Source organism: Sturnira hondurensis, unplaced genomic scaffold (assembly GCF_014824575.4).
Source record: "Sturnira hondurensis isolate 20B ecotype Veracruz unplaced genomic scaffold, ASM1482457v3 Scaffold0021632, whole genome shotgun sequence".
Lineage (NCBI taxonomy): Eukaryota > Metazoa > Chordata > Mammalia > Chiroptera > Phyllostomidae > Sturnira > Sturnira hondurensis.
Genome location: NW_028094263.1, coordinates 1,279,766 through 1,349,212, shown reverse-complemented (window position 1 = coordinate 1,349,212; position 69,447 = coordinate 1,279,766). Strand labels below are relative to the sequence as shown.

The window sequence follows — 69,447 nt, the reverse complement described above, 5'->3', positions numbered from 1 at the left end:
AATCCGGATGTTGGCGCATTTGAAGATGTCCTGGAGGTTCCTAAGCCTCCCCTCATTTTTTGAATTCTTGTAACTTCACTTTTTTCTGTTTGGTCATTTCTTCCTTCCTTCTGGTCCACCCCCTTGATTCGAGTCTGTTTCCTTCCATCACTATTGGTTTCCTGTGCATTTCCCTTCATTTCAATTATTGTAGCCTTCATATGTTCCTCTACTTTGTGACTAAAGTCAACCAGTTCTGTGAGCATCCTGATCACCAGCGTTTTGAACTGTGCATCTGAGAGGCTGGCTATTTCTTTTTCACTTAGAGTTATCAGCTCTGGAGCTTTGGGTTCTTCTTGACCCATATTTTGGACTATTCGTGCCTGTTATGCATGAGGAACGGAGCCCTAGGTGTTCACCAGGGCGAGGCAACTTAGTTGCTGGGTTGTGACACTATATATGGGGGTGGGGTCAAGGGAAAGCAATGGTGGTCTCCTCTGCTGCCTCCCACCCCCGCCAGGGCCCGCAGTCCATCCCACTGTACGCGAATGTGTGACCACGATCAGCCCGCCACCCTGTGCCCTCACTGGGTCCACCCGATGCTACCCCAGCTGCCTGGCACCCAGGATCGGGCAATCCTTCCTGCCCAACCCCGCTCCACTGCTGCCTCCGCCCCTCTTACCAGTCAGTTGAACGGTTCATTGCTGTCGGACTTACGTATAGTTCAATTTTCTGTTCTTTGGCTGCGTCTTTGTTTACTAAACCTTTGTTGTATTCAACCTTGGTTGTGGGAGAAGGCACAGCGCTTCCCCCTACGCCTCCATCTTGGCGGAAGTCCTAAATAATTTTTAATGTTATTGTTCAAGTAGAGTTTTCTTTCATTCCTGATTTTATTTATTTGAGTCTTCTGTCTATTTTTTTTTTTTTTTTGGTGAGTCTAGCTAAGGGTTTTTCAACTTGTTTCTCTTTTTAAATACCACCTCTTAGTTTCACTCATCTTTTCTGTTGTCTTTTTAATCTGCATTTTGATTCTTTCAGCTATTATTTTTGTTACTTTTTTCCTTCTACTAACTTTGGTCTTTCTTAATTCTTCTTTTTCTAGTTCCTGGAGTTATAAAGCTTCTTTGCTCTTTTTCTCTTGTCTCCTAATCCTATTCTTTCTCCTCCTTTTCTTCTTTTCATTCTAGAAACTGTGGCCATCCACCACCTTAAAGAAACAGAGATTGATCTGAGAGGAGCAAAGGACAGATTGCAGATGATGTGTTTGTTACCTCACTACCATAAACTGAATGTCCCCTCCCAAAATGTACATGCTGAAGCCCTAGCACCTGGTGTAATGGCATTTGGAGGAGGAATCTTTGAGAGTAATTGCATTTGGCTGAGAATATGAGGACAAGTCCCTCATGATAGGATTAGTGCTCTGATAACTAGAAAAAGAGGCCAGAGCCCCTCTCCCCACCTAACCCCTCTGTTTTGCTGTCTTTGGAGGATATAGCAATTAAGCAGCCATTTGCAAACCAGGAAGTAGGTTCAAGCAGACACCTAATCTGTGATCAACTTGCTCTTGGACTTCTTAGCCTACAGAGATGTGCTCCATTATTATTTCTTATATTTGTTAGATAGACTTTTTGGACATTTTACATGCACAGTCATAATCTCTACAGATGACAGGATTGCCCTCCTAAAGCTGACCTTAAAGACACAAATAGGAACAGAACCAATGCATGCAAGGCACTTCAAAGAGAAAGCATGTTGTCAAGACGAGCGGTATATCTGATAGGCTGGTTGAAGACTTGGACAAATGAATGGGCATTTCTTAAAAGGGTGTATGGCAGTCAACCGTGGAAGCTCAGAGCCAGGAGAGACACATAGGCAAAGATGGGCAGTGCCCAGCTAGCACCGCACAGGACAGGGGACATTGCACCTGAGTCTTCCAGTTCCATAGGCAAGACCATGTGTTTAACATGAGTGTAGGAGAAGCCACCAAGAATTTTGTTCTTCTTAATTACTTCTGATTCTTTGCTCAGAAAGTAAACTTCCTGTTATTGTTTTACTTCCCTTTTTGATACTCATGCTAACTGGTCAAATAGAATATAAAACTATAGTTACTACCTTTATAATTATATTTCATAAATAGGCTTACTCATTTATGGGGATGGATAAAGTTGTTATGCCCCAAGAGGTGAACGCATTCTTTGTGAGTAAATAATATCAGTTGTCTGAGTCTGCAAAAATCAAATTCAGCCCCTCATAGATATGTCACAATTGTAAAAAACCAACTTGAAAGAATTTTGGGAGAGAACTTTTTTCTCTATATGAATGGATAACAATTTCATGGTACACTGATATTTATTTTAATGTTACACCTTTGAATGCTTGTGGTGGACTTCTGTGAATGACAGCAATACCAGCAAGCACTCAGTTACAGTGCTTGAACAAGGCAGAGAATTTAGGGACCTCAAAGAGACTCATTAATAGAAAGGACTCTTAGCGTCCCCCAATAGAATTCACTCACAGAGACTGCAAATCGAAGATACAACATCCCAGTATCTGCAAACTGGTTGTTTGGTTGATGCTTCGATAGCTCCAGAGATGTGACTTCCTACCCCCGTGGTAGCCCATCCTGATTGCTAATACCTCTCATACAGAGAGCATTCTAATATGAGCATATAGCCCCCAACCCCCAGCCTCCTGCATCTTTTGCTCATTGGGTTCCCTTGTGATTGGACAGTCAGAATGGCATTGCTGAGCAGTCCCTCCTCTCCTTAGACATCTTGTCTCCTCATATTCCATGCTGCAAAATCACATTCCCTTTACTCTGATCTCTGCCATGATTTCCCCACCTCATGGAATTAACTTCTCAGTACAGCAGTCTAACGACTGCATGTATTTTATGATGCTTATTTCCCCATGGCCCTTCTCATGGCCCTGTCATTTGGATCTTTATTGTGAAGATGAACTGAAGAGTAGTTTCTCTAAACATTTAAAATGTTCTTGATTCTGGTTTCATAGACTATAATATCCTTGAAATATGCAGATATTTGTTATCATTCTTACGATTTGTGTCTGTGCCAATTTTATAAGATGCTTTTAATTTGCATTGTTCATTTTCTGTACTGAGTTTGCACAAAGATTTTGCATCTACATATCTCTGATTTTATCTTTAACCATCAGTTCTCTATTGTCGAACTAGAATACAATAGATTGGTTATGGGATTTCAATCATAAGAAAGACTCAAATTCCTGCTCTGTCACTCACTAGCTCTATGTTTGGGAGAAAATATGGAATATATTCATCAGCTCATAAATTGTTTCTCACGTATACTGTGTCATCATCTCTTACAAATATTTCTGTGTTTTTCACCTACCGTCTTACATATCAAGTCCACCCATGGACTAATCTGGAAGTGTTTTATTTCTACATTTTCCCTTCTTTTACCAGGTTGGCCAGTCCGTAGGCAGATACCTTCTTGAAGAGACCACAGTTGCTCTATTTTCAAGGGAATTGCAGAAACAAATCTATCCACCATACCTATTTTTAGTAAAGAGTAGTTTTTTCTCAATAATCTAAGGTTTTGTCTGTTTTGTTTACCTTGTACACCTGGCATAACACAAATTAACCTCTCTTTTCAAATTATGAACATTGAAACCAAAGTGCTGACAAGGAGCTAAAGCAAGGAAAAGAGCACGACTTAGTGCTCACTTCATTGACTAAAGGACACATGGGTAATCCTTACCACAATTCCATGTGATTTCTGCAAAAACCAAATTTATTATGATATGTGAACATGTAAAACCTGCAACTTCATCATTTTATTGCCCCAACAGGGGCTTTTGTGCCAGATGGAGAACTTTCACGACAACTGATGAAAAACTTCTGGTCTGCAAAGGTGGTGAAAAGAGGAAATATCCCCAGTGAGAAGAACTGTACAAAGAGTAGTCCAATGGCTGTATCTGTGGAGAAAATGAGGCTACGGAAAGATGTCTGTTTGCAAATGCTGAAAGGCCTGATTGATTGATGTCATCCGTTCCTGGACGGAGCAAGGTTAGACAGAATACAAACACATTTGGAGGAGAGTCACGTAGATATGGATGGTCTGTGGGCAGAAAGTGTTTCCCACTGTGTCACACCTCAGTCTCCCCAGGAGAGTACCCACCACGTAGGAGACACTGCGCAACTATGTGTTCGAGGTAACTTAACCTGTCCCCCTCCTCAGGTGCACCAATACTTACAAAAGGGAGCATGAACAAAGCCACCACGTGGCAGGACAGAGTCTCATGGATCAGCAGCAAGGGCTCCCTTTCCCCGTGGCTTCCTCTGCTGTATGTGCTATTGTCATAAGCACTGGTGCTGATTTGGGTCTTATGTTGTCATAAGGATGGTGCTGAACCCTTGTCCGCAATATCCATCATGAAAACAAACACCAGCACTGAGCCAATGTTCTACACTGCACCACTTTTGCAATGAAGGCAATTCTTCCTTATTATAATTACGTGTTTGGAGAGGGGAATCACCTTCTCTGTCTGCAGGGCTATCCACAAGCTTACAGTATTGCTATCCTAGGATCCTGGATAGCACCATTTTGGACCAAGGAACACACTCCATGACAAACGAGGTCAACAATAGGCACATAACCATGGATCTACCATGCATCACACAACAGAGAAATTGCTGGTCTGGTAAAAATTGGAATGGGGTTTCAGAGGTACAGCAAAGACACCAATGTAGAGGTAACAACTTGCAGAATTCTAAATGTGATATATATTTTGATCCAATGACCATTATTTGCTTTATATATATATGTAGTACTATATTTATATATCCATAAAAGTCAGTACGTGGATTCAGAAACAATGGGTGAAAGTAGAGATGACCATTTCACTTTAGCCCCCTCAACATACTTGGGATTCTGGGCTTCTTATCCCATCATCCCTTTAGGCTCTCCTGGGTTGGTAGTTCTACTCCTCTGAAAGGCGTTTTCTTTGTCAGGGGACATAATCTAATTTTATAGCTGTAATTTGGTCAGTTTGGACTCCTCAGATCAGCAGAGGAGCAAGCAGAGAAAGTTTGGTGAGGGGTAATTACCATGAAGAGGCAGAGAGCAAATGTTTGGTGAGGGGTAGTTACCATGAAGAGGCAGAGAGCAGGGAGAAGTGCATCTGGAACGCGGGAATTTCCTGGAGTGTCTCGTGGTGTGTTCGTGCCCAGTGACAACCTTAACTGAGCAATGACAGCACCACAGCTTGCCACGGATGCAGTCACCCGAGGCTGAGACTTCTACATTTTGACATGTAAATGTAAGTGATTTGAGCAGGAACCAAAGACCCAGTCCTGGGTCTGAGTCTCTTCATCATCAGTGTGTGACATTACACAATGAATTTTTTTCTGAAATTGTAGATAATAATTATTGGGGGCTATTGTGATGCTCAGAATGAATGGTGCATGTATTATGCAACATGTATCTAAAGCCCTATATCAGAATTGCTGCACAATGAAGCAAGCACAATATGGAGGAGTTATGACATAGACTTTATTGAGAAACACATAGAGAAGAGACCTGCATCTAATCAGACAATTCAAAGTGATGCTGAAAGAAGAAAACCTTATACAAGAATCATGAGTACATTGTAAGGAATAATGATTAGGAAGCTTATTATTCAGTTATAGAAACCTGGTAATTAAGTTATGAGGATTGTTTGACGAAGTTGCTTAAGGGGGAGCCATTGCTCCTGACTTCAGAGTCAAAGCCAAGACCGTCCCAGCATATTGAGGATGCACAAAGCTGGGACAAGATCCACACACACAGTAGGAAGAGAACTGAGGGAAGTTCTAATCACTCCGTCAAGCTGATTCTTTAAACAGACAGATGAGTCACAGAAGTTGTGGTCCCACATGCCGGGTGTCATCAAAGTCTGGAAGGTTAACTTGTCTCCACAATGGCAAGTCAGTTGACAGAAGGTGTTTATACAGATGGTGGTTCTCCGGCAAGGTGATCAGCAGCAGCAGGGCTGGCCGCAGCCAGATCCACAGCCAGATCCACAGCCATAGGTTATGCACCCAGGCACGCAGCAGCAGGTGGGGTAGTAGCAGGTTCTGTGGACGTACACAGGACAACAGGAAACTGGCTGGCAGCAGCTGGACCCACAGCAGCTGGACCCACAGCAGCTGGGCTGGCAGCAAGGGGTGCTACAGCAGCAGGGCTGGCAGCAGCTGGACACGCAGCAAGGGCGGCAGCAAGGCTGGCAGCAGGTGGTCCTGCAGCAGGTGGTCTGACAGCAGGTTGGGCGGCAGCAGGGCTGGCAGCAGCAGGATCCACAACAGCTGGACCTACAGCAGGTGGGCTGACAGCAAGGGGAGCAGCTCATGGCGTCAGGTGTGTGGGATGGGTTCCTGTTCAGAGGTGAGTTTCTCTGATTCTGGTGAATCCCTCTGTTTTACAGCTTTTATACTCTGGACCCCCAGTACTGGGACCAATAAACAGGACTTTCCTTGTTTATGTTTTTTGGTAATTACCAGGGAATGGCCAAGGAGAAATTTGCCCCCTTTGTGTTTGAAACTTATGTAAAAACTGTTTGATCTTTTCCTTAATTAGTAATATTAAGGACCTCTTCAGAAATGAGACAGTCTGGAATCATCCCCAGCAATATTTTGGTCATGTGGCATTTCCCACTGGGTTGGGGAAGGTCAGAACAGTTTTCCTGGTTTTGCAACTTTGTCTGTATGTAGACTGGGAATTCTCTGAGAGATTCAGGAGTTGATGTGTTCTGTATTGAATAAAAATCCTCTTGAGTCTAAATTGAGCTCCCAGAAAGTCAGATTCAAGGATCTACTACCAGAAATGTGTTTCCCAGTCCTACCAGAGACACCTGGGTAGAGGACGGTTGGCCCACTGTTCTTCCCACACGGATCAGCACCAAGACAGGAGAACAGAGGCACAGGCAGCCCCCTGGGTTTCAATCCATCCACATTCCATCTCTGCTTTCCGGCTGCGCCCGTATCCCACGTGAGGCATCCCAACTTGCACATACTTCTTTTACAAATTGAGGCAAGTGGATGAGATAAGATGATGGCCCAGGTATATTTGGATGTGTAAATGCAGGTTTCAGCAAATGTGGAAACTTGCCGGCCGTAATCTCCTAAATTCTCTTGTGCCCCATTCTCTCAGTCTTTTAGGTGGGTCTGTAGGAGTGAAATTGTCCAGTCGTAGGGAAAGAGTAGAGTAAACAGTGTGGAAAGAACAGAGCAGTGTTTCGACATTTCTCTGCCGGCAAGGGTCTCCCGCTCTCCCTGACACTGTGAGCCTTCTGAATTCTACTGGTATGTAACTAGGGTTTTTTTAAAAATTGAACTATAAGTAACATGTAACACTTTATTCGTTTCAGGTATAGAACATAATGATGTACTGTTTGCATATATCACAAAATAATGACTACAACAGTCAGTCTAGTTAACATCTATCATCTTTCAGAGTTACAAATGTTTTCTTTCTTTTGTTGAGAACGTTTAGGATATACTCTCATCAACTTTTAAATATGCAATACAGTGTTATTAACTGTAGTCACCATACTGTGCATTACATGCCCATGACTAATTTATTTTATAACTGGGAGTTTGTGTCTTTTGACCCCCTTCACCTACTATTCCCACCCCCACTCCCCACTTCTGGCTACCACCAATGTGCTCTCTATATCTTTGAGGTCACTGTTTTACACTGTACATAGAAGTAAGATCAGCCCTGGCTGGTGTAGTTCAGTGGATTGAGCACGGGCCTGTGAAGCAAAGGGTCACCGGTTTGATTTCCAGTCAGGGCACATGCCTGGGTTGCAGGCCGGGTCCCCAATAGGGGACACATGAGAGGCAACCACACACTGATGTTTCTCTCCCACTCTTTCTCCTTTTCTTGCCCTGTCTCTAAAAATAAAGAAATAAAATATTAAAAAAAGAAGTAAGATCATATAGTATTTGTCTTTTTCTGTCTGACTTTTTTCATTTAGTGTGATGCCCTCAAGGTCCACCCGTGCGGACACAAATAGGAAGACTCTCTTCTTTTTATGATGGAATAATATTTTATTATAGATATATATTACATCTATATATTATACTTACATATGCAGATAGATATAACTATATATCACATCTTCTTTCTCCATTCATTCATCAGTGGACACTTAGGGCTTTTCCATGTTTTGGTTATTGCAAGTAATGCTGCAGTGAACATACGGTGTATACATTTATTTCAGTTAGCGTTTTTGTTTCCTTCAGGTAAATACCCAGAAGTGGGATCACTGGACCATAAGGCAGTTCAATTTTAAAGCTTTGAGGAACCTCCATTCTGAGTTGCATAGTTGCCGTATCCATTTATAATCCCACCAACAGTGTTAGGGTTCCCTTTTCTCCAGCACTTTTCGGTCTTCTTTCTTGGATGATTCTCATTGTAACAGGTGTGAGGTGATGGCCGTTTTGTTTTGGATTTCCCTGACGACTAGTGATGTTGAGCACCTTTCCATCTACTTATTGGCCACCTATATGCCTTCTTTGCCAAATGACTATTCAGACCCTCTGCCCAGTATTTATTCAAACTGTTTGTTTGTTTGTTTGCTTTGCTGTTGAGTTGTGTAAGTTCTTAATATATTTTGGAAATTAATCCCTTATCAACTACACAATTTGCAAAGACTTGCTCTCATCCAGACATTTGCCTTTTTTATTTTGTCAATGCTTTCCTTTGCTGCATAGAAGCTTTCTAATTTGATACAGTTTTACTTGTTTTGTGAAACAAGTGAAAGAAGATTTCAGCTTTGTTTTGAGTCAACTCCAAAAAATCATTGCCAACATCTATGTGAATGAGCTTACTGCCTATGTTTTTTCTAGAAATTTTATAGTTTCAGAGCTTATATAAATATTTAATCCATTTTAAGTTAATTTTTGTGTATGGTATAAGGTAGTGAGTGGCCCATTCTTATTCTTTTTTTTTTTCCCAAGATTTTTTATTTATTTATTTATTTATTTATCTTTAGAGGGGAAGGAGAGAGGGAGAGAAACATCAATGTATGGTTGCCTTTTGTGCGTCCCCTGCTGGTAGTTAGCCTGCAAAGAACCGGCCTGCAACCCAGGTATGTGCCCTGACTGGGAATCGAACCGTGATCGTCTGGTTCGCAGTCCCGCGCTCAATCCACTGAGCTACGCCAGCCAGGGCCCATTTTTATTCTTTTGCATGTAACTGCATTATTTTCCCAGTGCCATTTATTGAAGTGACTTTTTCCCCTATAGTGTATCATAGATTAATTGACCATATATGTGTGGATTTATTCCTGGGCTCTCTATTCTCTTCTGTTGATCTATGTGTCTGTTTTTGTGCCAATGCCATATTGTTTGATTACTATAGCTTTGTTATATAGTTTGAAATCAGGGTGCATGATGCCTCCAGCTTTGCTCTTCTTTCTCAAGATTGCTTTTGCTATTTGGGGTTTCTTGGCATTCCATATAAATTTTAGGGTTTTTTTCTATTTCTGTAAAAGAATGCCATTGGAATTTTCATAGGGATTAAATTGAATCTGTAGATTNTTTGTTTGTTTTGCTGTTGAGTTGTGTAAGTTCTTAATATATTTTGGAAATTAATCCCTTATCAACTACACAATTTGCAAAGACTTGCTCTCATCCAGACATTTGCCTTTTTTATTTTGTCAATGCTTTCCTTTGTTGCATAGACGCTTTCTAATTTGATACAGTTTTACTTGTTTTGTGAAACAAGTGAAAGAAGATTTCAGCTTTGTTTTGCGTCAACTCCAAAAAATCATTGCCAACATCTATGTGAATGAGCTTACTGCCTATGTTTTTTCTAGAAATTTTATAGTTTCAGAGCTTATATAAATATTTAATCCATTTTGAGTTAATTTTTGTGTATGGTGTAAGGTAGTGAGTGGCCCATTCTTATTCTTTTGCATGTAACTGCATTATTTTCCCAATGCCATTTATTGAAGTGACTTTTTCCCCTATAGTGTATCATAGATTAATTGACCATATATGTGTGGGTTTATTCCTGGGCTCTCTATTCTCTTCTGTTGATCTATGTGTCTGTTTTTGTGCCAATGCTGTATTGTTTGATTACTATAGCTTTGTTATATAGTTTGAAATCAGGGTGCATGATGCCTCCAGCTTTGCTCTTCTTTCTCAAGATTGCTTTTGCTATTTGGGGTTTCTTGGCATTCCATATAAATTTTAGGGTTTTTTTCTATTTCTGTAAAAGAATGCCATTGGAATTTTCATAGGGATTAGATTGAATCTGTAGATTGCTTTAAGTAGTATGGACATTTTAACAATATTAATTGTTCTGATCCACAAGTGCAGAATATCTTTCCATTGTTCGCATTTTTAAAATGTTTTTCATATATGTCTTTTAGTTTTCAGTGTACAGATATTTTTCCTCCTTGGTTAAATTTTTTCCTGAGTGTTAATCTCTTTGATGAGATTGTCAGTGGAATTCTAATTATTTTCTAAAAGTTTTTTATTAGTGTATACAAATACAACAGATTTTTATATATTGATTTTGTATCCTACAACTTTCCTAAATTTGTTGATTGGTTCTAACAATTTTGGGTGGAGTTTTTAGATCTTTTTATATGTAATATTGTGTCATCTACAATTAGAGTCAGTTTTACTTCTTCCATTCTGATTTGATTGTCTTTATTTCTTTTTCTACCTAATTGCTATGGCTAGGACTTCCAACGCTCTATGGATTGAAAGTGGTAAGAGTGGGCATTCTTATCCTATTCTTGGTTTTAGAGAAGAAGTTTCTGTTTTTCAACATTAAATGCGGTATTAGCTCTGTACTATTATATATGGCCTTTATGTGTTGAGGTACGTTACCTCCAGACCCACTTTTGAGACTTATTAGCATACGTGGACGTCAAATTTTGTCCAATGTTCTTCCTGCATCTCTTTAGATTATAATATGATCTTTAGTCATTGGTGTTATATATCACATTAATTGATTGATTTGCAAGGTGTTGAACCCTTTTTCCTTCCCACTTGATCATGGTGTATGATCCCTTTAACGTATTGTTGAATTCTGTTTGACAATACTTTTTGAGAAATTTGCATCTAAGTTCATCGGAGGTATTGGACTCCAATTTTCTGTTATTGCAGTGTCCTTGTCTAGTTTTGATATTAGGAGAGTGCTGGCCTCATATAAAAGGTTTTGGTTATCCCCTTTTATTCTATGCTTTGAAAGAATTTGAGAAAATTTGTTAATAAATTCTTCTTGAACTGTTTGGTAGAATTCACCAATGAAGTCATCTGCTTCTGAACTTTTGTCAGTTGGGATGTTTTACTGCAACTCATTCATCTTATTAGAAATTGGTCCTTCCTGATGTTCTGTTTCCTACCGTGTTAATGTGCATCTAGCCAGGTGGGTTGTATGTTTATTTGTCTGTTTCCTGTAGCCTGTTCAATTTGATATTATATCCTTGCTCTTAGTAGTCTCTAATGATCTTTTGTTAAGTAAGTAAATCTTATGTTAATGTTCTTACCAGAAAACAAACAAAAAAAAAACCAAGGAGACAGAAAAGAATCTTTTGGAGGTGATAGATATATTTGTTACCTCAGTTATGGAAAGGGTACTGTGGAGCATGCGTAAGTCCAAACTCATCAAAATGTATACATTACCCAAGTGCATTTTTGTGTATTAAGTCACCTCAATAAGGCTGAGGGAAAAGAAGAGTCAGCAAAATGTCGCACCTGAAAGCCTAGAAAATGGTCTGTGATGCGCAACGGGGAGGGCAAAGTCCTAAGTGTCTTATTCTTATGCCAGTGATGCCCGGTTTCACATTCAAAACGTCTCCGCCCACCTGACCCACAAAGAATGAGCCACCAAACTAAAACACAGCGTTATCCTCCCAAGTCACCAAAAAGAATGTGGCTTATTAGACTTTTATTCATTATCCATGGGGAGACATGCTCTGCTGTGCAACATGAGACTAAGACACACATTGTCCAATGGCAAAAACCATGTGACAGCTCTCTTTGAGGAAGCTGAAGCAAGAGAGACAAGTAAGAGGTGATTCAGAGACAGCTTAACTGATGAATTCTAACACATCAGGAAAAGGAAGCAATGTTTTCCATCCATCTTGAAAAGGTTAACCAGGAAAACAAACTTAGCTAATTTGATAATCGCCTGTTTATTAGGACAAACAATGACAAAGACAGAGCACTGGTCTGATGACAGCAGCCCCCTAGCAGGGTATAAAAAGGGGACCTGGACAAGCAGACTCCCAAACCTTCCAAACCCACCTTCCTGAAAACTCACTCAGAACCTCCACTCTCAGACACCATGGTCAACTCCTGTTGTGGATCCGTCTGCTCTGACCAGGGCTGTGGCCAGGAGACCTGCTGCCGCCCCAGCTGCTGCCAGACCACCTGCTGTAGGACCACCTGCTGCCGCCCCAGCTGCTGTGGCTCCAGCTGCTGCAGGCCTACCTGTTGCATCTCTAGCTGCTGCCGCCCCACCTGCTGCCAGACTCCCTGCTGCCGCCCCAGCTGCTGTGTGTCCAGCTGCTGCCGCCCCTCTTGCTGTGGTTCTAGCTGCTGCAGGCCTACCTGTTGCATCTCTAGCTGCTGCCGCCCCACCTGCTGCCAGACTCCCTGCTGCCGCCCCAGCTGCTGTGTGTCCAGCTGCTGCCGCCCCTCTTGCTGTGGCTCCAGCTGCTGTGGCTCCAGCTGCTGCAGGCCCACCTGCTGCATCTCTAGCTGCTGCCGCCCCAGCTGCTGTCAGACCAGCTGCTGCCGCCCAGTCTGTTCTAGTGGTTCCTGCTGCTAATTGCCCTGACCTGTGCCCACCTGATTTTCATCAACCCATCTTCTTAATGTCATCCAACTGAAATGAGTCATCAGGGGCCAATTGAAAAACCTCAGTTCCAACTGATTCTTCTACTGACTTTGGCCTCCAAATATACTGCCCCCCTCACCACCATATTACTATCTGTCTCCTAAAAGAACACAAAGTTTGAATTTTCTCTTGAAAGCTTTCAACCAACAAGTCATCCCAATTGATTTATTCCTTTTTTGCCAGATTTGTCTTATATGGAGATGTTCCTAAGTCTTAAATAAATCTTAATTTTCCAGGCATACAAAGCAACAGCCTCGTGTTTCATGATTTCCTCTTGACTCATCATCTTTAGCTGTCCATTGTTCTGTCATTTTTCTCTGCAGAGAGCAGACTGTAGCAGGGGTGTGCAGGGTTTCTACCTCTGTGCTGGGGGCATTCTCATTCTAATTTAGGGAGATGGTTTCTTATAGCAAACACTCTGATTACTCTGCCTGCGGACTTTCTCTGGATGTGGAGCAAACCTTGGACCGGCCAGAGTCAGGAGTTAGTGCTCCTTGGCCAGTGCTCTCACCCAGGGGATGGGTGGGACAGATCAATGCTCTAGCTTCTTTCCCTTCGAATGGGGGCAAGTCATGCCAGAGTCCAGAGGGCTTCAGTGGAATAAACCCCAGCTCCCTACAGGAGTAATTCCCTCATTAAATCATTCTACATTGGCCTGTCTGTCCCTTCCCCAGATCACTACCCTACAGTGCCTTTTAGGATTATCTTCCAAATAAACTCCTAGATTTTAAGCCCCAGTTTTGTGATCTGTTCCTGAGGGCCCCCAGTCTAAGACTCAAGTGTTCCAGTCTCATTACCAGTGCCCTTGAAAACAGTTCTTAGTATATTACGAAAGGTTGCCAACTGTCAGTGTCGATTCAGATCCAGTAACCAAGAATATCCGGTAGGGGTGTTCCCATTTCCTCCGGGGAAATGGCTGTGGATTCTTTTGGGAAAGGACTGGAGAGATCACTGGTACGTGCACCTGCTATGGTCCTTAGTTTTGCAGGACTGGCCTCTCTTTCAATGGGTCAATGGGTTGTAGGTATGGAAACCGGGAGAGGAATCATGATTTCCCACTGGGATCACTGGCCTCAGCCTGTGGGTCACACATCACTTTGCCCCAGTTGTCATTTCAAAATTGCTGCCCTTCACATATTTATACCCACTTTGTTTCTTATAGTTAAATGCTTCCACCTGGCCTCTGCTATGTCAAGGATGTTATCACCCCCATTGCTCCTTGGGAGCTCAGTTCTATGACAATATCCTGTACTTTAGACAATGGACTACCATGTTGCTAAATGATGCTGCCGACCTCCTGACCCGTTCATTCCTTATTACCTTATTATATATACACTGTACCTGCTGAGTCCTCCTAGGGAGCTTATTCAGCTGGTTGGGTTTCCTGGCCTTACAACTCGATCTGTTCTAGCATATTAACTGCTATGCACCCTTTGCTCTTTTCACCCTCATCTCTGTGCTGTGTGGTACTAGATAAATCTGGGCCACTTATCTGTCATTATGTAATATTACCTCAGATTTTAGCAGCTTAAAATGATGCATGTTTACTCTCTCACGGTTTTGGTGGATCAGGAATGCAAGCATAGCTCAGCTGGGGTGTCTATTTTGTAATGATTCATAGGGCTACAACCAAGGTCTAACGTCTTAACTGGAGAAGAATCCACCTCCAGGTTCACTTACGTAGCTGTTGACAGGATTCAGTTCCTCGAGGGCCATTAGAGTGAGAGTCACAGTCCTGTGCTGGTCAGGTGTTGGCAGCACAGATGTCTCTCTCCCAGGCAGCTTCCTGCTTCATCAGAACCTGTGAGAGAGAGGGAAAGTTGGCTGCGAGTTGAAAAGTCCCAACCTTCTGAAACTTAACTGCTTGATGTTGCCATGTGCTGTTGGTTAGAAGCGAGCTATTGCAGGGGAGCAAGTTACATAAGACCATGAAGACCATCTAAAGGCCATCTAGAAGCTGCCTGCCACACTCTTCCAAAATATTGAGTGAAAGAATAGAAACACATCATACATATATTAAGATTCCACTTATATAAAATTCAAAAATGTGAAACTAAACTATGTTGTTTTAAATGAATACCTGGGTGATAGAATTATAGAGAAAACTGCCCTGGTTGGTGTAGCTCAGTGGATTGAATGCTGGCCTGTGAACCAAAGGGTCACCAGTTTGATTCTCAGTCTAGCGCACATGCCTGGGTGCAGGCCAGGTCTCTTGTGGGGGACACTCAAGAAGCAACCACACATCAATGTTTCCTCCCTGTCTTTCTCTCTCCCTTCCTCTCTCTCTAAAAATGAATAAGTAAAATATTTTTTAAAACTTATTAAAAAATCAGTGAAAAGGTTACTTTACAAATCAGGACGGTGATTATCTGTAGGGAGGAAGAAGAGAGATGTGGTCGAGAGAAGACACATTGAGGGCCCTGGTGGAGAGAGCGGTGCCCTGTTTGTTGACTTGGGTGTTGGGATACATAGATGTTTGCTTCATAAGTATTTATATTATATTATGCATGTATATTTTGTATGCTTTCAGTATACAGTAGTCTTCCCTCCAATCTGAGATTTTGTTTCCTGGAGTTCTAGTTACCCATAATCAACTGTGGTCCAAAAATAGTAAAGGGTAAATTCCAGAACACAATTTATAAGTTCTAAATTGCACACCATTCTGAGTAGCAGGATGAAACTTCATGCTGTCCTGTTCCATCCTACCTGGGTGGTGAGTCATCCCTTTGTCCAGCATATCTGCACTCTGTCCCCCACCCACCCATGAGTCATTTAGTAGCTGCCTCGGTTGTCAGATCAACTGTCTTGCTATTGCAATGCTTGTGTTCAAGTTGCCTGTATTTATTTAAATAAGGGCCCGAAAGTTCAAGGGCAATGATGCTGGCAATTCTGATATGCCTGAGAGAAGCAGCAATGCTTCCTTTAAGTAAAAGTTCTTAATTAAAAAAAAATGTATGCTGAGGTTGCTAAGTTCTACACTAAAATAGATATTATATTCATGAAAGGCTGAAAGAAAAAGGAAAAAAATTTTTCCAGGAAAAAGAAATTAGTGCTAGTTTGTTGTGGGAAGTACCTTGGGATATTTTGGTGACCTTAAGAAGAGTGAAATTTATCCAAAGCTATAGGTATTGTAGGCAAAGCTGACTGAACGTGTCTGCTTTGGCTTATTAGCCTCAAGAGGCTATTAAAAGTTCAGTCTGAAGATTCCATATGAAGAGTAGCAAAAGCCTACTCAAAACCACAAGATACCACCTCACACCTTTAGAATGGCTATTATCGACAAGTAATGGCAAGTTTTGGAGAGCATGCAGAAAAAAGGAACCCTCAAACACTGGTAGTGGAAATGTAAACTGGAACAGCCACTAGGAAAGCAGTATGCAGGTTACTCAAAAAAGAATTAGGAATAGAGTTGCCATATGACTCAGCAATCCTTCTTCTTGGTGTCTCCCCCCCCCAAAAAAATGATAACATTTATGCATAAAGATATGTGTACCACTATGTTCGGTGAACATTATTCATGGTGGCCAGACATGGAAATAACCAAAGTGTTCTTCAATAGGTGATTGGATAAAGATGTCGTACACATAAGCAATGAATCCTACTCAGCCATGAGAAAAGATGAAATACTGCCATTTGTGACAGCATGGATGGATCTTGAGAATATCATGCTAAGTAAAATAAGTCAGATGGAAAAAGTCAAGAACCATATAATTTTACTCATGTGGGATATAAAATGGAAAAAGTCAAGAACCATATAATTTTACTCATGTGGGATATAAAATGGAAAGTAACACATGAACAAATAAGACAGAAAAACAAAAACTCATAGATACACACAACAGTGTGGAGGTTACAAGAGGGAAGGGGATTGAGAAAAGGAAGTAAAGGGTAAAGGAGGTCAGATATATGGTGATGGAAGGAGGCTTGCCTTTGGGTGTAAAACACATACGCAACATATAGATGACATATTACTAAATTACCTATATAATTTTATACACCAAAGTCACCAGTCAAGATTTTCTTTTTTGAAAAAAAAAGGATTCGATCGACTTAGCTTTTGGATTGCAGAACGTCCTGGGGAAGTTTCCAAGGCAGGAGTGTCAAGGAGCAGAATCTGCCACTCCAAGTCTGCCACTCTGTCTCTTGGGAAAGTGGAATATTTTAGCTGGTTATTTTTAAGATACAGCAGAGAAGGAGCTCTGGAAACCAAGTGGAAGTTACCCTTTTGTACAAGATATTTACATGTATAAGAAAAGTCCGCATCTGTAAGGGCGTCTCCCACACTGTCCCAGGGGGAGGGCATGACTCAGTCTCTAGAAAGTCTTATCAATGGAGAAGGCCAGCACGTACCTCTGTGTAACAACTTCATCCGTGTTTGCTCTCCTTTTCCTGGCAACCTCCCATAACTAACTCCCCACCTGCAATGTCTTCTCTTGTCTTTAGCTAACAATGGCATCTAAGGTGAAGGTATATGCCATCTTGGGGGCGTGACTTAGTTCCTGAGTCTCTCCCATGTGTACAGGAGGTATTCATGTTGTTCAACTGTTGCTAGCGTTTTCCCTGTTCATCAGTTTTTGTCCATTTAAGTCTTAGACCAGCAAAAAGAACCTAGAAGGGTAAAGGAGAAATTTTTCCTCCCCAACACAAAGTTGGGCTCAGGCATGGATTCACTTTGTCACTTCAAACATGTCAATATCATGCCCATCACACCAGGAATGATCCCAAATCAATCACAGTTGTAGCAACAACACTAAGAAATGAAAGCGTACTGAGCCTAATGGGCCAGCAGAAGCTCTGGGAGTGTAGCAGGTGACCAGGTTATGAACAAAGCAGGAACGATGCTGACAATGCGACCATCTTCCTTATATCTGAAAAAGTTTCTATGAAGTATTCTCAATTAAGAAACACGTTAAACAATTATTGTCTACATATTGATAACATTAAATGAATAACTTCCTTTTCTATAATTCCCAGTGACTATGGAAAACAACATAAACAACAACGAGGAAAGTCCCACTCATTGGTCCAAACTGGAGGGGATAGGGGTAGAGGAAGGGGGTCCAGTGTATAAAAGCCCCAGAAACAGGGAGTCATCAGAATCTGAAAAACTCACCTCTGAGCAGAAACCCACCCACCACCCCTGAAACCATGTGTTGCTCTCCTTGCTGCCAGCCCACCTGCTGTGGGTCCAGCTGTGGTGGGTCTGGTTGCTGTTGCCAGCCCTGCTGCCGCCCAACCTGCTGTCAGACCACCTGCTGCAGGACCACCTGCTGCCAGCCCTGCTGCCGCCCTTGCTGCGTGTCCAGCTGCTGCCAGCCCTGCTGCCGCCCTTGCTGCTGCTGATTGCCTCTCCAAAGAACCACCATCTTCACAACCCACCTGTTAACTGACTCGTCATTTTGGAAACACTTACTACCTAGACTTTGCTGACAGCTAGCATGTTCTACCATAATTTTTATTCTTATTTGCCTCATGAAAACTCTGAGGCAGCTTCATGTAATGTAGAGGGCTTCTCCTGGTCCTCTTCCTCCAGTGTGTGTGGACCATGGGCCAGCTCCGTGAGTCCTTCACACGCTGTTATGGTCTCTGCTTTGATTTTGCATTAGGATCTTCAGCCTCTCCCTCTATGTACCTTAGAAAAAAAATTCTTATAACTGTGCCTTAGGTTTTCTACAACTTTTGAAAATTGTCACGGTCATGTTTTCTTTATCAGTGTACTCATGGTTCTTGTAATCCTGCTTTCTTAATTTCATGGACACTTACAGTTGGCTCCCTAGATGCAGGGAGTCTTACCTATAATTCTTAATAAATTCTGTACCATTGTGCATTCCATATTGTGTTTTGTTTTAATGTCTACCCCTCAAAATGTAAGGATGATACACATGTTGCATATCACACGCATTATCCACTCTGAGCCGCTTTAGTCCCCCACAAATAATTATCTCCATTCTTCACGTTGGCACATTTCACAGGGTGCAGTTATACAGCTGATATGGGCAGACTCAGACTCAGAACCTGGACTGTATCTTATACCTCTGCTCACTGGCACTGAAGTTTCTATTTCAAGACAAATTAGGAAAGAAATCTTGGGCCTGAGCCCCAGCAAGTTGTTCGCTTGAGTGTCTTTAACCATGGAGGTAATATTCTCTTGTATGTACATGCAGATAACACCTATTTACAAAGTTCTTTCCAAATCGGTGTCCCACACCTCAGCTACATGTTAGCACAGCAAAGACTGCATTTTAGAGCCTACTGTGTGCAGGATCCTTTCCTGTCTCTGGTACTGTCCACCCACTCGGGCTCTCAAGGGCATCCGATACTGGGAAGCATCCAGTGCATCCTCCCGAGGAAGGAATCACCTAAAGAGACTTGTTCTGTGCCCTCATGCAAATCCCACTGTGGTGTGGCCTCCTTCTCCTGAGCACCTACTGACTAGAGTAGAAGTGAGTAAGTCATTTTCTGCAGAACGCTGTATGTTTCCCAGCTATGAGGCAGTTTCCCATTCTGATGAAAACATTAAGAGAATGCAGTAAGAACAAAGTTGGGAAGTGAGAAACTATGCAGTGGGCACGTGTGACTAAATACCTCAACCCTCTAAGGAAACAGAGCCCTCTCCTGTGTTTCCTCAGTCAACCAGGAAGCATTTGAGAGAAAGAAAAAGTTGTGTTCCAGGGGCATGGGAAGAAGATGAGAAAAAAGAAAAGTGGAAGAGGCTGTGTTTTCCTAGTGGCCATGATGGACAGAAGGCTGGTGCTTTGGTCCCAAATGAGCAACGCTGCCTGGACCTTCATGGAGGTTAGGCTGATACAGGTTGGAGCCTGGGTCACCTCCTCAGGAACAGTAATGGGGCCTCTGATGCACCAGCCAGGCTGGCATCTGGGACACATGCAAAGTTCTGAGGCTGTGTATCTGGGAGGCTGTGAAGAGACTGCCAAGGCCAGACTTGCTGATTGCTCTTCCTTGGTGGCTGTTTGGGTGATTGGCGTGAGAAACTAACATGTTCTGGGGGACCCACCATTTGCTGGATATACAGTAAGTGCCTTATCTACATACCTTTGATTGTTGAAGACATTTTCAAAGGAGGTATAAATGTTCCATGTTAGAGGTGAGGAAATTGAAAGTGAGGAGGTAAAGCAATGTCAGAGTTCAGTTTCCCCCAGATGTGACTCTGCAGAGAGATGTAAGGGGATGTAGTTTATTTGTGAAGGGCAGGTCTCACTGGTTGGGGAGTGTGGACGTGACACAGGAAGGAGNCCAGGCTGGCATCTGGGACACATGCAAAGTTCTGAGGCTGTGTATCTGGGAGGCTGTGAAGAGACTGCCAAGGCCAGACTTGCTGATTGCTGTTCCTTGGTGGCTATTTGGGTGATTGGCGTGAGAAACTAACATGTTCTGGGGGACCCACCATTTGCTGGATATACAGTAAGTGCCTTATCTACATACCTTTGATTGTTGAAGAAATTTTCAGAGGAGGTATAAATGTTCCATGTTAGAGGTGAGGAAATTGAAAGTGAGGAGGTAAAGCAATGTCAGAGTTCGGTTTCCCCCAGATGTGACTCTGCAGAGAGGTGTAAGTGGATGTAGTTTATTTGTGAAGGGCAGGTCTCACTGGCTGGGGAGTGTGGACGTGACACAGGAAGGAGCACTGTGTGACCAGCCAGAATCACAGTGGCAACTGAAGTGTAGACCTAGGAGAAAACACCAGAAATGCTATAAAGCACACACTTCAGGATTATCCCAACTGAGTCATGAGGGAGCTGACTCTGTGGAAACCAACTCTCCAGAAGCACCTGCTGAGTGTTTTTTTCAGTGTCACACACACAAAGTGCATGTATTTCAGTGACTGAAAAAAAAACCCCAAGTGTTAGACACAGAGATACAAACCTGACTGATAAAAACTTGCACTAATTTCCAAATGCACTAAGATCCAAAATATATGGGCAGTGTATTCAAAACCTCACCTACAATCTGTGATTTTCTCCACTCCAATGCAATATTGGGTTCTTCAGTGTGGTGGATACCCATGGTCTCTAGAAGGAGAGGAGTGAGGATGAAGAAAAGGTGGTAGAGGAGGAGGAGAAGAGGAGAAGGAAGAAGGAGGAAGAGGAGAAAGGGAAGAAGGAAGAGGAGGAGGGGAATGAGGAGAATAAGAAGGAGAAAGGGAAGGAGAAGGAGGAAGAAGGGGAGGCAAAGAGGGAGAGAGAAGAAGGAAGAAAAATGGAAAAAGAAGAAGAAAACAGCACAGTAAATGTCTCTTTCATCTGTCCACGTATAGTGTGGAATACTAAAAAAGGATCAGGTAAAAATATGTACTCTCGGCCATATTTTGTGTAACCCTAAATTTTCCGTCTTTTTTTTTCTCTTGACCAGATCATTATCAAAGGAATTAAGTATGGGCACAGCCCTGTGGATCGAACTAAGAGCATCATGACAATTTTACCTTTGAGCCATTCCACTGTCCCTACATGACACCACCCCGAGTTCTGCGAGATGAAGCTGAAGCACAAGTCAAACCCAAACATATCTGGCAGTCTCTGAAGGGACTGCCTAGTCAGCTCATAGCAGGGGAAGAAGAGAAGTTGAGGTGATGATATTTGTTCATTGTGTTTAGATTATCAGTCTCCCCCAGTGTTCCTTGACCTTGGCACTGTTAATGGGTGGGGCCAGATAATTCTTTGCTGGCTGCCTGAAGGTGCCTGTTGCAACCATTGAGGAATGTTTAGCCACATTCTGACCTCTCTACCCACTAGATGCCAGTAGCGCCCCCTTCTGGTTGAGTCACACAGAGCTAAGGTGGGTGAGGAAAGCGGATAAAGGTACAAAATATAAGAATAAAATCCATACCACAGAAGACTTAGGTAAATATGTAGGATTAAATACTAATAAACGTGGCAGAAAAACTCATGTGGTGCAACAAAAGTGGTGTTTTAAGGATAATTTATATAATTAATTTTTTAAAAGATTTTATTTATTTATCTTTAGAGAGGAAGGGAAGGAGGGAAGAAGAGAAATATCAATGTGTGGTTGCCTCTCGTGAGTCCCCTGCTGGGAACTGGCCTGCAACCCAGGCATGTGCCCTGACTGGGAATCAAACCACGGTTGTTTAGTTCACAGGCCTGCGCTCAATCCACTGAGCTACACCAGCCAGGGCTTATGTAGTTAAATCTTTATGTAAGAAGAGAACCTCAAACGTAATGAGTTAAATGCCCCATCTTAAGAAATGAAGAGAAAAGCAACAGTACTGCCCCCAGACTACACAGAAGAAAACAAACACTGAAAAGAAAAACAGAGCAGAAATCAATAAAACAGCAAATAAAGGAAAAATAGTGACTCCAACAAAGCCAAAAGGTCGGCCTTTTACAAAGTGAACAAAATAGATAAAACTCTTGGAAAATTCACCAGCTAAAATGAAACAAGACAAAAATGTAATAGTATCATGAAAGAAAATTTGGACATAAGATATGGATAAAATAGATTTAAAAATTATTTTAATTATCTGTTGCTTCATTGCCAACTATTCTCAAAAACAACAACTCTTTACTGTTTCTCACGAGTTCAGGGGCCCACTGAGCTCAGTGCTTTTGTCCCACAAGATGGTGACGGCGGGGGGGGAGGGGGGTGGAATATTCACAGCACAGACGGGACAGCACAGGATTCATCTCCAGAACCCAACGCTCTCACACCAGTACCCATGAACAACTCAACAGAAAATGGGGTAAAAGATGTGGCTAGGGATTTCATGTGGGAGGAAACACAGGCAGCCAGTAAAAAAATTTTTTTAAAATACTCAGAATCTTAAGCAACTGAGAAAAATACAAATCCAACTTCAACAAGATCGCAACTTATACCACTATATTCCAAAACCATTTAAAAGTTCGATAATATCAAGAATTTTGGGAGCATGTGAATCCCCTGAATCTCTTGCATGTTTGAGGGGGGTGGAGGGTGGTATAAATTTGTGCAGCCACTTTGGGAAACAAATTGGCATTTTCTCCTAAGTGATAGACCTGTCATGCCAATAATCCAACATGCCAATAATCTCACGCCCCCCAGCTTTGTTGACGGCCATTCTGTTAATTGTCTTGTTAAATCGTGAGGCCTCTTTGTGGAGCTGAGCCTGCTTCACCCTGATTTGTTTCTTACTTATTTTCTGAATGTCAGCGCACAGCTCCTGGCCAGCCTCCTCTATCCTGACATAAAGTCATGGCCTCAGCCTTGGAAAAGTGGTCATCCCTTTCCCCATCTAAGAATCTCTAAAAACACACCCTGGCTGGTGTGGCTCAGTGAATTGACTGCCAACCTGTGAACCAAAGGATCGCCGATTCAATTCCCAGTCAAGGCACATGCCTGGTTGCAGGCTGGGTCCCCAGTAGGGGGTGTGGAAGAGGCAACCACACAGTGACATTGATGTTTCTCTTCCTCACTTACTCCCTCCCTTCCCTTCTCTCTAAAGATAAATAAAATCTTTTTTTTTAATTTTTAAAAGAATCTTTTAAAAAATTCTTAGGACTGTTTTCTTAAGTCTCTGCAACCATTTAAAAATTTGTGACAACTAGTCAGGGCAATGCTTTCCCAATGCACTACCCTGTACAGAGCAGGGAGGTAAATGCCATGTTCAGAGGAAAAGGAATGTGGTTTCCCGGCAAAGGGCGCTGAAATAGAGGGCAGAGCTAATGGGGGGGGGGGGGGTCAAAAACGCCGTTCTGATTGTACAACTTACATGCTTCTGATGGGGGGCCTAGGATGGGTACAACCTGAAATGTGGAGAAACTGTCTGAAAGAGCTTCCCAAAGATGGAATGGACCGCCCTGAGTGCATAAACTTCTGATTACTAAGCATTCAAGCATTAGAACTGACAACCGCCTGGCAGGAAGTTTATCAGGATTCCTGCCATGCCTGTGATTCTTTGAGGTGTCTGAACATTCTGCCTTACCCCATCACTATTTACTTGATTGCTACTGACATGTTATGGTTCTCTGAAGTCCATAAGCATTCAGAGAGCTTCTGCTTTAAAACAACCATGCACATAGTCGTGATAATAGGCATTCCCTTGGAGGGGGAAGGAGCGGGGAAGGAGCAGGGAAAGGCTGTCTTCCAAAAGGCATTCAGGGTAGAATTCACAGCCTTGATTAAGACTCTGGACCTGATTTTGTTTACACACCAAAGGTGAAGCCACCTGTTGGAGCAGACTCAATGTTAGCCAAGCCCATGAAGCAAGGATGCCTGCAGATGAACTTACAGGAGAATGAACCGTAACAGGGACCCCTCAGCTACGTGTGAGCAAGGAATCAGTACCAGAAGTTAAAGGAGCAAGTCCTCTCTCTCTCTCCCCCCGCCCTCTTCTTCTTGAAACTGGAGGCCAACCAAGTCCAGGGCTAGAGCTGCCTGTAGGAATCGTGGAGGGGGGATTCCTAGGGCGGATGCAGACTGCTATTTGGGAGGGGAGCCGAAAGGGAAGTGGGCAGCTTCTTCCCAAGCTGGCTCCTCTATTCCAGTGTTTTCTCACCATTTGCATTTGAATTCCTGTGGTTTATGGCCTGGAAGGCTAGCTGTTCTCTGGTCTGGATGGAACATTCACTCTCAAATGTCCCTGGTCTGGGGAAACAAGCTCTTAAAACTCACCCATGGGTGGTGATTTTCTCAAACTGTTTGATCTTGTTTGATTTTCTTGGCTCCATTTCCCCCGTCCACTTGCCCCAGAATTTTCCTAGCTTCTTACTACCCTGTCTCACTGTCTCTGTAAAATCAATAAAAACACATCCTCGGGTGAGGATTTTTTTAAATAATTTTTTTTCTCTGTAAAATCAATAAAAACACATCCTCGGGTGAGGATTTTTTTAAATAATTTTTTTATAAAATGATTATAAACAAAGTAAGAGGCCATCAAACAGGACAGAGGTCTGTTACTTTGTGTTGATAATCTTATGTTTGTGCTTGAGATTTAGAAATCAATGCTCACTTTTATTTTTCTTCCATCTTTTAAAAGAAAAAAAAAAAACCAACCCTCTGTAAAGGGAAAGATTTAGGGCGTAATAAACGGAAGCCGGTAGTTTGCCCCAGATTTGGGTGCGGCGTTGGGGGACCAGGGCTTTCCATTTGTTTATTCATATATTGTTTTTCCCCTTCAAGCCTGAGTTATAATATAATCAAAAATGGAGATTGTGATGTTTCCTTCTGAAAACTTGCAACAGTGTGAGGGGCAGAGGGGCAGATAGAGAGACGGGAGGTTTTAATTTCTTTTGATCTGATTAAGGAGATCACACCTTGTTTCACAATAGCATTAAGAATTTTAATGTGAAGTAAAGTCCTCACTGTGGTACTGCTAATATATATAGATAGGTATAGGTTAGGTATAGGTATAGGTATAGGTACAGGTATAGGTATAGGTATAGGTATAGATGATGTGTGTATGATGTGTTTGCATCCACCCCTCACCCAGCTCATGCTCCATGAACTGTCACCAGGACTATATTTGTCAAGGAAAATCCAGGTTTGTAAGAGGGGTCTGTTCTTAGTTCTTGCTGAGACCTGGGCCTCAGAGGAGGTCTGAGATCTCCATGTCGATGGAGCACCAAGAATGTGAAGGTTGCTCTGGCTGTTGTAACTCAGTGGATTGAGCGCAGGCCTGTGAACTAAAGGATTGCGGTTCGATTCCCAGTCAGGGCACATGCCTGGGTTGCAGGTCAGTTTCCAGCAGGGGACACATGAGAGGCAACTATACATTGCTATTTTCTCCCTCTCTCCTTCCCTTCCCCACTAAAGATAAATAAATTTTTTAAAAATCTTTAAGAATGTGAAGGTTATGCTAGGAAGACTCTTATTTGGTGTCTGTCTTTTTGGACAATGGGGAATAACCAAACTGGAAAAATGACCAAACATTTATGAAGACAAATATATTTAACAATCATCTATATTCTCTAAGCATATTTATGTCACTTTATGCTGTGCATGTCATATCCAGAGCACTTAGAGAGCAGAAGTGACACCCACAGTACCACTGAGGAATCTTAGACAATGAGAGATGCCAGAATGTTCAGACAAGCAAAGGCCATTCCATTTTCAAGTTTCTGCCCATTGTCCACCTTTAAGATTAATCTCACCTCAGGTAAAAAAAGTTCTAGAATGGATTGTTCAAAAGCCCCTTTGTGAGCTGCTAGAAAAAGAACACAGAACCACTTAGACCAAGTCACAGCAAATAATTTAATTTTTTATTGTTGCTAGATTAGTTGATCAATGAAATTTAGTAGAAAATGAATCTGGACTTCAGCAAGGCAATTTGAAAAGGACTCTCATACTACCTTATGAAGAGAGCATAGACATTTAGGCTGAATACCGTGACAATTGCCAAAACATGTCTCACTTCCAATGACGACATCTCACTTTACCCAATAATAGTAAGTCCTTGACCCAAAATTCAAGCTGAGACCCTGGATGAGAGATGTACTAGCAGGACAGTTAGCTAAAGACCCAAAGCAGGTGTAAGAACATGTCGATTCAGGGTGGTGGGGTCTGTCATATTTTTCTCAAGACTCCCCTGTGTTTCCAAAACCGCTCCCTGCCCAGGACAGATGTGTAAATCAAGATTTGACTGTGAGCACGTTCAGACTCGGCAGCACCTGGTTTATAATGGGAGGTTCAGAGGCTTTATCGGCAAGTTCCAGCAAACCCAAAAGCAACTCATAAAGGCTCTGTTATTTAAACTGGTGCCAAGCATAAGAAAGATACAAGGCTTCCCAACACGTCTCTTACACCTGATGTGTTTAAAGTGTGTGGCTTGTGTGTTGGCACATGGCCAGTGGACAACGTTTGCCAGTACAACAGAGAGATCCCTAACGGGAACAATGAAAAGAAAAAGATAGACTTAGATGGGCCAAAAAAACCTAGCGCAAAGTATCTCGAGAATCCTAGAGATGAAGAATTAGAGAATTAAGAAGTAAATACTCCTTCAGCTTATAACATAAGGAACGATGTTGGAAAGTGTGTGCAGGTCCGAGGTAAGATGCGTCCCGGTTCCTAGAGCCTCATCCTCCCTCAAGCTTTTCTGAAATCTCCACGGAAGACGTGGGAGGAAGACTTTAAACAGGGCGCCCATGAGAGTGTCACTCCCAGAAGACATTCCATCCACGGGGATCCTTTTGAGATACCACGGTCCCTCCCTCCCTGTCTTCCTCTTTTAAATTCTATTTTTGGACTTCAGACTTCAGTTGCAAATAATTGAGTCAATTATATTCCTTAGGTGGCACGTTACCATTTTTAGTCCTTGCAGGGACTCTCTCTTGTTTTTTTTCTTTATGTACTTATATATTAATTAATTTGGTTTCTGTTCTCCTTATGCACCACGCTCTCCCAAGAGGCAGAGCGCGGTGCATAATTCTGTGTGATGCACATTCGCTGGCGAACAGCTGTCAGCCTTCATGCCCATCACCGGCTCTCCTGGGTCTCCAGCTCGCAGGCCCGCACCACAGATCCCAGATCTGGATGTGCCAGCCTCCATAATCCCGTGAGCCATTCCTTTTAATCAATGAATATTGAAATATTGAAAATACAGGCATTCTTTTCCCTCTGGAGAAGCAGGCGAATACAATACCCCATGGAAGGAACCGACCCTCAGTGCCTCCCCTCTCTCCCAGTGCTGGACCACAGACTTTCTTGAAAGCCTATGTCGTCACCGAAATGCCGCGGTGCACACCCCACTATGGACCTGCGTGAGAACTCTGGGTTTCGGGCCTGCATCACGTTGCAGACCCAGGGCCCCTGGTTCACGGGGAGGCCAGAGCCCCTTGAGGGAGGGGTCTGTCTGCACTGTTGCTACAGGTGCCCACTGTGAATCCTAATCTAAGTTTTCCCACCCCAAAACCAACCCAACCATTTTAAAAGGGTTTAGATTTGATAGTTACACATTAGAAATATAAAACTTGACCAGGCGTTTCCTTAGACTAATTGTTTTTTAAAACTGTTCCGTAAACTGTCAGAAATGTAGCGAACAACTGCCAAAAGCTTCTTAAAAGTTTTTTATTTTGTTTAAATTGGCCATGAGGTGAATTGATTATTTACACCAGTTTTAAGTGAATTGACTCTTAGCTGTTTTCAGTGGCTGAAACCGTGTGTTTATTTTAATCTGTGGTGTCCCTGGACCACGTCTGACCTTGGCTTCCCAAACCTCTTCACTGTGAGGAAACTGAGGCCACTCAGCTCTAAGGAGCTCTTGGTGGTGTAAAGGTTGGAGGCCAGGGGACCATTGTCCTTACTCCCTTCATGCCTGACCACCTCCAATCCCAGGCACCAGCTGCCCTTGCAGACCAAACGCAGATACACTGAGTCAGAGGGCCCGAGGTCACCGTGGTCAAACGTGACCTGTGGAAATCTATGAAGGGGAGCGTTGAGAGGAAGGAAAGCACTCTGAGAGTCTTATTCATTTTGTTTAACCATTTTAATTAGCGGCTAGCAGCAAAGGAGTCTTTTTCAAGACAGGGCAGCATCGAAAGAAAAACTGGAAAGAAGGTTTTGCATAAGTGAAATGCGTTGACATCAGGAAACGCAAGCTACAGCGTGGACCGCGCGTGCTGAAAGGCTCTCCCCGGTTTAGAAGGGTCTCTTCGTGGCTGGACGCGTCCCCTCTCCTGTACCTGGAGAGAACGTGGGGCTAGACTGGGAGTAACGTCAGCGAGCAGGCAGCACTGGGCTTGGCCAGAGGCGGGCCCTGTGGGAAGGCTGTGCGCTTGCAGACGGCCACAGGCCTCAGCGGAGGTGGGAAGAGCGCTCCGTCAGCCCAGGGGTGCCTTACCGAAGCCGGACTCACGGCCGCGTTGGCAGGACGTGGGCAAGCAGGTGCTGGCTTTGCGGAGATGCAGAGGGGTTGGTTGGAAACGAGGGGAACCCCCACTGGACGATTTGCCTAAACCTGTCACGCAGCAGGCTGGTTGGCAGGAAGGGGGTTTGTAGCCAATTTGGCTGCAGAACGTGGGTCCACCACAAGCTGGTTGTGCGGAAGGCATGGTGCCACAGGAAACTGGTTTGCAAGAGCTCTTTACGGAACAGGGGGCCTGGCAGTTAGCCCCTGGCTGGCAGACGAAGAATACGGAAGGAGCTGGTTGGCAGCACAGGGACTGACAAGGGGAGGTGGCACAGCAAGAATTGCGAGAATCGAACACACAAGTCGACGGCTGGCAGGGAACAGACATGCAGGGAACTGATTGGCTAGTCTTGAAAATGTAGCAGATAGGCTGGTAATAAATCGATTTGCAGGGCTGATCTTCACCACTAATGGGGTGACATGAACCTACTTGGAAGCCAGTTGGTTGGCATGGACTAGATGCACAGACGGTTGGTGGGCAAGATGTTTCAGGACAGGAAGTCCCCTCAGAAGAGGACGGCTGGCAGGCCCTCGGGTCACAGCAAACTGATTGGCCGCAAGCTGCCCGATGCAATGTGGACACGAGGACAGGCTGCCAGCAGGAGCTTGGCTGACTGGAGCTGACTTCACAGCACTTTTCCTGACCACCAGCGGGTTCCGAGCAGGAGGGCTGGCATGAGCTAACCAGGCAAGGAGGCTGACCAGTGCCAGGTTCATCGCAGGCTGTGTAGGAGCAAATGGGTTGGCAAACAAAACCCACACAAGACATTTCCGGGAGGCAGGCGGGCTGGCAAGGAGCAGGTTCACAGCCACCTGGGGCACTGCCGGATGGCTGATAGTCTTCTTGGCGTGTGACCAGTTGCCATGTTCTGCTCCGGCAGGAACTAGGCAGACAGATTTCATTTTGGAAGTTGGGGCACATGGAGATGGTGGGCACAGCTGGAGTGGCCGTGGTGATTCTGGGACTGCAGCTGCCGGCCATGGTGTTGCAAACTCAGGACACCTGAGTTTGAAAGACGTCTGACACACAGGGGCTTTTATACTCCTGTGCCAGGGGTGTGTGCCTCAACACGGAGCATCTTTCCTTGTTATTGTTTCTACTGGTCTGCGCACAAACACCTGATTAGCAGGCTTCAGGAGCCTGGGAGATGGTGTCCCTGCTATTTAAATGGGTCTGTTGAGTGGGGAGTTTTCTCAGCTACGTTTGGATCCCTTCACACTGCCCCTGCCCTGACATGAGCTGTCACTTTTACAGGCTGTCCTCCAGCCTCCCCGAAGCAGGCCTTTGCCGGCACTAACCTCTCATCAGGAGGCCTCTGCCTAGCCAGGGCGGCCCACTCTTCTGCCAGGAATGCAGCTCTGCTCCATTCAATCGGATAACGAAGCCGTGACCCAGGTAAGGGAGGACGATGTCAGACATGGCGAACAGGAAGGCACTGCATCCCAAGGACATTCTTTCTAGAACCTTCTCATTTGCCTTTCTTGAAAATCAACTCTGCTAGTACCAATAACAATAGTAATGGCTTCCACTTACCGCACACTTACTCCATACCACGTCCTTGGCTGCGTTGTTTCATGGAATCTTTGCGATGAGCCTAGTTAGGAGGTGTAATTGTCACACCACATTGGCAGTAGCAAAACTAACTCAGAACTTACGTAATTTTCCCAAAATGATGCAAGGAATAAAGGGTAGAAATAAGACTCAAACCAACGTTGAGCTGACTCCAAAACCCGCTGAAATAACCATCATTCACACCTCCTGACTTTGGAGGGGTCGGGGGAGAGTCCGACATGGTGACTGAAGGCTGACATTTGTGCGTCAGCACACCCGCTCACGGGCAGGTGGCCCAGGCCCCCTGCTGGGGGTCATGTGCCCACTCAACAACGATCATCATCACCCAGACCGAATGGGCGTGAGAACTTACCCCTGCTTATCCAATCTTTTGACTTCAAAATTTAAAACCGCCAAATGTTTCATCGAGAAAGGTTCAACTCATACTATGAAGTCAACCGCATGTGAATTCTATACATACAAAAATGCAACAACCCGAAGTGACATGAGGGTTATTGCAAAGTTGTTTTCCTGTTAAACCAACCTCTTCCAAGGGGGATTTGCAAGGTGCATTTCCGATTCTTTTGCTCTTCCTCCAGGTTGGTCCTGGATCTGCCTCACCAGCTGACTCCAGGCCCTGGCACCAGTCCACACCCTGGCCTGGTTCGCAGTGGAGATGAGCAGTGGAAAGGGAAGATCATGGCTTTGGAAGTCAAACAAGGCTCGTCTCAATTTCTGCACCTGCTGTCACTTACTCTGTTGGATCTCTTAGCTCGTAACCTAGTGTTCCAAGAACCAAGAAGTCTTCAACTGCATTGTCCAGGTTATTTTTGTTCTTACCATCTGGCTTCACAGTTATGGAAAATGCTAGAAACCCTGGAAGATACTTTTCAAAGTACCAGTTACAAAATACCACCACCTTCTACCCCCCCTTACTCTTATTTTGAAAAGAGAAATTTGGGGGTTGAGTGATGCCTGGAAAACTGTCCCCTTGTGGTTAAAATGCCTCCCTCTACCATCGCTTCTTATGTAACAGTTTCACTCGCTTCTTTTGCTCTCATCACTATTCATTTCAACATCTCACAAACTACGAGGGGCCCTGCACTGTGTTCTACTCCTGATTGGAGTAGAACTCTTATCTCCCAAGAAGACATACTTTTGGTCTTACCCAAGTAAGTCAATCAAAATGGAACTTATATACATTTGAGAAACGACATCAACTTCGATTTGAAAAAGATGCCAACATCCTGGACCCATGCATACCACTCTTGTTGTTTCAAAGAAATCCATTTTTACATCTATTTTTCTCTAATTCTTTTTTTGCCCTTCTCAACAGGTCAATAAAAAGGTACCAACTTTCAGCCATAAGGGGATAAGTTCTGAAGATCTAATGGGTATAACATGGTGACTGTAGCTCAAAATACCATATTGAATCGTTGAAATTTGCTGAGAGAACTTACATGTTCTCATCAGAAATGACAAATACATGAAGCGGTGGATGTGTTCATTAATTAGACGGGAGAAATCCTTTCACTATATACGTATATCAAATCATCACACTGTACACGTTCACTATCTTACAACTTTGTCAATTATACTTCAGTAAAGCTGAAAAACTAGATCTCTCAACAGTAACAACTTCCATTTTGCTGTGGTTCAAGGCACTAAGGACATCTGGTGAATCGCCAAGGGCTGCTGTGGTCATATCAAGAAATGTGACGATACAGAAAAAACACAGGCTTTGGGCAGAACGAGTTTTAGTCACTTGTATGTTAGTTACCAATTGCGACTATCCAATTTTTGTGATTATCATCCCCTTGAGAATATAGATACAGAATATATATAATAATAGCATATATAATATAATGTATGTTATATATAGTATATGTAATGTTATATAGTATATATAACATATTTGTATATGTGTGTACATGCATGAGCACTCATACATGTGTGTGTGTGCTGTTTCTGAACTTCAGATATATGCATGTTTTCTGAGGCTTGCTTGTCTCAGCCCGCATCACACCGGTGAGGTTCACTTATGTGGCGTGTAGCCATTGTACAGTCATTTTTCCCTGCAGCATAATACTCTATTGCATGACTGTACCACGATTTTCTAGTCTCTGTTGATGGATCCCTGTTTTGTTCGTTCTTTATATTCTTCACCTGTAAAATAGGGGAGAAGAAATCTCACAGAACGACTGTGATCCGTTCTTGGCGCTGAGTCCGTTCTTGGCACAGAGATTTAAAATCTGGCCAACTCCTCTCTTGGCTCTGGAAGGAGACAGAGATAAATCCCAATAGCCTGATGAGACAGCAACTTCAATACCAGTGGCAGGATAACCTTCTCCCCCTGCCATTCTTTAACCCAGTGGTTCTCAGATAGGGGTGATTTTTGCACACACACGCCCCTCCAGGGGATGTTTGGCAATGTCTGAAAGGAGACATTTTTGGTCATTACAATCCAAGGATGCTACTGCCATCTAGTTAATAGAGGTCAGGGATGCTGCTTATCATCATACAATGCGTAGGACAGCCCCACAACAAAGGATGATCCAGCCCAAAATACCAGTAGTGCCAGAGTTGAGAGCCTTGGTCTACCCTCTCCTATGCTTAGGGTAGCCCAAGCTGCACCTTGAGGACAAGGGATAGCCATTCATTCATTCTGTGTACTAAGTGTAAGGGGTGACTGCTTTGAAGAAACTGTTTTTAGAGATTATACAGGCTGTGTATGGAGTTTACATAAAGAATGGGTCTTATAGGGACTAGGAAAACATAAGCAAAGCCCTTGCACAAGAAATCCAGGTTACCTTTCTTATTGTAAGTGTGGCCTTCCACACTTGTTTTCATCACACTGGGGATCCCAAAGTCACTGGCTTCCTCCCCAGTCTCTCTACATCCAAGAACATGTTCCTCCATGCAGTTCTCAACACCAAGGCCCAAGGGACATTCCAAAACCCAGTGCCCTTCACATCACTGCCCTGTATACAGCTCCCTCATGCCTTCCCATCAGCCCTGCACCAAATCCAAATGCCTCTATCCAGCAGAGAAAGCCTGACAAGGGCAGCTCCCTGCTGCCCTCTGCTTCTCTGACCTCAGAGCTCACCGCCACCCTAAGCACACCTTTGCCCAGGCCTCGCTTAGTAAACAGTGCGCTCACAAGCCCATTCATTTATATCTGACTCCTGCCTAGAAAACATTTCCTTCCTGGGTCCTAACTGGTAAATTTCTACTTGAGCTGAAAGACAAGGCTTCAGGCCCCAAGAATCCTTCCCTGGTTCCCCGCCACGCCCTGCTGAGTCCACAGTGCCTGCACTTGCCTCTACCCCAGTATTTATAGCACAATGGAGTGTAGTTCATTGTCTCTCTGTCCACCTGTCTCCCCACTGGAGTGTGCTCCTCTGAGAGCAGGGACTGAGACTTGTCTTCTCACGGCTAGAGCCTCACATAGTCCCTGGCACCTAAGAGCTGCCCGAGAAAGCTTGTTGGATGGACGAATGGCTGGGTGAAGCTGCTCTCAAAGCCGAAGCGAGTCAGCTGATGAGACTGTGGCATTAACAAGAGCGCAATGAAAACCGAGTGTCACTTCGGCTTAGCCAATTTTATTGGACAGTTAAATATCTTTATCCCATTGAAGAGGTCCCCAAGGAACATGAGCACACCCAGCGAGGGAGTGCACAGGTGAGGATGGAAAGAAATTTATGACAGGAAAGAGACTTGAGATGAGATGGCAAAGCTTGATGGCCATGGCCGACAGGAACCCACAATGTCCCCCTCTCGGTGCCCAGGAGGCCTTCATTTGGAGCAGACACTGGCATTCCTGGTCAGCTCTCTGAAGCAGCAGCAGATGGAAGTGATGGCGCAGGAAGAAGAAGATTCTAGCTAAGTCAGGATGAGCTTCGGGTGGGGCAGTGAGTTTTCTCTCTAGTCGGAGGTTCGCTTTGCAGGAATTGGCAGGCTGAGGTCAGTTCAGCAATTGGCAGGGTTGGTGGCAGCAGGCTGGCTGGTTGTGGCGTCGCGGGTGGTTGGGCTGGTGGATTTGGCCTCAATGGGCTGGCAGGGATCAGCCTTGCAGACTTCCGCCTTGCAGGGAGCGGAGTCAGCACCATCCACTTGGCTGCAAGTGGACTTCTTGCAATCCTGTTTGCAGGGGTCGGCACAAGGCAGACAGGAGGAGCTCAGCGGGCGGAAGGAGATGGAAGTGATACAAGCTGGGCGGCGCACGATGGAGCAGAAGGGGCGGTAGCAGGCCGGGCGGTAGGAGATGGACGTCACATACGGCTGCCTGCAGGTGAGAGATCCAGAGCAGACTGGGCGGCAAATTGGGCGACAAACTGGGCGGCAGGAAACCGAAGTCGTGCAAGGCTGTTTGCAGGAGGAGCTGGGTATGTAGAAAGTCCGAGAGCAAGTTGGTTGGCAGGTAGCAGAAGCAGAAGACCCCAAGCGGCAGCAGGAAGGCTGGCAGGAGGCAGGTGAGCAGGAAACAGGCTGACAGCAGACGGACTGACAGCGCTTGACCACGTAGCAGGTAGGTTGGCACGGAGGGGGCACACAGACCACGGGTGAGCAGGGGCTGGGCTCTGAGCAGAGGGGTTGGCAGATGCTGGAGACACAGCAAGAGGGCTGTTGGCAAGGGCTAGGGACACAAAGCGGCTCACAAGGGTTCGGAACACAGCAGACAGGGCGAAGGCAGACAGGCTCACAGACGAGAGCGGCACAGGAAGCTGGCTGGCAGATGCTAGGCCCCGAGCAAGATGGCTCACAAGGACTAGGGTCACAGCAAACAGCCTGGCAGCTGTTGCCCACTGAGCAGATGGATGGGCAGCAGCCAGGGGTGGGGCATGCTGGCTGACAGCAGGCGGGCTCACACACTACTGGTTGGCAGGAACTAGGCACAGTGCAGACAGCTGGGCAGCAGCTGGGCGTGCAGACAGTGGGCTGGCAGGGGGTGGGCACACAGAGGACCGGTTGGCAGGAAGCAGCCCCACAGCATGCAGGTTGTATGCAGCTGCCCACAGAACAGGAGGGCTCACAAATGCTGGCCTCACAGCACACAGGTTGGACGCAGCTGCCCACAGAACAGGAGGGCTCACAAATGCTGGCCTCACAGCACACAGGTTGGCAGCAGCTGCTCACAGAGCAAGAGGGCTCACAAATGCTGGCCTCGCAGCACACGGGTTGGACGCAGCTGCCCACAGAACAGGAGGGCTCACAAATACTGGCCTCACAGCACACAGGTTGGCAGCAGCTGCTGACGGAGCAAGACGGCTCACAAATGGTGGCCTCACAGCACACGGGTTGGACGCAGCTGCCCACAGAACAGGAAGGCTGACAGCATTGTGGGCCACAGCTGGACGATCCGCAGCCGTCTTGACAAGTCGCCAGTTGCCATGTCTGGCTCTGGCAGGAACTGGGCAAGCAGACGGGCGCTCTACACCTCACCTCGGTGGAACAGAGAGAGACGGCTGACACGGAGGGGCATTTCCTAGAACAGCAACTTCCCGACATGGCGGAGGTGGCTCTGCTCCCTTGAGACTGTGGTGAGGTTGCTACCTGACTGAGACAGCTCCCAGGGGGCCCTCGTTTTTATACCCCCTTCCTGGCACGTGCTGTTTGGAGCTCCGGCATCATTTTCCTCCTCGCTGTTTGGGCCACTTTTCAGAGGAACATCTTATTATGGCAAAGGTTTGTTGACCTGGAGTTGTTTATCCACTCATAAAGAAGCTGTTTGTTTACTGATTTGCTAAATCTGGAATCCTTGGAGCTACGGATCATCTTGGAATAAGCATCATCACCTCCAAGCTGAGTGATCTGTGTTTCTGAGCATCGTGGACAGGGGAAGAAGAGAGGGACTTGGAAGTTATCCATCTTCTAGACCTCTGTACCGAGCCCTGGGAAGGACACAAGGGATGCCCGTGTGTCAGACCTGCTCATTCATTCTCGTAGATGTTGCTCTCTACTGGGCAGGCGGGCATGCAGGCAAACTCACTGCAATGCAATGATTTACTTAACAATAGACACACAGGGATCCATAGAGAGGAGCTGCAATGGGCTCCATGGGATAGGGGATCTCTGGGCTGGATTTTAAATACCTGTGCTTTACAGCAATGATCTCATTTAAAACCATCAGTAATCCCACGAGATAGGGAACCTTCCTCCTCCATTGTAGATGAAGGAAAGGAAGAGGGGTTGGAGTCCAAATGTTCCTCACTTGCTAAAGGTCCCACACAGCTTGCCCCATAATCGGATCTGCTCTTCTTCCCCTTCTCCATCCTGGCTGGACAGACCTTTTCTCAGGAGGCTCTGTCAAAGCCACATGTCACAGGCTTAGCCCACAGTGCTGTCCCTCGTCCTGTTCGGTGAGCAGCCTGCCCCCAGACCACCGGCCCTACCTGTCCCCGGAAGGCACCTGACTGGTCCCTCTGCTTCTGTTTCCTCTTTCTCTTCCTCTCACCTGCACCTCAAGCATCTGGTAGACTTCCAGGGTTCTTCTTGCATTTGGTGATTTTTTTAATTAAATTTATTAGAATAATATTGGTTAATAACATACATTTCAGGTGTACGACTTTCTAATACGACATTTCTATTGTCCTTTGGTGATTTTAACAGCTCCTAAAAGAAAGATTCATCCAAGACCCAATGGACAAAAAGCAAGGCTTTTCACAAACACATTGTGAACAAAGGCAAAGAGTGCACATGCTTTCTCAAAGGGCTGCATCAGTGCCGTTGCTGGGACCGACACGAGGAGAGAAACAAACCCTGGGTCTCCGAATGCCGAGGCCTGACACCCTTGCCTCCAAGGCCCTGCCTTGCCTCTCCACGTGCTTTCAGAAAAAGGCAGCTCTGGTAGAGCTCAACCATTTCTCCATTCATCTGTCATTCTTCTCCTTATTCATTAATTTATGCAATCATGCTCAATTTCAATTTTATTCATCTATTGCAACCAGCCATCGTGGGTTCTGTGTGATGACACAGAACAAATGAGTTGAGATTCCAGCCATAAGGAGCTCCAGTTTAGAGGAAAGAGATACATCCACAAGCAGTTAGGGCACCGTGTACACACAAAGGTGCTACAACACCTGGATGCGTGGGGTGCTGTGGGGCACCCAGGAGGAACAGCAGTGTGGTCTGGGGGGAGGTGGGGAAGGCTTCTGCAGAGCATGAAACATGGGAGAGCAGCACATGGTCCCACAGCCAGATGAAAAGTGCAAGGGGACAGGAAAGGACAGTGATGGGTCCAGAGCGGCTACTAGGACTCGGCCATGAAAAGCCTGTGGACCACGGCCATGGGTTGGGCTTCCCACTGACACCTGGGAGTGTTAAGCAGGACAAAGCTTGGCCAGGTTTGCCCCTCAGAAAGGTCTCCCTGGCTGTGGAGATGGGACTGAAGAAGGAAGGCAAGTCTGGAAGAGGGCAGACCACGAGAGGTCTGGGACAATTACCCTAACGCTTCGTGGTGACGACGTAAACTGGGCAGTGGCTTGGGTCTGGGGCAATAGAAGGCGTTTTAAAGAGGCAGAATCTGATCTACAGGACTTAGCGTTGGAAGTGAGAGGTTAGGAAGAGAGAGTGCCGTCCTTTCGGATGTGGCTCTCAGACAAGAGAGGGAGAGAACTTTTAGCAAGCCTTGAAGAAGGCAAAGCAAGGAGACGAACTCAAGACCCTGATCTCCGGCTTTGCACCTCCCCTCCTCTCCATCCACCTTCTCTCCCTCAGCTGAACCAGCAATGAAATTCCGGATGGAGATGCCCCTCCTCCCAAAAGACCCTTCATAGCTGCTATCAGCTGACAAACTTGCTTGACATCCCCCATTGTGTCAGACCGGATTCCTCGAAGAACGCTTCCCTGTTAAGTGGAATAAGCCGCTGTTGTAACTACCTAGCCCAGTGATTTTCAAACAGTGCGCTGCAAGAATCTGTAAAACATGCAGTACCTGACTGTTCGGTCAGGGGCACTGACCTCTTTTCCTTTAGACTGTCAGATTTTTAAAAAATGACAATAGCCAACACAACAATAGCTGTCTAATGTGAATGAATCAAAATTATACCTATTGTCTGTCAGATCAGCAAAAAATATATTTTCTGGTGTGCCACAGAATTTAGTAAAAGGTTGCCAATTCCTGATCTAGCCCATTCCTACTTTATTCTTTTTGCCCGCTCTCGTGTCCTGTGATTCAATAAGCACCAGGAGGGTAAGAACTGTGTTTATTCCCTGATATATACCCAGCACCCAGCGCAGTGTTTGATACATAGGCAGTTCACTGCGAAGGTTTGTTGAATCAGTGAAGAAGGACCTGTGTAGAGAACTAAAAAGGGCAATTCTCTGTCAGTAATTTTTTAAAATAACCATGGTCTTGAGCAATAAAACAATTGGCTGCTCTTAATCACAACTGCACCATGTAGACCAAGTGACCTCTGGCAACGGTGTCCCCTTGGCACGCTGCTGCTCTGCCTGTGGCTTTGTCCTCGGGGTTCCAGAGTCAGCACTGACGGGGCCAGTTCCAGGCAGAACAAAAGTGACTTAAATAGTAGAGTCGAAAACTGAGCCATGTCATAGACAAATCTCAGATTCTCTCCTGGAGCAAGATACTGCTAATACTGCTGGAATTTTTAATGCAGCAAAGAAAATGAAAACACAAGGAGCTATCACTAGACACTTGCTAGAGTGGCTAAATATACAAAGTATGACAATATCAAGTGTTGGCAAGGACATGGAGCAAGTGGAACTCCCAGACACAAAAAATGGTACACCCACTTTGCAAAAAGAGTTGGGTCGTTCCTTATAATGTGAACCATTCATTTACTCTACTCCCTACCCAGCAATCCAACACCTAGGTATTGATCCAAAATAAATGAAAACATACGTCCACACAAACATTTGTTGATGAATATTCATAACAGCTTTATTCATAATAGCCAGGAACTGCATGCAACCCAAATGTTCATCAGTAAATGAATAGTCTTAATGTAGTTTATTCATGCAGCGTAGTTTATTCACTTAATAAAAAGGAATGAACTATTGATAGCTACAAAAACATGAGTGAATATTAAAAAGGTTATTCTAAGTAAAGTTCACAGCACATGGTTTCATTTATATGATATTCTAGAAACAGCAAAATTTATAATGATATAAAGCAGATCGATGTCTATCTGAGATCGAGGTTGGGTGGAAGGATTGCCTGCACGAAGGCACTGAGCAATCTGAGGGGTGACGGAAAGTTCTAGATTTTGAGGGCCATAATGGTTATTTAAATCTCATCAAACAGTGCACTGAAGTGGGAGTCATTTATTACATGTAAATTATATCTCAAAGTTAGTTTATAAAAAATTAAACAGAAAATAATTTCCTGGCTGGTTTAGCTCAGTGGATTAAGCACGGGCCTGTGAACCACACGATCGCGGTTCGATTCCCAGTCAGGGCACATGCCTGGGTTGCAGGCCAGTTCCCAGCAGGGGATGCACAAGAGGCAACCATACATTGATATTTCTCTCCTTCTCTCCTTCCCTTCCTTTCTAAAGATAAATAAATAAAATCTTTTAAAAAAAGAAAAGTAGCAGCCTCATTTTAAAGAAAAAAGAAAATAATTTTAAGGCTAAAAAGTGGAAGCAGCATCACCCGAGTGTTATTTGAAAATCCACTTACACAGGAGCCCGGAAAGATACTTGTTAGTAATAAACCCCGAGGGTGAGAATTCCGCTGGCTATCATTTCTTCTTTCTATTTTTCTGTATTTTTTCATATTCTTAAGAATCATTGCTGTGCTTATAATCACAAAATTATTTTTGTTTGTTGAGTAAAACACTGCTTTGTAGGATTAAAAATCAATATTGTTCTCCCAGGGCAAAAGCAAAATTAGTTTTATTCCATATATAGCTCGAGGTCATATTCAGCAAGAGTTTGAATCAGCTGTCTTTTGAATTTCGACCTCCCAGCTGGGCCCACTTCACAGATGGTCAGGCTTACTCCTCTCACCGCAGGGGCCTCCTGCAGAAGAAATTCAGCTGGTTCCAAGACACAAAACCCTAATGCGGAGCAGGCAGCTTTCGCCAAAGCACGAGGTTGGAGGAGGGACCCGGCTGCCCAGAACACCCTTAGGCCCTGTATGTTGTCGAAACTGCTACAGGAACCCTTCCACTCAGAACCAAGCTCATCTTGCCGACAAGCCTTCTCCTTTGAGTTTACCAGAAAGTTCTGACCCAACCTGAAGCCTTCAGCAGAACCAGCCTAGAAGAACTGCAATGCAGAAGGAAGCCATGCAGCTCCCTCAGGGTTAAACTTGGCCAGCCATCTGACCTTACCTGGAAGCTTTTAAAAATGCAGAGCCCAGGGCCCCCACCCTGGGGCTGATGGACAAAATCTCTAGCAGCAAAGCCCAAAGGTCTGCATTTTTAAAGCCCCCCCCCCCACCATGCAACTCTTGTGTAGCACAGGGCAGCTTCCGCCTACAAGGAGGGCCCTCCAACCTCAGTGCCCTGGAATCATCTGGGGTCCTTGCAAGAAACACAGATTTCCAGGTCAGGCAGGCACTGATCCTGCCTGGTCCAGGGAGGGCTCCGGAATCTCCGTTTTAACTACCCCCAGGCAGTTCTGGTGCCGGGTGACCCACAAACTACCTTACAAAAGCTCTATTGTGGGCGCCAGAGTGAGCCTGCCTGATCCAGGGCCCTAGAGGGGGTGAAGGAAGAGGCGGCAGAACTAATTTGGTTATGCCAGCATGCTTGAGTTTATTAAGAAGTTAACAAAGAGGAATTTTTTGCATCTCAAAAGCAGCCAAAAGCTGAAGGAGAGGGGTCAGTCCCAAGGACACCTTGAATGTGCAATGTTCATAAGGATGCCTTATGGTGCCAAGACACTCATCTTCATTAACATCGAGCCACCGGGATTCACCCTTCCAGCTTCGGGGATCACTTGGGGTGGCACCTGGCTTTAATTCCTCACCAGCGTATGGCTTTTGTTCTCAGGTGCTTGAAACACCAGGGCGGGCGTAGGAGAACAAGCCTCCTCTACAAATAGAACGGGAGACAGGACACTGCCTTGGAAGGTCCTGGAGACACCGGGTCTCCACCTGGAGCAGATGCCAGAGCTCCCTGAGACCGCCTCGGGAGGCAGGAGGGAGAGGTCTTCATTTCGTGTCGCAGACAGGTGTGGGCTGGCAGCAAACAGGGCCGCAGCACCCAGTGGAGCCGCAGCAACTGGATCCGCAGCAGCCCCCGCAGCCACCGCCCCCGCAGCCCCCGCCGCCGCAGCCCCCGTCCCCGCAGCCAGATCCACAGCAGGAAGACCCACAACAGCCGCCTCCGCAGCCTGAGCCTCCGCAGCCTGAGCCTCCGCAGCCACAGCAAGATCCACAGCAGGGCCCGCAGCAGCCGCAGCAGCCGCAGCAGCACATTTCACAGCAATTTTCCTCTTGGGCGCAGCAGTTGAAGCAGTCCCCGGGGCAGCACCCCATGGTCCCGGCTGGTCAGGGCGCAGGTCGGGAGCGCAGCCGGAGTTCCCCAAGTCTGGCAGGCACTCGCTGGCTGGCAGCTTTTATATCCCCTCCCCAAGGGTGTTGGCACAGGGACAGATGTGTGTGTTTTTGGTTGTTATTATTTATGCCAGTTTCCACGAGAGCGTCTCATTAGCTGCCTGTTTATTTTCCAGCTCAGAGTACCTCGACTCATAAAAAAAGCCCCACTCGTCCCAACTGCTATTTGTCCAGAGGGTAAAAATACATCTCTGGGAAGGCCTGTCATCGTGGTCAAACATGGGCCGGCCTTCATTAGCCCAGGTTGGAGGGAGGAGGGAGGAGGCCGTGGCGAACACTCTGGCTCTGGCCTGGGGGGTGCGCCTCTTCCACGTCTTCTCTGGTGGTGAGTGGGTCGTGGATGCTAATCCTGGAAGGACCAGACTGGGGAAAGCTAGACGCCCTGCACCTTCCGCCGCAGGCAGAGGTGGCCGACAAGGTCTGGCCAGGTGGCTCCTCCCAACTGGGAGTGGCATCTTCATCCTGGCACCAAATATGCGTGTGCGTGCGTGTTTGCATGTGTGTGTGTGGTATGCAGAGGGTGCCGCACGTTTGCTTGGGCTTGGTCAGTAACCATCAATCACGAGTAATAACTGCCCCATGAACTGCAGAGACTCCCCATAAACCTGTACGGGGCGGGGGAAACATGTTTCTCTGGGCTGTGCCGTGAGCTGAACACACACCTGGTTCTCTAAATGGACTGGAAGAGCAGTGGTGGGAACGTGAGACGCCCTGGCCCCAGGCCTTTCCTCCCTAGGAGGAGATGGAGAAGATAGAGGAGGAGACGCAGGAGGACTTGGAGGAGGGAGGAAGGAAGCGGGGGGCGGAGTGGGAGAGAGGAAGGATGGTCACTGAACATCCAAAACTGCGTTGAAGTCAAATTGTGCACGTTTTTAAAGACCACCTGGCAGAATGAGAGAAAAGCGTATAAAATAGCCAGAATATCATCTGGTGAAGAAAATGCCATTGGAAGACACGAATCCACAGAGAATTCGAGTCCACGTGTGAATTCTGAGACGGGCCAGATCTCCTGTCCCCGTCTGGGCTTCGGGGCCTGGTCGTGCCTTGGAATGGTGACTCCAGAGCCTGCGGGCTCCGCCCTCCGGAAGTGGAGGCGGAGGGCGGCGGTCGTCATGGAGATCCAGATCCAGGAACGCAGTCCCTCCTTTTCAGTTTCTTTTCTTTTTTCCCCATGAGCCTGGAGAGGAGGCAACCTCTAGAAAGGGCTAGAAGGACTGAAAACCAGGAGGCGAGGGGAGTGGAGACAGCGAGGAGGAGTAGGTGACTTGGATCTGATCTGACCCAGTACCTACATCATGGTTTTAGAACTGGGAGGAACCCCCGAAGACCGTGTGGTTCTGGGTTCCTAAACCAGATTTTTCGGTCAGAATTGCGAGGGGCTCCTGAGAAATACGGGTCCCAACCTGCACCCAGTTGTGCTCCGTCCGACCATGTGCTCTTGGGAGCCTGAGCAGCCGCTTTCAAGTTTCCCAGGCGACTGGGTCATCAGATGGGTTAGAAACACGGACAGAACTTAGTGCCGCCCCGACCACCGCCTGCAAGGGGTTTGTTTGTTTGTTTGTTTGTTTGTTTTATTAAGTACAAAGGATGGCAGCTGGGCCTGACTTGACCCTGCTCTGTTTCCTGATCGACTGGGCCACAGATGCTCTGTTTCCCGGTTCAGGGTCCCTCCGGCCACTCCGCACCCGCAGATGGACAGACTCCTCGGGGTGAGTATAACGCGGTAACGTTCACAGCAGGCACGTTCTTTTCTTTCTTTGTAAATGACAGACGGTGCATTCGTGTGGTTGCCGTGCACAAGGGACACAGCAAACAGTCTCCCTTCTATTCCTGTGTCCTGCCAAGCCCGCCTCTCACTCGCCCTCCCCCTGTCCCCAGTATCACTCAACCCCTGGACCCAAATTTACTGTCTGTAACACGGAGGTTGTGGTAAGGGCCGCAGTCTCATAGGGCTGCCGGGAAGGTGAGACGGATTAGTGCTTATGGAAACGCAGCACTTAGAAGAGTGATGGGCCACGTATTGTTTGATAAAATTAGCTATTATTTCTATCCAAAAAGATACATTTATATAGTTCACCCCAAAATGGGGTGAATTCGCCCCACAAATATGCATGCTGTTCTCACTTCTTTTTTTCTTCTTGACAAGGCATCTTAGAGCTCCTTCCATATCAGTACATAAGGTTGTTTATAGTGGTTAATCGTACCAATCATTTACTGAGCCAATTCTCTATTGAAAGACATTTGTTTCTAATTTCCGATACTTTGCTATTATGAACAAGTTTTTAGTATTTGCTATTATATAACTTAGCATATCTTTATATGTCTTCCCCATAAACTCTTGGAAGAGGAGTTGCTAAGCCCATGGGTTTTTGCGTTTGTGATTTCGATGGATGTTGCCAAGTCACCCTGCAGAAAGGCCCAGTGCACACTCCCGTCAGCAATGTGTGACAAAGCACGAAGAGGCAGGTGGAGTACCCATCTCTTCACGCTTTTACCCACACAGAGTGTGATCCAAGTCGGCGACCTTGACTCTCTGATAGGAAAAAGAGAAGATCTTGAAATAGCTTTAATTTGCCTTGCTGTTATTGTGAATAAAATGAGGCGCTATTTCACATGCTTACATACTATTTATGCTCCCTATTCTGTCAATCATCTTTTCCACGGTCCGTTTTTCCAAGAGGTTGTTGGTCTTTTTCTTTGATAGGAGTCCTTTGTGAGATAGAAAATCAAAGCTTCATCTGTACTGTGAGTTAAAAATGTTTTTCCCAGCTTGACATTAGCTTTTAATGCTGTATTTTAATAATAATAATAATAATGTTTACATTATTAATCTGATACCTACTTACTGTAGAATTATTGAAAAATACAAAAAATTAAAGATAAGTCAATAAGCCCATAATAATATTTTACTCTTTATTTATCTTATTTTCCTTTGTTTTTTCTAAATATTTACATTGGTATTGATATCAATATACATGTATATACATATAAGTCCATATATAAATTCTAAATCCATGTTCCAAAGTATGTTAAAAATCTGTAACTGTTTTTCTCTCGGTCTACTTAAACATATTTCAAATCTTCATTCCAGCTTATGAGGCAGGACAAGTCAGTTCTGCGTAAGGTCAGAAATCAGTCAGGATTTCTCTCCACCATCCTTCAAGTAGAGACGGAATCTGAGTCTGGGGGCCTTGGACAGCCCCCTCGCATAAAAGAGAGTGGCCGCCAGTGCATGGTGGGCATCCCCCGAGAGGTGCATGGTCCTCTCTTACTCCTGACCACATCCTTCCTCTGATGGCTCAGCTGAGATGCCTGAGTTCTCCCCGCTCTCCACAAATTCTGCTTCCTTCCATCACCCCAGCTGGGAGGCCCAAGGTCTTCTCTGTCACTTCCCCCCACCACAAAAGTCTATTTCAAATTGCATAAGCTAAGCGTTGACTCAAGTCACCCTCTCTGTGTTTCTACAGTAATAACCCTGTGCTGGGGGCAGTGGGTGTTGAAAGACCCCACTGACGCCCGCATCACGAGCAGCGGTGAAGGAGACTGGAGGAGAAAGGTAAGACCTGAGCTAGTGTAAGGCTTCCTCCCGGCACAGTTTTACAAAATCAAGTCATACTGTGTAAACTGATTTATGTACTGAGTGTTGTACTTAACCTGCGAAAATGCTCATAACTATGTTGATTATTAAATATTATAAATGTGAGCGTTTGTATTTTCATGTTGATGTAAACCTTCCCTGTTGTTGGATATCTAAGTTGTTCCCAGTTTTCCAATATTGAAAGCAAAACGCTGAGATGAACTTCCATAAATGTGAACCTTTGTGCATCTTTCTCACCTCCCTAAAATATGTAATCATGCGATCTCCCTAGAAATGTAATTACTGAATCTTCAGCATGTTAATAATTTTAAGGCTGTGAATAAATGTTTTAAAATTATCCTTTGGAACAATGGTCCCCATTTGCACCCATGTCACAGTGCTTTCCCAATACCAGTTTTGTAAATTGAATTTATTGGGATGACACTCATTAATAAAATCACATAGGTCCTAGGTGTACATTTCTGTGGTACATGATCTGCATATTGCATTGTGTGCCCACCACCCAAAGTCAGATCCCCTTCCATCACCGCATGTTGGGCCCCCTCCCTCTGGTGACCGCCATACTGTTTGTGTCTATGAGTTTTTGTTCTATATGCCACATAGCCATGAAATCGTGTGGTTCTTGACTTTTTCTGACTTATTTCTTTGTCAAGAGATTTGTCATGATTCATAGTCCAATCGTGAAATTTCATTATACTATTTATTTGTACTTATTTCATTATTAGTAGTGTATTTCATAGGCCACTTTTATTTCTTCTTTTGGAAATTATCTGCTCACACCAATTTTTCTGTTAAGCTATCCATCTTTTCTAATTTATTTATAAGAACTTATTTTATGCTACGTGTAGTAACTTTCCTTTCTGTCACTCACACATGTTGCGAAATTTGTCCCGAAGTGTCATTTCTTTTTCATTGTGTCTGTGGTGTTTTTATGTGTACAATTTTCTTTTCATATGGGAAAATCTTTCTACAATTTTTTCTTTCTGCTGCTTTTATGCTTTGAAACTTCTTCACCATCCCCAAACGAGACAATTACTAACTTTCCGTTTTTATAGTCGCATTTTTTACACTTAATGGTGTTATCCATTAGGAATTTATTTTGAGGTGTGGCCGATACTGCTTTACAGAAAATGCCCTGCTGTTCCTAACTGGGGGCCTTAAGTGCACATTAAATGAATTCTTGGTGTACAATAAAGAGCAAGGTGTGAAGGTTGCAGCCGGAGTCCTTAAACACCCGGGCCTGGCATCTGTTCTGGCGGCCTCTAGTGTTCACCGGGTGACATTACATGTGCAGCTCCCGGTGTTTCTGTTAGAGACCATCGCAAAATAAGCCCCAATTCTAGCTTCACCAGATGCAACTCAAGAGAAGCTTGGTTTGATGTGAGAAGCTTATTGTATTATGTGGCACTGACTTCAATCATGCGTCCACTAAACCATCTCTTGGCAAAGTGGGCACATTACCACCGCCCCCCGCCCCGCAGTTGTGCCAGAGACTGCACTAGCACTTTCTCTGTGTTTTCTTGGCTGAGACTCAAGCTAACTATACACAATAAGTACTAGTATCCTTATCTTGTACGTGAGGAACTGAGGCTCATGGAGGTCAACCACTTTAACTAGAAGATGCTAGGCTTCCATTTGAACCCAGATCTGTCTGCTCCTGAAGCCCATTCTCCCTCTGCACCAGGCTTTCTTGGGGAACCAGAGAAAATCACCTCTTTGTCTTAGGTCTTAGAGTAAGAATATATTCAGGTGATTATAAGTTTCACAACCACAGAGACCACCGGTATTTTGCTCACGGGTTTACACCCATGGTTCCTGTATGGTGGGCACTCCCAACTGTTTTACTAAACGAATGAATAAATAAAATCACAAACAAATGTGAGATGGCCCCTCAAAGTGCAGTGCCGTCAGAGTGCCCACAAGGAGAGAGTGGGGTCCCTGCCCCCGTGCCCCCCTCGCCCTCCCTCATTCTCAGTCACCGCTTTGCTCGGTGGGGTCTGGAAACCACGCCGTCGTACAGAACCCGCCACAACCACAGAACCGTCCCCGTGCCATGTCCGCTCCGCCCAACGTGGCACCCACTGGGCCACTGAGCGCTGTGGGTGCAGCTGGTGTGATGGGGAGGCTGAATTTTCATTGTACTTCATGTGTGTGTGTTTATATTAAAGAGCCCCATGTACTGGCCAGTGGACAGAACAGCCCCAGAGATTCTCCTTCAGGGGTCGTGGCCGACTAGGCCATTTACGTGAACCTGCATCAAGAAAACCACCACATATGCTGCTGTCTCCTTGTTTTTAAAAATTTGAGTCTCCTTAAAGCATCAAAGAACTGGGAAAATGGTACAGACTTCCAAAAAATTCCAAAGAACGAAGCACCTGGTAGACACCCAGAGAGGCAGACTGCGTGCCGAAACCTCTCCTCCCTCAGGGGCGTTCGCTGCATCTGACAAACTCAAATTACAGTTTCTGTGTCCTCTCGGGGGGGAGAAACAGAACATAAGGTCCAGGTCCCACCCACTGTGGAGACTCCCCTGGCAGATCCCCCTCCTCAAAGCTGGGACCCCAGAGGGCCACACCCTTGGTGTGATGGGGAGCGGTATGCAATCTCCTCCTACCCACTCCCATCACAGGGCACCGGTCTTGCACATTACCTGCGTGATCCCCCAAATCTTCAGGCCACGAGCTTGAAGAAGCCCCTCGCTGGTAGTGCCTGAGTGCACGGGCGGGAACAGATGCCCACGGTGCATACACGCACCCGTCAATTCACTGCCTCAACGAAGCCCCACAAACAATATTCCAGTGAAAACAGAAACGATAAACATTCGTGTTATTCACCAAATATTTCTGCCTTTCAGAAGTATGACAGGAATGCGCTTCTCTATATCCTTTGAAGCTAGGCATGACCAAGTGACTTGCTCAGCTTAATAACATGTGACCAAAGCTTCATGACTCACTGCGGAAGTCGCCCCCTCCCAAGCAGACCTGTGGCTGTGGAGCTAGACTTGGAGGTGCTCTCAGCCTGGGTTCTCGAGTAAGTAGGATGACTGGCGCCTCCTAATGGCCTCTGCTGGACTTGGAGCACCGGCAAGGAAGGAACTCCCCTGGTTAAGATTTGGGAAGTTTGGGAGTCGATGGGGACTGCGGTAGCTGTAATGTCGCGTGTCCTGGCTGACGCAAGGGATGACTCAGTCATTCGTGACTGATCCCACAAGGAAACAAGGCACCATGAGTGAGGGCCAGTCGAAACAACAGCGCATCATAAACAGACCATGAAGACCTCAGATCCTGGAGTTATCAAACACAGATTACAATATGATATGTTGCCATCTTTAAAGGAATAAAAGACAAGCTGGGAAATGTCTTCGAGGGTGGTCTCTGTGTAACCGAATGCAGGCCCGGCCACCTGCTGCTTCGAAAGCCAATACTCCAGAGGCAGGCACTGCTATAAAGGGAATGGTTTTATTCAGGCGCCAGCAACCTGGAAGATGGGGATCTCGGGTCACAAGCCCATCCCAGCAGCTCAGGCGTCCTGACTTCTTGCAGTCAGGGTCATTCCCTGGTTAAGCAGGAACTGCAACTGCTGATGTCTACAAAATATTTAGAAGGAACCTTTTAATACACGAATCTTCTGTGAGTTTGTTAGCACAGCCTCTTCTGTAATCACCACCTGATTAGTACAGTATGCTTATTTCAGCCACTGTTACAACGAGAGATACAGCTGACAAAAGAAAGTCAGCCCTGTTTAGAGCCTCTAGAATTTCAAGGATGCGGGAAAGTAGAGAAGTGAATGCCTAATGCTTTCACTGGGCTCCTGCCCGAGGTGAAGACAAACCAGAGGCCCCAGAGAGAGCCCTTGTTCCAGTCACTACTGCTGCGTAACAAATACTCCAGACACAGTGCGGTAAATCAACTGGCATTTTATTAGCTCGTAGATCCTGTGGGTCAGGAGTTCTGGAGAGGCGCGGCGGATTGGCTGATCTCTGCTCTGTGATGTCGGGGGCGTCGTCCGGAAAGGCAGGAAGGCTGCTTGGGCTTCCTCATGGCTCGGGATCTGGGTCTTGAGCCTCCCAGGGGAACCAGGGGGAAGCTGCTGCTGCTTTTGTGAACAATCTCAGAAGTCACATAGTGTCACTTCCTCCGCAGACACGGATTGGCCCGAGCTTGAGCCGAGGGTCTCTGTCAACAGGAAGGCTAGCTCTTGTAAGAAGGGCATGGGCATAAGAGGGGGCGTTGCACGGTCTCGCTCCCAGGCAGTCCTTCCCCTAGTCCATGGGATGCTAACAGCCTACAGTCATTGTCCTCTGCCTCTTCCCTCTCCTCTCTCCAGCAGCAAAACCAAGGTGTCCCAGTGTCAGCCATTTCCTGAGGCTTATTAATAACCCTTTACCTGAGCCCTCCATTACATTCTCACACTCTGTTTTGCTTTTCTCTCTCCCCCTCTCTCCCTCCTTCAGTCCCTCCCTTCCTTCCTTCCACCTACAACAAGAAAGTTGCAGGGAGAAGGAGAGGGGAGCTGACCCCGAAGGCAAATTTAATTCAATACCTCCAAGTTCTCTGAAGCCATGGAAGTGTGAGAACCAGAAAAGATGGCCCCTGTTGAATGCACGCTCATCGCCATGGTAGTCTCCCGTCCCAGGAAAGCTTCCTGGGCCTGTATGGTACATTTGGAACACACAGGTCACCACAAACCTGATCACCTGCCATCTTGGCGCTCTCCCTCCATGTACTAGGGTTCTCCAGAGAAACAGAACCAAGAGGAGAAAAAACATGTATGTGATTTATTATGTGTATGATGAGATTTATTATGAAAACTGGCATAGATACATAAAAATTATATTTTAATGGAAATTGGCTCATATGATTATGGAGGAGGAGCAACCTGCAAGCCAGAGACCCAGGAAGGCCGGAGGTGTGATTCAGCCTGAATCTGAAAGCCAGAGAACCAGGAGCACGATGTCCGGGGACAGGAAGATCGTCGCTGGCTGAATATGTTTTTCCCGATTCTTTTCAGGTCACAGTGTTTCACGTTGCTGAGAGACACAGCCTCTCTCTCAAGACTCACTGCCTCCTGTGGTTGACCAGTGTCTCTGATCCCCTCACCAGTTCCCTCGGTGGGACCTTGTCAGGAAACGTGGGCAGGCGCTGTCATGCAAGTGCCCGCCCTTCCCCACCTCCTCCTTCCCAGACGCGAAACCCACGTCCATGGTGGGTGAGGTCCAGAGGAGACCTCTCCTTCAGGAGAGGCCGCAGACCGTGTACTGGGACGAATGACCCCTTCATCTGAGAGAGGAACACTGCTTACTCTTCATTTGTGTAAGACACCCGATTTTGGAATTAACGAACGAAAAGGACGATTATCACTTTTGTGCCATAACAAGGTTTTATTAAGAGGTTGACAAGGGATCTTTTATTGCATCTCCAAAGACCAAAAGAGTGACAAGCAATATTTCTTCCCATTATATTTAGTTTCCTAGGGTGCCCATCAGCAAGGTCACATTGAATGTAATTACTGTAAAATCACATCTAGATAAGGAACTGCTAAAGCATAGCACATTATGCAAATATGTCACTGGGACAATAGATACTACTTGATCCTGTTACGGATTTCTCTATATTTTTTCAGAAGATAGACACAATGAGTAGACTCTACCATCTCTTATAGTAAAGAATCAAGCCAGGACATGCAGCAGAAGCCTGGGGGTGACCCCTGGAGGCTGGTGCCGATAGACAATTCTTCCTTTATCCAAACCGGTCAGTGTTGGAGATGCTTGGGTGACGTTAGGGTGTGACTTCGGGGCCCCTCTGCGCTTGCCATCGATGTCTCTAGCACACAAAGGTATTGCAAGGCCCACACCGAGGGTGTGGGGCACAGGGATTGGAGACACAGGGTCCAATGGGCTTGTCACATGCATTGGTTGTGGCACAGGGGTTGCAGGGGAGCCTGAAGACAAAACCGTTGGGGCAGGTTAGGGTAAAATGAGCTGAAGAAATAGAAACATGCTCTAACACACTTGGTTTATATCTTCCTTGGCTGCTGTCCAAAAGCTTGACTTTGTAAATTCACTTCCCTCAAGAAGATGCCTCACCCCCACACCAACCTCACGTGCCCTCAAGGAAAGTATCACCAGCTTTACACTCACCTGCAGTCCTCGCTCTCCAGCAGGCCCCGGTATGTGTTGATCTCACACTCCAGCCGCGCCTTGACATCCAGCAGCACCTGATACTCCTGGTTCTGCCGCTCCAGGTCACCCCGGATCTCCGCCAGCTGGGCCTCCACGTTGGTGATCATACACTGCACCTGGGACAGCTGGGAGCTGTAGCGGGCCTCGGTCTCTGTCAGCGTGTTCTCCAGGGAGTCCCTCTGTGGGGGGACAGAAGGAATGTCACAGAGCTGCTCCTTTAACACATCCCTCCACAGGGTTCCATGCAAGTCACAGCTTCAAGAGTTCAGGAGACTATGACCCAAAAGGCCTGCCAGTGGCTCTGATTCCCCGACCTCACACTTGTCACCAGGAGGCGTGGGCAGTACCCACCAGGTTGTGCTGGGCCTGCAGCTCGATCTCCAGGGCGTTGACCGTGCGTCTCAGCTCGATGATCTCTGCCTGGCAGGTCTGCAGCTGCTCTGAGCTGGACACCACCTGCTTGTTCAGCTCCTGGGTCTGAGACACCAAAGGTAAGAGATGGGATCAGACTGTGCTTTGAGGGCCCCAAGGTCCTGAGTGGCCCTGTGCTGAGGTGCCCACCTGGGTGGCGAACCATTCCTCCACGTCCCTGCGGTTGGTCTCCACCAGGGCCTCGTACTGACACCTGGTCTCATTGAGCACGCGGTTGAGGTCCACGGTGGGGGCGGCGTCCACCTCCACGTTGAGGCGGTCTCCAATCTGGCAACGCAGGGTGTTGACTTCCTGGTGGAAAGGTTAAAATATTTTAACAGCACTTATTAAGTTTTAAAGATTTGAAAATTGTAAATGTCACAAAGGATCCCAATCCTCTCCTCTGAGAATGCAGTTCAACTTGTGATCACTTGTAAGCTTTCAACAGCTCCCTTCCCTCTGATCCTCTCATTAACTGGGTTTTATATTCATGATAATTTGTGTATTCCCGTCTACAAAGCGCTTTCAAGTCCATGGTCGCCTTCCACCCCCGTATTCAGGGTACCACTCCTCAGTTGGAGAGGTGAGATGTAATGGACCCCGATTCACACTGCGGACCCCAAACACCAAGTTCGGTGTTTTTGCTGGTATACCAGTCAGCCTCTTACACTAGGTTCTTAACCATGGATAATAAAAAGGATAGGGTCTGGCCAGAAAGGAACTTAAAAAATGCTTACTCCAAAATCCGCCACGCTGGCACAGAATAGACGTAACTGGGGATTTGGCGATTCCCCCAGTATAGGTTTTGCTGGAGGAAACAAGTGACTGTTCATTTCCCCCCAATCTCCTCCCGGAGCCAGCACTGCGTGGTGCTGGGGCTCAGGTGGGTGTCAGACGGGTCTGAATTGGGCCCCCTCTCTCCCTCTTGCTACGTGGCTTCTTCCTGCCTCCAGAAGCCCCAGCTTCTCCCTCTGTAAAATGAAAGTGACCGCTGGTGTTCTAAAGCGCCGAGCACCACGTTCGGGGCACAGTGTGCACGTGATTCATGTTCACTATCACCGTCTACATTGTTAGGGAATCTGAGGTTTGCGTATCAGTCCTCTGTATGGTGCAGCCAAGCAGTGGTGCTGAGCCTTCTTCTTCTTTTTTTTTTTTTTTTTTTTTTCAGTTTCCTTCAGGCGATTCTGATTGGGCAGAAAGAGCTCAGAATGAAGGAAGGGGGTGGGGGTTGTTGCCAGCTCAGCCCTCCTGCCGTGTGGAGAAGCCTGGTCTTGGCCTCTCTGGTTGCTAAAAGGAGACTTGGGGAAAGGCCTCTGCAGCCCGTCTGCCCTGACCTGGGAGCAGAGGAGGCCGCTGAGTTGCTGTGCATCCTTCACTCTCATTCCTGCCTTGGCTCACAAGCCCGAATCTGCTATCAGGGATTGTTAGATATTACTCATTCTTTTTGTTTGGAGGACGCCTTCCCCCGCTGGCTGAGCCTCTCCCGCACTCGCTGCCCTTGGGGTTGAAAACAGGCCTCAGCAAGTTGGATGCCGTTGCTCCTTGGGGAACCTCACCTCCTCGTGGCTCTGCTTGAGGCAGAGCAGCTCCTCCTTCAGAGACTCCACCTGGGCCTCCAGGTCGGCCTTGAACAGGGTCAGCTCGTCCAGGATCCTGCGCAGGCCGTTGATGTCTGACTCCACCAGCTGCCGCAGGCCCAGCTCCGTCTCGTACCTGTGATACGTACAGGAGCATCAGAGACAGGCCCGGCCTGCACTCTGGTTTGCTTTGTCAGACGACTGGGAGTTGGGACTTGTATGTTTTACAGCCTTCTACTTCATTTAGGCTTTTAACACCAAGAAGTAGCATTTACAGAAAAAAATGCACTGGTAATTATTTTTAATAAATACAGAGCCAGTGGACTTAAGGGGATAAAAGCCCCCCCCCCCAAATGGTGACATTTCCGAAATTAACCCATCTCCCAAATTCTCCTGGTTGAATTCTGCACCGGAGCGCATCCGGGGAACAGACTTCTGCACTAGGTGGGGCTGTCATTCCACAGGGGGCAGGAGGACGAGGCGGAATCTGGAGAAGAGTCTGAGCTCCGGGCAGCCTCAGAGGTTTGGGGGAAAACATCCAGGGAAGGGCCTTGTCAATGCTTGTCCGTGTGAGGACAGGCTAAGGGGAAAGAGAGAAGAGAGGGAAGGCAACACCCCACGGGCCACTCACTTGGTCCTGAAGTCGTCCGCGGCCAGCTTGGCGTTGTCAATCTGCACCACCAGCCGGGCGTTCTCCGCCTTGCTGCACAGGACCTGAAAGACGCCAAACATTTGAGAGTGAGCTTGGCTCCTGTCTCAACAGCAGCCATCCCTACGAATTCACGTGTATGGAAGGCACAGAGTGAAAAAAAAAATCACAGTGGATGTTATATAAAGTTATTAAATACTATCTACATGCTCAGTAAATATTTAAGAAATTAAATTTGACAAGAGCACCAAAATATAAGGGAAGTATCTGTAGATAAATCATCCTTTTTCTTTCCTAATAAGCAATCCTGAGAAGCTGATACTAAGTAGCATTTATTTTTTAAAATGTACTCTCTAAGAGCTGTGGACATAAAAATGAGTAAGCACCAGGTCGCTAGATCAGGCCCTGAAAAGACTTCCGGTCGAGTGGGGAAGGTCAGTGTGTAAACTAGCAGTCGGGGGCGGGGCCGTGGTGGGGACTGGGTCATGGAAGCAGCCACGCCCTCCCAGCCACCCAGGATGGCTGTGCACTACGTCCTGATAGGTAGTTTCCACTCTTTCTGGCTTTAGCCAGCCTTTTTCTGCCCTCCAGGGGCAGTGCTTGCCAGGAAAAGCCCAAAGCACCCAGGGCAGGGCAGCGAAGTCGAGGAGACTGGGTGCCCACAGGAGAACAGCGACCAGAGGTCAGAGCGGCCCGAAGTCCGGACAAGGGAGAGGAAAATGGTCCAGTCTTTACCAACGGCCCCACTTCCTCAGCTCCCCTCTTGAGTTCCGTCTTTTCTCTCACCCCAGGGTAATGATTCCAGAGCTTGGCAAAGGCACAGAAGCACTCAGAGGCAGCTTTTAATTACAGCTTATTTATGCAAAGTGCTGCTACCACCACATAGACTAACACTATGCAAATACTCAGACCTAACAGTCCTGGGCCTCGAATAACATGGGCCCTCAAGAAAACAAAACGGAAAAGCCGGACTTGAACCTCTGCATTTCAATCACTCTTAGAGCTCATCTTCTTCCCGAGTCATATCTCAGATTCCCTCCCTACAGCTTCCTGCCCAGGCAGTGTGGGCACCCCCCCCCCTCACCTTCTGCTGCAGCTCCTCGATGGTCCGGAAGTAGGACTGGTAGCTGGGGCACATCAGCGGCTCCTGCTGCTGGCAGCGCTCCTGGATGCGGCACTCCAGCTCCGCGTTCTCCCGCTCCAGCTGCCGCACCTTCTCCAGGTAGCTGGCCAGGCGTTCGTTCAGGAACTGCATGGTCTCCTTCTCGCTGCCATTGAAGGAGCCCTCGCAGAACCAGCCGCAGTTGCCCACGTTGGCGGGGATGTTGCAGGCCCCGGGCAGGGGGATGTTGTGGCAGCTGGGGGCCACGCAGGGCCGGGAGGGGCAGCTGGAGTGGCAGCTCAGGTTGGGCAGGTAGCAGTTGTAAGGCATGGTGCCGGGAGAGAGAAAGGTACCCAGCAAAAGAGAGTCCCAGTTCTCCAAGGAGCGTGTGGGTCTCCTTCTCCTGGGAGCCTTTATACCCTCCCCGCTGAGGGTGTGGACGTGGCAGTCAGCCCTTTCATTCCTACTTATTTGGTGACTGTCAAAAGCCCTTCCTCTCGGCTTGTCATGTTTCCTCAGAAGAGTCCCTCACCTCATAAAAGTCTTCACTCGGGCTTCTCCCTCACTCAGCACTCCTCTTCCCTGTGGTGTGTCGGTGAGGCAAGAGCTTCACACTGGCTTCAAAGGGCTGGCCTCACGACCGCCCTGGCCTTTACTAGTAGGGTGCGGTGACCCAGGGACGTTACTGTTCCTTTGCTTCCAGCTTCACAGCCCCGACTCCTTGGCGAGCCTCTGGCTCCTCTCACTGAGAGAGAAAAACTTAGCTGCTACCTGCATATGTTTTGCTAGGTCAGATTTGCAAATGCCAGATTCCAAATTCATGGTTCTCAGAAAGAGGACAAGATCCCTTTGGAGCCGTTCAGACAGCCTGGTTCCCGATGGCCCTGGTGGCTGAGATGGCCGGCACCATCCCCAACCATGATAATGTCCATCTTCCAAGTACCAGACATTTGCCAAGGTCCTAGTTTGCACTGTGAGGAATGGAGGGTAAGACCAGGGTCACGGTCAAAAGGAGCTGGCCTTCGTTGAGCCCCTGCGCAGACCCAGTGGTGCTGGACACTGTTCAGAAACAGGATCTCAATCACTCCTCACCGTGACCCTTTAAGGTTAGAGGATATTATTCCCATTCTACAGATGCACAAACCGGGACATAGAGGGTGGGAGTTAGTAGGTTGAAAAGCCAGGATGCCAGCATGAATCTCTATTCTTTCCATCGAACTGTGCTACATAAATAAGTGCGTTACCTCCTTCCCTAACTTCCTCAGACCTCAGTAAGTTGGGGAGTTCTGCATCAGAGGGACTGAGAGAAGCCCAGTAGGGACAGTGGAAGCCAGGGAGTGCTGAGGGTGGAGGAGAAGCAGGTTCTCTCCTTCCTCCCTGTTGCTCCATAGAACCTACTTCCTTTCCTAACTTCTGACAGATCCTCTCTCCCTCCTCCTCTCCAGGCTCACCGCTCACCTTGAACATGGCATTGTCAGGACTTATGTGGCCACCTCTCTCTGTAGCTAAGTTTTCTGAAGACATGAAGGACTTTTACATCCCTTTGATTTCAGGCTTTTTCTTAACAGCAGTGGGGAGCCATGGAAGGGTCTAAGTGAAGCAGTGATATAGTTTCATTCTTGACGAGCTATATTTGAGGAAACGGGGAAATGTGCAGCCGGTCCTTGGAACGGACTAGAACTGATGGCAGATGTGACCCCAGTGCAGATTCGAGTGTTGGAGCAGTGAGTCAAGAGCGGAGCCCAAAGAGAGGATCGGCAAGGGGCTGAGGGCCAAACTTCGGGAAATTCCCCAACCAGAGAGCAGGACAAAGAAAAAGAGCCAGGGAGAAATGGAGAAATGGCAAGAGAAAATGAAGAGAGCCCGTTCTTGGCAAGACAGAAGGTCAAGGAGGAGAAAGCTTCCAAGTGGAGGTGAAGGTTGAAACTGGCAAGTGTGGCCAAGGGGCTCCGTAAGATCAGGACCACGGACAGGGTCTTGGATACGTGGACAGGCACGTTGCCAGGACCCTTCCTGGGTCTCACACTGTACTCGGCACCTGTGCTTTTAAAAGAGCACCCACACCAGACTTGGTACCTGAGACTTGAGACACCCTGAGCTGAGATGCTGGTGGCCACAGTCAGTTTCGACGCCTGATTACGAAGCTCCCGAGCTTTGCTCTCACAACTCAGACATTCTTACAACAATTAGTATGCTTCACCCAGTTTGAGATGTCAGGCTTCTTTGGATCTGACGATTCCTAATAACTGGTGATGTAGGAACAATTCATTACCCAAGAAGCAGAAGCGCTCAGAATTGTCCGTACCTGTAACTTCTGTTTTGTTGCAAGGCCTAACGTGACACGGATTTCATATTCTAAAGAGAGGCATCGAGGAAAGAATTCAGTTGTGCGCCTCGACACAGCACCCAGAGAAAGGAGGGGCTCCTTCCCAGTGCGTTCCAGATGCACCTCAATCCTAAGAAGAAAAACAAAGACCCACCTCTAGACGTAATTCAGTGAAGCTGCACAACACTAGACAAAAAGAGACAATCTTAGAATCAAAGAGAGATTAGGAAAGAAGGATTATCAATAACAGAATCACCATTAGATTGGCAGTAGGCTTTTCAGCCATGGCAACGAAACCCAAAAGACAAGGGTCCCTGTCTTTTTGGGCACCTGTCCCTGCTGCAGGTAACAGCTGGTGGACGGTGGTCCCAGCACGGAGACCTGATGAGAGCAACTGCACAAGGGCATCTGCGCAAGGCCTGGAGGGGGCTCCTAGGGGTGAAGCAGCGCTGCAGGAAGGAAGAGAGGCTGGGATGCACCAGATGGGTCTGGGACATGCCGGGCACGGCCTGGAGTGTCACTCGGTCACCTTCCAGGCCTCCTGCCTGTGGTCTTGATAAGGAAGCTCCAACAACAGTGAAGCGGGAGAGTGAAACCAAGATTAGAACCGGCATCATCTCCACAGGGGGAGAGAGCACCAGCTGTATCTCAAAGAGAGAAGACATGACCAGCGGTTGGCCAAAGTCAGGGACCGTGGCCAGGGGACCTATGGCCAGGCATCAGTGGGCACCGGCAGAAGCCGGGCACCAGCAAAGCTATCACTTGTCACATTGGCAAAGACTCCATGTGCTAGTTTGATTCTAAAGAACTTTTGCTGGGGGGAATCCCCAAATCCAAAGTTAGTCCCAGTGGTTAAAGCAGTCAAATGAAAAGAGAAACACTTCACAACGGGGCTGGGTACCGCTCAAACCTAAGAGATGGCCCTTGCTCCTATTTTCAGTTCTTCAGTCTTGCCCAGAGGAGAGCGTCTCAGCAATGTGTGGGGTACATAGCCTCCTCTCTCCCAGGCGATGGCTTTGAAGGGAGCATCAACTCTGTGTGCTTATTTGAAATCAGTTTCAGTCTCTCGCAGCCCCGCCTCACGTGTGCCCGACATTCAGAGACCCGGCTCTGCGTTCAGTCCCATGGTTGTTACTGTGTAAGTAAGAGAAAAGACGAGTCATGCTGTTCCTGGTACTTGGTTGCTGTTCAGTGAGTGTTAGCTCCTGCCCCTCCTCCTGCGTGCACTTGGAGAAGAAAAAGTGGGACTTCCTAGAAATGGTAACGGGTGAATTTTACTGAGTAAGGTCCCATAATGAATGAGTTTACATATTTAGATGAGGCCTTTCGCCTTAGTGGTCCTGATGGCCCTCATTGTGCTTAATGATTATTAATGAATGATGACAAAGACCTTTTGGGGGAGGATCCAACTACACAGCCTGCCTGAGCTTTCACGTGGGTTTATAAGAAGCGCATACACATTGAACACACGTCATCTCTGCTTTGCAAGAGGAAAGTTTATTAGGAGGTGTGCGAAGGGACTGGGGGGCTGCAAGAAAAGGTCAAAGCAACAGAGGGAACCACAGGAAGTCTCAGATGACACCTTCCCGGCCCCAACCTGTCAGACCCTCGGGGCAGGTCACAGAATAACTACAGGAGGGCAGCCTTCAGCGAAGAGGAGTGAGCAGGCAGGGCTCAGAGCCGGCCGCACCCTGGATGTATGTTCTTCCTCTAGCCTGTGACTGACGCCGATGCCTGGGGTGGGGCCCTGCTGTGAGGGGCGTCAGGGAAGCAGGGCTGCTCCATCGGTGGTCCTTCTGTCTTCCCACAATCCTCCTGCTGGCACCAGGATGTCTAGCACCCAAGGGTGCTGCAGGGCCCAAAGCGGGTTCGGGGGCCACAAGGGGCACAGGGATTAGTGACACAAGGCCCAATGGGCTTGTCACATGCGTTGGTCGTGGCGCAGGGGTTGCAGGGCAGCCTGGGAAACAGAATCATTAGCTTCTCAGCATGAGAGGGATAACTAAAATTTTTCAAAAGGAGAGGGCTCAACCCAAGTTGACACCGAGACAAGCAGGGTTCATGCTCTCACCCCTTAAGAGGCCAAGCCTGTTCTATCACCCCTTCCGCAAAGCCAGAGACCACAGTGATGGAAAAGAGGAAACACTCTGGTGCATCTGAGCCCTCCCTCTGTGACCTTGGAGTCATGGGGGAGTCCAGTCTCTCAAGTATCTTTTGGACCAGAAAGTACCTTTAGGCCAGGTAATGGTAGCAACAAATACACTGCACTTCCCCCTGCTATAATATAAACCTCTGGTCTCTGCAGACACAGTGGCTTCTGAAACTTGACCTACAAAGTCCTTATTTTATCTTTCAGTGCAACTGGGCTTGTACTTCTTGCCGAGTACTCACTTGCAGTCCTCGCTCTCCAGCAGGCCCCGGTACGTGTTGATCTCACACTCCAGCCGCGCCTTGACGTCCAGCAGCACCTGGTACTCCTGGTTCTGCCGCTCCAGGTCACCCCGGATCTCCGCCAGCTGGGACTCCACGTTGGTGATCATACACTGCACCTGGGACAGCTGGGAGCTGTAGCGGGCCTCAGTCTCTGTCAGCGTGTTCTCCAGGGAGTCCCTCTGTGGGGGGACAGAAGGAATGTCACAGAGCTGCTCCTTTAACACATCCCTCCACAGGGTTCCATGCAAGTCACAGCTTCAAGAGTTCAGGAGACTATGACCCAAAAGGCCTGCCAGTGGCTCTGATTCCCCGACCTCACACTTGTCACCAGGAGGCGTGGGCAGTACCCACCAGGTTGTGCTGGGCCTGCAGCTCGATCTCCAGGGCGTTGACCGTGCGTCTCAGCTCGATGATCTCTGCCTGGCAGGTCTGCAGCTGCTCTGAGCTGGACACCACCTGCTTGTTCAGCTCCTGGGTCTGAGACACCAAAGGTGAGAGATGGGATCAGACTGTGCTTTGAGGGTCCCAAGGTCCTGAGTGGCCCTGTGCTGAGGTGCCCACCTGGGTGGCGAACCATTCCTCCACGTCCCTGCGGTTGGTCTCCACCAGGGCCTCGTACTGACACCTGGTCTCATTGAGCACGCGGTTGAGGTCCACGGTGGGGGCGGCGTCCACCTCCACGTTGAGGCGGTCTCCAATCTGGCAACGCAGGGTGTTGACCTCCTGGTGGAGGAAGGGGAACAATGAACCCACAGAAAGGATCTGAAATAAACTCTCTTTGAGGGAGTCTAATGTGGTCGGAAGAAGATTGCGCCAAAATTTAAGATTTGTGAGTTGAAGCCCAGCTGATGCAAAGCCCAGCTAAATTACCTCTTGTGATTCAGGCCTCTTGTCTGAGTCTCCCCTCATCTGTATCGTGTGGCTGCCTGATCCAATGGTTGCTAACATGTCGTCCCACTCCAAGATTCTATCATTTTCCTCTGATCTTTTTCTTTTCTCAGTGATAAGCGTGGCATGATAACTGGTTTATAATTGTTGCTATTTAAATATAGAGAAACCAGGTTTCCAGCTCCCATTTGTATTATGTCTTCTGCCATCATACACTATCTATTAAGGGTTGTTTCCTTTTCTAAGTATCTAATGTTTGTCCTGGTCAGGTAGTTCAGTTGGTGAGCACATTGTCTCAGTCCACTAGGGTTGCAGGTTCGATCCCCAGTCCGGGCACATATGAAACTCAACCACTGAATGCATAAATAAGCAGGTATATATGTATGTATCTGTCTGTCCTACATCCCCTCTCCCTTCTTCTCTCTCTAAAATCAACAAATTTAAAAAAAATTAATGACAAAAAATATCTAATGTTTGAGACATGCATCTGGTTTCCTAGTGTTACATTCAGCCCTGAGTCTGAACCAACCATTATCTGAGTTCCTTCATTTCTCTCATTTTACACAGATGTCCATCCAACCAGCTTGGGTTCTGCTGTCTAGGTGACACATACTACAAAGAGTTTGCTATCTCCTTCCATTCTCAGCCATTCTCAGCCAGGCATCTGTTCAGAAGATAACAGCTCTTATCCAACAATAGGAAGTATTTTAAACATCTTTGGACTTTTGACCACAGGTCTGGCCCCCGGTAGAGGTAGGTCAGCTGACCACACTCTTTTAGATTTTTTTTTAATGGACGCCTGTGACTCATTCCCCAACAATCTCCCAAATATGTTTTGAGCAGCTCCCAAAATGTTCTGTTAGCTCCAGGGTGTGCTTTAGCAAAGACCTGCGGTATCCTGCCCAGCAGAGTTAGGGCCTCTCAATATCGGGACGGTGGGGGCTGGGTCTCCCTCACCTGCTCGTGGTTCTGCTTGAGGCAGAGCAGCTCCTCCTTCAGGGACTCCACCTGGGCCTCCAGGTCGGACTTGCACAGGGTCAGTTCGTCCAGGATCCTGCGCAGGCTGTTGATGTCTGACTCCACCAGCTGCCGCAGGCCCATTTCCGTCTCGTACCTGTGCGCGCGCACAGCCAAAGGTCAAGGAGATTAAAGAGGAAGAGCTTTTCCTAGGCTTTCCTTGGTTGACCTGTATTTTGACATTTTTCAAAGTTTATAAACTTTGCGTATGAAGTTTTTCAAAGTTTTTGAAGAAAATATCACCACGCTGAGTAAAAAGACCTATTTCTGCCCCGAGACCCAGAAAGAAGGTTCTAATCCGTAGTGTCTGAGTTTGTTCCACGAACCCTGTTCACAGGCTCCTGTCAACTGAGTCCTGCCATCCTGCCTTCAGAAGAGAGTCTGCGAACTTCGTCAGCCTGCTGCACGGGCTGCCTCACCCTCCTTTCCAGCCCCCCTGGGGAGCCGTCGGGTGTCATGGGGGAAGCACCCAATGTTAGACCCAACCTTGTCGTTAGGACTGTGGCTAAGTTCCTCAATCTCTCTGAGCCTTGATTTCCTCATCTGTAAAATGGGAACCAACCACACTGACACTTACTCCTTCAGGTTGGTCTGAGGATCTGGAAAGGACACAGGTAAGATTACACTGTCAGCTGCAGAGTCCCACCGAAATGCCGAGGATTTTGGGATTGCCATGGTCATCCCGAGAAAAACTGACCGATTCCCCGAAACGGATTTTGCCTCCTCTATTTTAATGGGTAGATAGTGACTACCCTATACTAGGAAATCAGTGTGAAATTCACTTTTCAACTTGATCCAGACATTAAGGTGAAAAAGAGATAGAATAGGAGGTTTCTCAAGCTCCTTCAAAGTAAACTTAAAATATAGAGTGTCTGCGTTCAGAGACGAGACTTTGACACGGTGAACCTAACGACGCCAACACAAGAACACTGTGTCCCCCCCTCCACCCCCACACCCTCTGCTAGCAAACAGCTTGTGCCCGCATGCTCCCAGCACAGGGTCCCTCCCTTTGCGGTTCAGCCTGCCCCTCACTAGGCTTCTCTGATGATTCGAAAATTCTCACTTGGTCCTGAAGTCGTCCGCGGCCAGCTTGGCATTGTCAATCTGCACCACCAGCCTGGCGTTCTCCGCCTTGCTGCACAGGATCTGGAGCCAGAATTAATTGTGGAAGGAGTTAGTCTGAGAAGGAATGCCTTGTGTCTTCATGAAGAAAGCTATGTTGTGCCAGCCGCATTTCTTCTAAACACTTTAGATTCTTCTCGGGTTTTCGGTTTGGGGACAAAAGCGGGGTGAATAGAACAGACCATTTCAAAACTGAAACAGCCGAGGGGAAATGCGCCCTCTGTCCTGAGTTCTTCTCTTCTTGGCCTGCTGCTGGCTTCCTGTAGGAACTGAGCATCTTGGGCACCAAGCCTCACATAGGGGGACCAGCACCCCAGTTTGCTTAGGACTAAAGGGGTTCTTGGGGTGCTAAATCCAGAAAGATCCCAGACAAACCAGGACAGGGTGTTCAGCCTAGTCTCTGACCAACTTATTCGCCCTGCTGACCTCTGCGTTCTTCCCTCACGTTACCCTGGACAAGGCTTTTGTCACACAAAGCTTCTCCTTCTACCTGGAGTGCCCTGAGATGACCTCACCCACCGAACAAGACCCCTTGCATAACCCACAGTCCCCTCCTTCCCCAGTTCCTACAGGGGGTGGCTTCCTCCATGAGCTCTCACAGTACTTTGCCCTTAGCTAGTTACGCACCTTATCACCTTCGCCATGGCCATCCATTGCCACACCTCTCTCCCCTATTAGGTCACCTGAGTGCTGCGTCCCCCACTCCAACACCATGCCCAGTATGAAGCGTGGGTCGGGGAGTGCACGCTCTTCAGATCACATGGCCCTTCCCTGGCACTCCCTTTCCAGAATGACAGATCAGTGGACAGTAGCTCTCCTCTGAGATTCGAGAGCTTGTGCAATGGGCATAGTGCTCAGATGTTGCCTCTTCTGGGAAGCCCCTCCTGATGTACACTGTGTGCTAAGTCTGGCCTCCGCGCTGACTGTTTCTGGCCAGGAATTCTCACTTGTGCGCGTGCCCAAATGGATGGTCTAAGACTACCTGATGGGTCATACCTGAGCTGGTGAAGCCTCTGTCTTTGTCATTCTCAGGAATAGCTTTGAGCAGCCTTAAATCCCTTCGGAAGGGGGCGTGTTAGATGTAGATAAACAGTTCACTAAATTGGCAGTGTGGAGCCCCCCCCCCTCACCTTCTGCTGCAGCTCCTCGATGGTCCGGAAGTAGGACTGGTAGCTGGGGCACATCAGCGGCTCCTGCTGCTGGCAGCGCTCCTGGATGCGGCACTCCAGCTCCGCGTTCTCCCGCTCCAGCTGCCGCACCTTCTCCAGGTAGCTGGCCAGGCGTTCGTTCAGGAACTGCATGGTCTCCTTCTCGCTGCCATTGAAGGAGCCCTCGCAGAACCAGCCGCAGTTGCCCACGTTGGCGGGGATGTTGCAGGCCCCGGGCAGGGGGATGTTGTGGCAGCTGGGGGCCACGCAGGGCCGGGAGGGGCAGCTGGAGCGGCAGCTCAGGCTGGACAGGCAGCAGTTGTAAGGCATGGTGCTGGGCGGGAGCAAGGTCTACAGGTCGGTATCAAAGCCTGATTCCTTTTCTCCGGTGTGAGCCCTGGGCCTCTCCGAGGGCCTTATATTCTGTCAGCAGAGGGTGGGGCAGCCACGTACAGCATTGCCCCCTTTTACCCTGTTTACCAATTTTTCCATTTGTTTTTTGGCCACTTCACACGAGTCCTTGCCTCATAAAACCTTTTACTCTGGCTTCTTGCTAAGTCAGGACTCCTCACCCATCATGCTGGTTGGTTAAGTGAAGAGTTCAAAGTGACCAGCCTATTACCTGCCTACGGGGTGCTTATTCACGGGGTGTTGAGGGAGACCAACAGCTGGACCCCGTCCCCCCAAGTTACAGGCACTTCTGTGCCTCTGTGTCCCTAACAAGGCATGGTCTGGGCCCCACTCAGACTCTGTGACAAAAACTATATTGGAAAGCCTACCTGGAAACCAGCCTGTTGTGTAGAGAAACCTAGAAGGTCAGACCAGAAAGGATTTAGAAGACCGGACAATTCAATGCCCCTTAACTGTCCCTTCCAAGGCAGATGGAGGCAATGGCAGTCTCTGCCTACTGGGGGCTGCAGGAAGCCCCCAGGCTGCATTTTTGCTGTTCCTCAATATTCACAGGACATTCGGGTCTATGGCCATACCACCCTGAACGCACCCGATCTCATCTGATCTCGGAAGCTAAGCAGGATCGGGCCTGGTCAGTACTTGGATGGGAGGACATTCAGAAAACTAACATGAGGACTGAGCCACGTGCTTACACACAGCATGAGCCGTGCTAGGATGGCTGCAGCTTGCAGAGCACACACTGAGCTAGGCACCTTGGGTGCGTCAGCTCCTCAGTCCTCACGCAGCCCTGCAGGATTGGTAGATGAGGACACCATGCTTCTGAGAGGTGGCCCGTGCTCATGGTGGGGCCAGCATCCCCACCCCGAGCTCTCCGATTCCAGCGGCTGAGCTCACTCCCTTACAAACCCCCTCTCTCTGCCAATCTCCTCGCTGCTGCGATGCGGCCGGACACGGGTGGATTGAGTTCAGTGGGACTCAACCACTGTGAGGCTGGGATCCTGGATGAGAATGAGCCAACAGATAAAAGCCTGCTCTCTACCAAAGAAGAAAAGGGCGTTTTTATTCTAATGGAAAGGAGTCTACTACGTGGGAAAGTGCGATACCCACCAAAAGCTGGAAAGAAGGAAACCCTCGGTTGCTTTGACACAAACACCTGAGCCCAGCTCCCCAAAGGGCGCGACCCCAAAAAGCCACCACATTGTTGCATGTGTAATGGCATCTTGTGACCATCGATACATTCTGGCAAACAGATATTCCGCCCTCATGCTCTTCCAGGTGGAGGTGAGGACTATGAAGACGTCATATTTAATCCATCAGTGCTCAAAATCTGAAAGCCGCTTCTTAAAGTAGTCCCTTCCGGAAGCTCCATGCGGATTGCTCCTGTACAGCCATTCTCACATCGCCCTTCCTCTGACTTGTTCTCTCAGCCCAGAGCATTGCTTTATCTTATCCTCACTGAGGGCGAATCTTCATCTCCTGAGGGCATGTTTGTTTTGGGAATCGGCTGGATATCATTTGGAACCACACCTGGTCCGTGGGATAAACGACCAAACTAAGTAGCATCTTTAATGGGTCAGAAACACATTGTCACTATAAAATAACGATGTCCATTCTCTTGGGTGGTTCTACAAGTCATTTCCAAGATGGAGCTTCAAATACGCTTTCATGGAAGACAGCGCCTTTGGAGAACATGCGTGGTCTCCCACAGCCTGTGCTTTCAAGGCCCCAACATCTCACCCACGTGCACGGTCCTCAACTCACTGGCCCTCCCCCCAAGTCTCTGCCTGCAAAGAGATGGAGAATGAGTGTGTGGCTTCAAATACATACCAAACTGACTAAAGCCCTGTTGGATGAGAGGAAACAACACACAGAGAATAGCTGGATTCGTAGGCTTTTCTCTCTCTCTCCCCTTCTTCTGTGCCCCAAGCTCCCGAAGAGGAAAATCTAGACAATGGCACTTTGTGAAGGAAAGGAAAGGCATCACGTGTTGTAAACTGGTACATACGTCCTTGCGGTCCCTATAACCACTACGACAGCTTCTACCTCCATCAGAATGGAATCATCCAGAGATAAGTATCTACATGTCTTCAACAGTGGAAAGTAGAATTTAGAAAACCCAGCTATTCCATCCTGGCTGGAGTGGCTCAGTGGATTGAGCCGCCAGCCTGTGAAGCAAAGAGTTGCCATTCAATTCCCAGTCAGGGCACAAGCCTGGGTTGCAGGCCAGGTCCCCAGTAGGGGGCCTGTGAGAGGCAACCACACGTTCATGTCTCCTTCTCTTTCTCTCTCCCTTCCTCTCTCTCAAAATAAATAAAGTCCTTTTTTAAAAGGAGAAAACACAACTATTCCCGCTGTCGAGTAGAAGTAACCGTGATAATGGTTGAGAAGACTTGAGTCTGTAGAGAAAACAGCCAAGTTTCTGTTAGCTTCCCAGGAATTCTAGAAGACAATTGCTTTTTATTTACTCCACTTACTGTGTATTCAGAATTGTTGCCTTTACATAAGCGATGGCATTGTCTCTAGTCTATGACCCCTCAATAAATATGATGATCAAATGAAATCCTAACAAACAGAAAGATTGTACACCTGCCTGTGTAATTGTGGCAGACGCAAATTACAGTCGAGATTTAAGGATGCTATTTATTATGGAAGCCAAGGCTATTTTCGTGGGAGAGGTGACGCGTAAACTCATCAGTGGTAGTTAACCACGGAGTGGAGCCCGCTGAGGCCGTCCTCCCTATGACAGGACTTTAAAGGCATTAGGAGGCCACCCCTCTCTTCCCCAAACCGTCTTGCCTCATGGCCAGGTACCAGCCCTTGAAATTCTCATCATGAGAAAGGGAGACTTGACTTGGAGTGGTGAACACATAATACAACATACAGATGATGTGTGACAGAATTGTACTCCTGAAACTTACATAATTTTATTAACCAGTGTTACCCCAATAAATTCAGTTAAAAAGAAAGAGAAATGCAAAATGTGTTCACTGGGAAATGCAAAGTAGTGTGTTGGACCACTTGTCAAATACTTGTATTTTAAGGCATACAAATGGCAAGGAGAGGCCAACAATGCCATCAGTAGGCACACACCAAGCAGGACACCGACCGGTGCCAAAGACAGATGGAACGCCCCACACTGCGGGGAATTAGAGAAGCAGAAACACTGTTAATACCAACACCAGCCCATCCCATTGAGCCAACCCCAGTTAGAGCTGCCTGTGAAACCAGGATGTAGGGCTTCCACAGACTGCTCCATCGAGGTGGCCGTTGCCAAGTTATCAACTGCCCAGCCTCACTGCACTGAGAGGAGAAACTGCGGTGGTAATCCAAGAACTAAGCCAACAGTTTGGGTTTTGAGAAGATGCTCCAGCAGGGTTTCCAATGAGGGACAAGCAGGAGAGGACCTGGAGAATGAGCCAGGCCAGTAGCAAGGTCACTGAGTAAAGAGAGGAACAGACACCTCAAAATGAGATGTGGGGGTCATTCTGCAAACCCTCCCAAAGCCACCCTTGCTTCTCTCATACTCAGTGCTGGACTCCCAATGGGAATGGAGTTTCAACAATAGTCTTAGGGACAAACCCAGGCAGGAAAAGGCAAAGTTCATTGGTATGTTTTTAACTGTACTCGGTCTAGAATAAAAAAGTCAAAAAGAACCTGAAATGATCCCAAGCAATCTAACTTCATTGTCCTAGTTTTCTGGGAAAGCTAGATTCGGAAGCAATGTGAACCTGTGTATGTGAGTGCTCTGAGGTCAAAGAGGGAGGCAGGTGCTAAAACACGGTGAGTAGACCACAGAGGATGAGGCAAAGCAAGCATCGTGCTGAGTACAAAGGTGTTGTTTCCAACGTTTGCATTAAGGTCACTATGGAGTTGACAATTTGAGACAGATGGGAAAGAGGCACCGAACTACGTCGTCTTCCCCCAGCACGGCACAGCCCCGGCTCTCTCTCCAGTCCCCAGTGATCTCCCCATTGCCGTTTCCCATGGGTTTGTCTGCATTCCCACCTTCTCAGACCTGGATGCTGCTGACCCTCCCTCACCAAAACTCGGCCTTCCTTTACTTCTCTCATTTCATCCGCCCTTCCCCTTCCCTCTCCAACTGCTCTTAACTAGAGATCATCTCTGTCTTCAGAGACCCGGCTAAGCCAAGGCAGAACCTCATGCCAGGGACTTCGGGGAGCCGCAGGCCTAGTCCGTCATTGCTGTCAGTGTCCCCACCATGCTTCCACATGCTAACATCTTCCCCTGGAGAATCTTAACCCCTCCACCTCTACTGTACTATAATGCCAACGTCTCTCCCAAATCTAGTATTTTTTTCAGCTTTTTTTTCCCCACTGGAAATACACTATTGTTTCATTTTCTGAGGCTCAAAATCTTTAGTCATGTTGACCCAGAATAGGTATCCAGTTAGTGCTAGTTTTCTTCTGCCTCACTCCCCTGTTCTACCTCCAGTCAGCTCCCCGATCCCCAGCTGCACCTCTGCAACCCACCCCTACCTCACCTCCACCCTCTCAGTTCTCACCTTTTATCAGCCTCCAGATTGATCTTCCTTCTTTCTCACCTAATCCCACCTACACATAGCTTCCTGATGTATCACCTGCCAACCTTCCTTACAAGGAAATTTCACAGATAACCATTCAAAGCACTGCCAAATATAATTTTTACCTACTTGCAGTTTCATCTTCTATATTTATCCTCTGCTTCAGGTTAAAAATTGGTCTGTCTGGCTCTAAACATACCCCCTGCTTCATCTCCTTACCAGGCCAAGTTCATGCTTGACAAAACTTTCCCTC

General features: G+C 47.0%; 7 protein-coding genes across 8 annotated transcripts; 1 reads left to right on the top strand and 6 right to left on the bottom strand.

The window, feature by feature from the left end:
- Positions 1-5,973: 5,973 nt before the first annotated feature.
- On the bottom strand, positions 5,974-6,345 carry LOC118977995 (keratin-associated protein 9-2). The gene has a single exon (XM_037033151.1). The coding sequence runs from the start codon at positions 6,343-6,345 to the stop codon at positions 5,974-5,976; it is 372 nt and encodes a 123-aa protein (XP_036889046.1).
- Positions 6,346-12,261: 5,916 nt separating this feature from the next.
- Positions 12,262-12,791, top strand: LOC118978122 (keratin-associated protein 4-3-like). Of its 2 annotated transcripts, XM_037033406.1 has the most exons (2): positions 12,262-12,640; positions 12,701-12,791. In XM_037033406.1, the coding sequence occupies exons 1-2, from the start codon at positions 12,306-12,308 to the stop codon at positions 12,789-12,791; spliced, it is 426 nt and encodes a 141-aa protein (XP_036889301.1). In that variant the 5' UTR covers positions 12,262-12,305. The 2 variants fall into 2 exon arrangements, with proteins under 2 accessions (XP_036889301.1, XP_036889300.1); XM_037033405.1 differs by having other exon boundaries at positions 12,262-12,791.
- Positions 12,792-28,624: 15,833 nt separating this feature from the next.
- Positions 28,625-29,695, bottom strand: KRTAP29-1 (keratin associated like protein 29-1). The gene has a single exon (XM_037033149.1). It carries the CDS (start codon positions 29,693-29,695, stop codon positions 28,625-28,627), a length of 1,071 nt encoding a protein of 356 aa, XP_036889044.1.
- Positions 29,696-34,221: 4,526 nt separating this feature from the next.
- Positions 34,222-35,773, bottom strand: KRTAP16-1 (keratin associated protein 16-1). Its single transcript, XM_037033556.1, has one exon. It carries the CDS (start codon positions 35,771-35,773, stop codon positions 34,235-34,237), a length of 1,539 nt encoding a protein of 512 aa, XP_036889451.1. The 3' UTR covers positions 34,222-34,234.
- Positions 35,774-41,095: 5,322 nt separating this feature from the next.
- KRTAP17-1 (keratin associated protein 17-1) lies at positions 41,096-41,713 on the bottom strand. Its single transcript, XM_037033115.1, has one exon. The coding sequence runs from the start codon at positions 41,711-41,713 to the stop codon at positions 41,387-41,389; it is 327 nt and encodes a 108-aa protein (XP_036889010.1). The 3' UTR covers positions 41,096-41,386.
- Positions 41,714-50,761: 9,048 nt separating this feature from the next.
- On the bottom strand, positions 50,762-55,645 carry LOC118978072 (keratin, type I cuticular Ha3-I). The gene is made up of 7 exons (XM_037033315.1): positions 55,292-55,645; positions 54,190-54,272; positions 53,538-53,694; positions 52,132-52,293; positions 51,922-52,047; positions 51,529-51,749; positions 50,762-51,329 (listed from the first exon to the last, which is right to left on the bottom strand). The coding sequence occupies exons 1-7, from the start codon at positions 55,637-55,639 to the stop codon at positions 51,212-51,214; spliced, it is 1,215 nt and encodes a 404-aa protein (XP_036889210.1). The 5' UTR covers positions 55,640-55,645; the 3' UTR covers positions 50,762-51,211.
- A 3,823-nt stretch (positions 55,646-59,468) lies between these two features.
- Positions 59,469-64,576, bottom strand: LOC118978081 (keratin, type I cuticular Ha3-I-like). The gene is made up of 7 exons (XM_037033332.1): positions 64,226-64,576; positions 63,037-63,119; positions 61,914-62,070; positions 60,630-60,791; positions 60,420-60,545; positions 60,027-60,247; positions 59,469-59,595 (listed from the first exon to the last, which is right to left on the bottom strand). The coding sequence occupies exons 1-7, from the start codon at positions 64,571-64,573 to the stop codon at positions 59,469-59,471; spliced, it is 1,224 nt and encodes a 407-aa protein (XP_036889227.1). The 5' UTR covers positions 64,574-64,576.
- Positions 64,577-69,447: the final 4,871 nt, after the last annotated feature.

Excerpts from the sequence above, each read along its gene's own strand:
- LOC118978081 (XM_037033332.1), bottom strand. The coding sequence starts at position 64,573 with ATGCCTTACAACTGCTGCCTGTCCAGCCTGAGCTGCCGCTCCAGCTGC. Across the intron at positions 60,792-61,913 it reads TCAAGCAGAACCACGAGCAG|GAGGTCAACACCCTGCGTTG; the intron begins GTGAGGGAGACC and ends TTCCTCCACCAG. Across the intron at positions 60,546-60,629 it reads AGGAATGGTTCGCCACCCAG|ACCCAGGAGCTGAACAAGCA; the intron begins GTGGGCACCTCA and ends TTGGTGTCTCAG.
- LOC118978122 (XM_037033405.1), top strand. The coding sequence starts at position 12,306 with ATGGTCAACTCCTGTTGTGGATCCGTCTGCTCTGACCAGGGCTGTGGC.
- KRTAP29-1 (XM_037033149.1), bottom strand. The coding sequence starts at position 29,695 with ATGGCCGGCAGCTGCAGTCCCAGAATCACCACGGCCACTCCAGCTGTG.
- KRTAP17-1 (XM_037033115.1), bottom strand. The coding sequence starts at position 41,713 with ATGGGGTGCTGCCCCGGGGACTGCTTCAACTGCTGCGCCCAAGAGGAA.
- LOC118978072 (XM_037033315.1), bottom strand. The coding sequence starts at position 55,639 with ATGCCTTACAACTGCTACCTGCCCAACCTGAGCTGCCACTCCAGCTGC. Across the intron at positions 52,294-53,537 it reads TCAAGCAGAGCCACGAGGAG|GAAGTCAACACCCTGCGTTG; the intron begins GTGAGGTTCCCC and ends CCTTTCCACCAG. Across the intron at positions 52,048-52,131 it reads AGGAATGGTTCGCCACCCAG|ACCCAGGAGCTGAACAAGCA; the intron begins GTGGGCACCTCA and ends TTGGTGTCTCAG.
- LOC118977995 (XM_037033151.1), bottom strand. The coding sequence starts at position 6,345 with ATGAGCTGCTCCCCTTGCTGTCAGCCCACCTGCTGTAGGTCCAGCTGT.
- KRTAP16-1 (XM_037033556.1), bottom strand. The coding sequence starts at position 35,773 with ATGTCGGGAAGTTGCTGTTCTAGGAAATGCCCCTCCGTGTCAGCCGTC.